Source organism: Blennius ocellaris (assembly GCF_963422515.1).
Source record: "Blennius ocellaris genome assembly, chromosome: 2".
Classification (NCBI taxonomy): domain Eukaryota; kingdom Metazoa; phylum Chordata; class Actinopteri; order Blenniiformes; family Blenniidae; genus Blennius; species Blennius ocellaris.
In genome coordinates, this window is record NC_137651.1 from 23530239 (window position 1) to 23602327 (window position 72089).

Sequence of the window (72089 nt, forward strand, 5' to 3'; positions counted from 1 at the left end):
ACACTGGGTGGGGGTTCGCATTCCCTCCTGTCACTGATACCACTGTTATTATAACCATGTTAACAGAGATATACATCGTGTAAGGCGTCTTGAGCTTTGAGAGGTGACCCCGAGTCAACCTGATACTTGGATAATGAGGCACTGCGAGGACGGACCATCTGTGTGATCAGGCCGAGCTCGGATCTGCTTCAGAAGACATTTTATTCCAAATAACTCTCCGTAAACCGATGAACAGATTGTAATTGTACGCCAGGCTCATCATATATTCCAGGGTGAATAAGACACAGCGGCTGAGCTAAGGTTGAAAATCAAGCTCTCTGTGAACTCCCTTCAACACAATGCGTATCATCATTTCTGAATTACTTTTTCTTTAATTTCAGCTTAACAAAGTCTGGTCATCACTCTGGTTTGATGTTTGCATTGTGCCAGCAGTGTCAATCTCTGTCGTTCTCTCACTATAAATACTTCAAATAATTGTCTCCTTTGGTGTTGCCCCTCTGTTTATCGCCGCGTTGCTAAAGTGACTCCCTACTAACAACTGCCTGGACTTACCAGGACTATTTTTTTCTCGTGGCGATCCCCTAGAGACAACACAACCCAAGCCTCACTGATCTCATTAGAGCTATTTTAGTTCATTACATCTCTGTCAGCCACAATTTTTTTTTCTCCTCCCTGAGCTGAAGCTTTGAGCTGAAATAGTGGCAGCAGCTTCTCTGAAGTCGCCTCCTATAAAAGTAAATTGTGTAACCTATAGAAGCACAACGCACAGCCAACCGGCAGCCGAATCCATCTTCCCCCAGCTTGGGTTACTCCAGGGAGACTAAAAACGTAGCTGGACCAGTCAGGTTTAATCATTTTCTTTAGTTTGTGCTCCCAAACTCCCCAGGTGTGTGCACACCCGTGTATTAAGAACATAACATACGACCGAAGCTATCATACTGCTTAAGAAGCAAGTCACATTTATTCACAGGATCAAATCATGATAAATGAGACGTGTGTGCATGTGCCTCCATGATTTTTTTTTTTTTGCTCTATATTTACCAGATATCAAGGCAAACCTCTCATAATGATGTTTAGACTTCAGGATACAGGAGCTGAGAGAGAAGGCATTTAAGTAGTATATCACCAGCTTCCCATTTAAAAAAAAAAACATTTCCATTGCAACATAGAGTGATTGTTAAGCCACGGAAGCGAATTCAAAATGCAGAAAGTTAAAGATTCATTAAAAAAATTTTCATGTAAATTGTGCAACAACAAAAAATAGACTTTGCTCTCATAAGTGTGCGATAGCGATTCATGAATATGTATTGAAATATCCAGGAATGAAACTCTTCAAGAAGCCGATGCTTAAATCCATTGGTTATTTCACTACGAATCTATTGAAGCACTGGTTAATACCTTGTGATGTTTGCAGAACAGGAGGCAATAACAAGAAAAATACATTATTGTGATTTTCTGCCATGCGTTGAAGATGTGAATATAAAGCATCACAAAGGAGGGATTGAATCCCTCCCATGCTGGATCATCTCATAGACTTTATAGAGAGCAGATTGTCTGAGTCCAGGTTAATAAATGGAGAGGAGCTAAGCAGGCCGTTCACACTGTACGAGTCACAGCTGGGAGGAATCAGGAGAAACGCTGAGGGGCTGGCAGGAGATGAACACCACTGGGCCAGTGCATGGGGCCGTCGGAGGGGCTAATGGGGAAGTGGCAACATGTGTGGAGGCAGCTGAAGGGACTCGAGTGATTATGACAAGTGGGAGAGTTCAATGGTGCCCTGGCAGGTTGGGCGCTTGCAGGTATGTAGAGCTCCATGGGAATTCAGTGGAGGGTGAAGTGAGAGTGGCTGGGGGCAGAGACACAGGCTCAAATCATTATAATTGTGGCTGTTAGACCATTTTTGTCCCCGGAGGACGTTTCACAGGCAGGAATATGTTGAACGACTGAACCGAGGCTGGAGAATGTGCACAGATCTGAACTACTTTTTTTTTTATCTAAATAAATGTATCTGTAATAGTTGTAACGCAGCTCCAATAGTGGCATGTGGGGTACACCACCATCAACACTGGTTCTAAGTGATGTCAGCCACAGTGAGAAGTCACCATCATGCATCCGTCTTCTGTGTTGTTCTCTCCAGTTTGATGTGTGTGTTTGTGTACTGCAAGAAGAAAGTAGAGTACACACAGGAAACGCACAGGGAGAACATGCAAAACACTTCTGCTGCCCACTTGTTATATTGAAAAGAAATACAGCTCAAACATGAAACCACTTTCAGCAGATACAAAAGGATTAAGCTTTACTTTAGTTCACATTAAAGGAATTTCTTAGTTTTTCACTCACACAAAAATTAAATCAATGTTACACAACCTGATAATTGACAGTGCTGAGATATGGTTGTTCTTGTTTTTCCCCATGATGAAAAGAAAAAGCCCAGGAGACATTTTCATGCCATTTTACTGATACTCTTTAACTCTTACTGGTTTTTTATTGCTATTTTTTTTTTTACTTTTACTGTTTTACTGGTGCTTTATTGATACTCTATTGATGCCTTTCACCATTTATAGTACTTTATTGATACTTTTTCATTATTATTGCTACTTTATTGATCCGTCTCTAATACTACTGGCACTTTATTGGCCTGTATTGATACTTTTTACTATTACTGGCACCCATTGATACTTTTCCACTATTACTGGTGGTTCAAATGGTACTGTTACTATTATTATTATACATACATATTATTCTCTCTCTCGCTCTCGCTCTCAGACACAATGATAGAACTATTGCTATTTGAACTGACTTAGTCATGACAGTACGTAGGGGATACGAGTCGGCAGAGAGCAGCAGGCACACACAAAATCAATTATTAATGTTGAGAAATGTAGGCGTCAGTCTTCCTTTTTATTCTTCCTCTCTTGATCTGCTCCAAAGCTTTAAGTTGTTTCATTTAAGCAAGTGTTGTATATTCTCTAGTAAAAAGTGTTAAGCGTTTTGGTGAATTTGAAGTAAATGAATTGTAATTTCAATAGTACTAATGATTCGTGTGTTTTCCAGATAGGATCAAATTATATGTTCTGAAAAAAAAAAAAAAAATCTCAGCCACATTCACATGCTCATTCAGCTCGAGCGCTCAATACTTTGATGTTGCTGCACTCTTGTGAGAACGGAGTCTTACTGGGAGATTTTAACAAATTGTGATGTGCAGTGCTGTGCTTAAAACCCTGTGCAGAACAACAGTGCAAAAACAGTTGTAGGGGCAGCAGGGCACTGTCAAAACTGCCGTCATTGCATTTTAACTAATCTGACTGATACAGGTAAAGACGTAAGCAAATTCCAAACCAGCTGATATCCATTCATTCATCCGTGAATTAAAAACTGTGTTTTTGACTGCCGACTCTTATGTTATTAAAACTCAAAGTGGTGAGCTTCCCATGGAGACGTGGTCGGCTAAATGTCAAAGGTCACATCATTTAATGGGATTTCTACCAGATTCCCCACCGGCTTCTCTGGTCATGATGAATTTTCATGAGAAAAAAAAAAGGGGGGGGGGGACTTTTAACAGTATGCTCACCTTGAGGGTTTGACTAATTTACACAACTCAATCAAATAAAAAATAAATGAGAAGCCACATGGTGTGACATGAACACACAGTCTGATAATTAGCAGAGAAAACTGAACGAAACATTACAGAGGTGACCATCAGGGGGGAAAGGACTGACCCACCGAGAAGAATTTCCTGGAAGTATTATCATACAAGCTGCCCTTACGATCTGTAGGACTTCTCCCGTACAGTTTCAGTGTGTCACAGAAGGCTTTGTACGTGGCTTGGTCGGTAGAGCGGTTCGATTTTCTCTTGCTGGGATACAAGTACAAGATACAAGTGATTCCCCCATTGAACGCCAAATTGCTCCCAGTGGAGGTTGAGCGCCTTCCATAGTGGCTATCACAGTGTGTGTATGGGTGTACATGAATAAATATCTCAAATCTATTCAGCTAGCATCTGAAAAGTTAAAGAAACGACACCAAATATACATATTGCTTATGTATTCTATTCAAATTTTACACGGCATGCCCTAAAAGGTTATATCCTTTTTGCAAAAACTATTCATAAAAATAACATTGAATTTATTCTAATTAATATTTGCAGTGTGCTTGTGTAGTATACATATCATGTCACACTATATAGACCAATCACAGCCGTTGCTGTCTGCCTGGCATTCAGTTCTCTGTTACAGTACCATTCATTCTAAATAATGAATATGTAAGCAGTGACATGAGCTCATTACAGAACTAAAATATCAAGAGCTTCCATTTTCTTCTATACACGTTTAAAAAAAATGTTGCCATGTAACATCAATTCTCCACTGGGGGTAAAAAAGCGCTATATAGGAAATCTATTAACGACCTTGAACTGAACAACTCTGTGTCATAAACAGATTGAGGACTGATGTATTCTAGAGCTTTTCCCAATTGTTGAAAATTGTGTTGCCAAGTCAGACTCCCATTGACTCCTCAGTGTGGCTAAAGAGTTCTAAACTGTGTAACGAGAAATAAATTGTCCCAATATTAGCTTCAGAGAGGATCCTCATTTCCAAGGGTTAATCTATCGTTTGGTGGCATTTGAGCCATTCTCCTCTCAGATTATTGAGGTTTTTTTCTCCACCTCAGCCGTTTCACCATTTCCAGTCTTCGCAGCGCTGAATGTGCTCTTATTTCCTCCCCGTTTGATCTAAAGTTGGAGACTCAGTCAGCAATACTTTCTAGATGAAACACCGTGCTTTCACTAGATGCCCATGAAAAAGCTGCACACACTGCACATGTGGGGACAATAATGATTCCACTTGGACTGCACTTCACAAATATCATTGTCACATTATTATCAAGATTTATTTATTTTCAGACATACAGCAAAGCACATTTTTGTGGTACTGGCTCCAATATAATGACACCCGGTGTCACAGATTGACAGCCCACATGTGGGTGCCTGTTGTTCCAATAATTTGGCGAATGTCTGGAATATTTCTGCGTCCCCCTGCCAAGCTGTAATTGACTTAATCTTTCCATTAGACCCTCATTGCCCAAGCCAGCTGTCATCTGTTAAAGTTAACTGCTGTAACAAGCTGCGTTTCAAGCCTCCTGACAGAAGTGAGTTTTAGTTATGAGACTTAAAGGTGACTTTTAACCCCCTGACCGCCAACAAACACACACACACACACACACACACACACACACACACGAATGATGAGTGCCACACACATCTCCCCCGCTGACAGCTCTAATAAGCACACAGCTGACGAAGTCCTCAGTTTTGTCAGGTGGTGGGGTGTTGTTGATATTATCGAGCTTGGTAAATAGTCCTGCAGATAGTCATAAACAGAACCTATAACCTCCACGCATCATCACCTCTCCGCAGGTAGCAAACGGAGATAACAAATCCCTGCAGAGTGTATGGACATGAGCCTAATTGTGTCTCTCCTGCATTCATTTGGACTCTGCGGGGTGAGAAGAGCAGCAACAAACATTGGTTTTATTTTTTATTTTTGCTGAAAACAAACTTAGAAATTTGCACACAGTATGTAAAATTCTAACGGGTACAAGCAAACAGTCGTCCATCTTCTTTACCTGCTGGGAGCAGTGAGCGGAAAGCAGGGCGAGTTTGGAAAATGTAGTAGCTGATTGATTATGCAAACAAAAGGTAAGTAGTTACTAACAGCTTCCAGCACAATATTTATCAGCGAGATGACTCGTTAACCTATTAGACTGATTTGAAGTTACATCAACAACACATATCATTTGGAATAGATAGAGAACTAGTGTTTATGCTTTTTATGTTTGGATATTTTCCTTGTCTGGAGGACTGACTTCACTCCAGATTAATAAGGTTTTTCTGCAGCGAGCAGAAGTTTAGTGAAATAGCAACCATCAAGACAACAACTATTGTTCAGTGTTACTAGAACATTGATTGACAGCAGTTCTCCAACAGGAACACAAACCATAAAAACTGCTCAACCTTTTAGTAGACGTTCTTTGGAATACCGCACCCCAGATTATTACCCAATGATATTTTATTAGCTGCTTTAAAGTCACTCAGAATAAACAGTCTAATAAATGTGTTAAGTTTCTCACAATAAATCCAATGCTGTGTTGAATAAGCTGTATGTTTATTAAACACCTTTGCCTTACTACATCATGTAAGCTTGTAAGCATCAACTTGTAGCTTCCGTATCAAAGCTGTACTTGTGATGTGCGTGATTATGATGAATTACGAAAGTGCAATTATTGTGAGAATGTAGTATTTGGACATGTGAAAGCTTGTTTTTTTTTTGTGTCTGTATTGTTTTGCATATTAAGAAAACAGTTTACTGATCCAGACCAACTGAGATCAATACTGTTGTAGATATTGAGCATGTCAACATAAACCATGACCAAAAGACAAGGGTCATGCTTGAATTCCACATACAGCCAGTAAAGTCTGTTATTATCGCAAATGTGAGTGACGCTGAAACTTTGAACTCCTGCTGCCATCCCGACTATTGCATCGGCGCTCGTTTTGAGAAGCGCGGTCGAAACATGGCCGACGTTTACCGCGTCGCCGGCCTGCAATCCCACGTCGACAACAACGTCCCGACAAGTCGAACCATAAGCATGTGGATCCCACAGCAACGGTGGCAAAAATAAATAAATAAAAGGCTGCGATTACATGCTTGGCTAATTTGCAGCCGTTTCTGTTTATATCTGTACGTGTTGCAACTGTTGGTCTCAGAAGAGCTTCAGCAGAAGAGAAGCCCTTTGAAAGCCACCGCAATTTAACATTTCAACCGATTTGTAACCTGAATGTTTAAGAAGGAAGATGTGACAAATAAATGTATTTTTATTCAACAGAGAAAAACACAGATTATCCTTTGGCTGGCATTTTTAGTAAGTGAGTCTCAATATAAAAAAAAAATATATTTTATTCACTTTATTAGAGATCATAAATGTCCACTGGCAGACGCCTGATCAAAAGTTTACTACGAAGAACCGCTTTTTCTCCACATTTATTTATTTATTTGTTTACCAGTCTCTGTTATTTATTAAGCAGATTAAAGACATAAATCTCGAGTGCTCGCACAGAAAAGTGAGAGTCATTGCATACTTAAGAGCAGTAATCAACATGCCGGGATCTGGGTCAGAGGAATCTTTGGCAATAGCAAACATCATTAACAAACATTTGGCCCAGTTCTCCCAACACTCACTCATCATAAACCTTCATAAGAGGTTTGTTTGTGCCTCTAAAAGCTTTTCTTTGATTTACCTAGTGTAAATCTTCTAAGTAAATGTTTGTCTCCTACAGAGTTTTTTTTTTTTTCCCACCACAATGTACCAGAAGTTAAATCTGCTACATGGAAAAGAACAGGAAAAGAAAAACAGACACAAAGGAAAAGCTCTGTAAGTGATGTGGTTGTTTTCAAATGTGTGCAATAGATTGTTCAGACACTAACATGGTGAAATAAATGTGTCTCTGCCCTCTAGTGGCAAGTGAGGTCAGTGTTTCATGGCTTCGAAGCAACTTGGGAAGCCACTCCTTCGCAAACAGTTCAATATAGTAACTTAAAAAACAAAAAGGGTTTGTGTCAGAACATAATCTATAATGTTGGAACATTTTCCTGACTTGTTGGCTTAGATTGCATAAAAAATAACAAACACTTTACTTGCTTTACTGCCTAAATGTAGAGAAATTAAATGAAAAACCTTACACACATGCAATTTGACAGATTTAAATAACCCATCTTCAACCATGTTATTAAACTTGTCTCAAGGATTGTAAATTAACTCACTTGTAAATATAGCAAATTGCAATTATACAGCTTTCCATTTCTCTTACATTCAATAAGTGAAAAAGCAACCGAATTCATTTCTCGCATTCCCTTTGCACCTTCACAGGGAAGAGGATAGCAGAGTTCACTGTGCGTGCTGGTGTCGGGTCTGAAAAAGCATCATAAATGGGGAAAAAAACCCAAACAAAAACAAATCCTGACCACGCAGTGTGACCTTAACTCGAATCACTGCAGCAGCCTCATGGCAGGAAAACTGCTTTGTCTAAAAATAAAACAGGTGAAAATGAAAAGGTGGTCACGTCAGAACTTACTTTTCACTTTGGAATTAAGTGGAAAAGGCGCTTCATGAAAGCAAAAAAATAACAAAACTGTACAGCTGCTGCCTCAGCTGTGCGCTCAAAAGCTGAAGAGCAAAAAAAAGGGGGCAAAAAGCAAAAAGAGCTCAAGCATCTGCCCATATTTTATAAAAGAAAATCTTTAGAAATGCCATTCAGTAACATTCTTCACATCTCTTCAGCAGGCAATGAACTCTGAAGATGATACTGAAATACCTCACTCATTTGAATATTTCTTTCTTTTTTTTGTGCTATTATTAATTCATTTTCATGTGGCTTGATGGAAAATGCTTTATTCTCATGTGAATACTCTTTACTCTACGGAGAAGAAATATATAGTTTTTATTTAGATTCAATTTTTTTTTCTCGGTTCATTTCCTGCAGAGGATGAGATTCCCTTGGCTGTGTTTGCTGTATTTTTCTGTTCATGGATTAATACTCGACTTACTCGCGTGAAAGAGATTAAACTGACGAAATAAGTCTTTCTAATGGAGAAAATCCTCAAAAACTAGCAGTGATTGACAAAACAATAGGACATTCGTGTTGAAATACCTCATTTGAAACCAGCCCACAGCTGTAGCATTTGTTATGTGTTATTAATATCCATGTTCACATTTTCATTTAAAGTGAATGACTTTTATGCTTCATTTTAGTTTTGCATAATATCTGTAATCCAGTATTTCTATACAGACAGTTTACAGAATTGTTTGGCCCAAATTCACCTTCTTTTTACCAAAATACTTCACCAAACTTTAAATCACAGTTTGAGATACAGATTGGCTTCACTTTCCACAGTCTGACTGTGTTACAATATATTTTGTTTGCAACAAAGAAAGCTCTAAATATGACCAAAAGAAAAAAAAAATACCCTTGCTCTTGTTTCATATACTTAAGCATGCGTTTAAAAAAAAAGAGAGAAATCATTTCATATTTCCATACGTTAAATGCAACAATCAAGAGAAAAAGTACTTGCTTTGGATCATGTTTTTTTTTTGGTCATTTTGATTCAATTTTATTTTATTTCTGTAGTGCCAAATACAATACAGCACAGAAACCTGCAGAACCAAAACTCAGAGGTGGAGACTTTCTGTGAGAGAATCAGACCCCGAGCATTAAAGACATTGATCCATATAATCCAGGAGTTTCCAATAAGAGGGTTTAATTCATTCAATTCATTGGTTTTCATCCCATTTGGACATACATGTGTGTGTGATTTTCTCTTTACAGCGAGATGCAATATGAGGTTCAGCAAGGAGGATAGTTATAACCTTAAATCATGTCAGTGATGTGGATGTGTTTCCCATCATGCACTGTGCCCCCTCCATCACATGCAGAAGCTGCTAACAGAGTTTTCTCATGTGTTTCAGACATGTTAATTACAATTTATTCACAGAACATGATGCACTGGGTGAAATCCATTATTACATTTAAAAAAAACAAATCTCCCTTTAAATCACCAGCAACTGACATAAAGGAGTTTCGGGAATAAAACACAATTTGTCTGAAATTACTATTAAATTATAGTAAAAAGTGTTAGTGTTAGAGATCGTCCTCACTCTTAACAATTACAATGCTACTCTAATGGAATGCGTAAAATCATTTAAATCCTCCTATAATGACTTAAATTGTCAAGGAAAATATTACCGTGACTCTATTGTCTAAAAATGTGTACATAAAAAAAGAGAGATGATTTGAGTAATATTGACTGTAAGTACCTTAAATGGAAGGATGAAGAGCATTGTATGTCTTGCATCTCATGGTTACTCCTAATAAATTGCCCCTTGTATTCCTTTGAGGATTCAGAGGAAGAAAAATAAAAAAAATCACGAGGCTTTCATAAATCCTATATGCTCTTTATAGGCAATTGTTTACTTTGCGCTGCTTCAGTATCCCAGATGCTGGAGAAAATAACATTAAATGACCGAGTCGCTCAGTAGAAACATGCAGAATTTAGAAAAAGGTTGGACAAACGGCAGTTTAATGGCTGGGATTCCTGTGAACCCCCTCAGGCTGCAGAGCGGTATGGGAGCCAACTGATTGGATTTAATGCTTTTCATGGGGAAATATGTGACATTACTAAAGGGCATCTTATATGAACGGCGCGCTCTAAGTAGATTATACAGTTTGTTCTAGCAGTCAGCAGGGCTTCTGTTTGTGTTTATAACCTCAGTGTCTGCAGCACTATGATGTTTATGTCTTCCCCGCGGTTTGCAGCAAACATCACATGTTACAGTCATACAGGTTCCTTCATGACGATAACAACGCTAATGCTCACTGGCACTACTGCATTTCCTGCCACACCACATTTCCTGAACCGCTTATTTATACAGAACATAAATACCGTCTCAACCAGGCCTGGGCGTCCCAGACCACACTGGTTGTGGATGAAATAAAGACCCAAAATGAAAAATACATGAAGCGTGTAATACGGCTGGTGAGTTTTAATGTTCCACTGCAAATGTTAACATTGTGATTAACTGGAAATATTACCTGAAGCCTACTGAGTTCTTATCAACTTGTTTTTAACACAAATAGAGTTACTTAAACCTTCAGGTTGAAAGGGAAGACTTAAAGTGAGTCGTCCTGCATTAGAAAAAAACATATCTGCAATATTTCAAAAAAAATTTCAACAATTTTTGCAAAAGGTATGAACATTTGCAAAAAGAATTTTGCAAAAAAAATTAAAAAGAAAAATTGTAAACTTTAATATATATATATATATATATATATATATATATATATATATATATATATATATATATATATATATATATATATATATATATATATATATATATATATATATATATATATATATATATATTGTGGTGTGCACCTGAGAGGGAGGTTCTCCCAACCAGAATGGAGTGGGTGTGTCGGGCACGTGGTGTGGTGTTGATAGTGGGAGGTGTTTATAAGGGGTAGTACGGTGACACAGGGGGTTGGTTATCTGACAGGTGAACTGTCAGACGGTTGGAGAAAATAAAGGAAAAAGCGACTCGACTCCTTCGTCCGTCTCCTCTTTCTCCGCCTCCACAATATATATATATATATATATATATATATTTATTATTATTATTATTATTTTTTGCTTTTCTTTATGTCCTTTTATGGGTTCCGTAAAATGGTGTGGGGCAACGGGTTTCCACGCAATTTATGAGTAAAGTCAACTAATTTGGGTTAAGAGTGAGGGTAGTTATAATATCTCACAAGTATATAGCCTATAGCATGGGAAAAAATTTAAAAGACCAGTATTTGATTAAAAAATGTATATTTAAGATGCATACATGAAGATAAAAAAAACAGGTCAGATTAATTTCCTTTTTTTCAACCCACCAATTATGGTGATGAAATACAGATTTTTTTTAAAATCAGAAAAAAATCAGGTTGTCATTAGTAACAGTTCAGCCTTGAGCCGCACCTGTTACAGCAGCATTTCTTCTCTTTTCTCTCTCTCACTGGAAAATCCACAATGACCGTTTCTGTGGCTCCAGACGACCACGCGCCACTTTGTGCGCCACATCCGACTGGAAGAGAGGGATTGTGGGCTGGGTGAAGTGAGGGAAGGGCAGGGCAGAGAGAGAGGGAGAGAGAGAGAGAGAGAGAGAGAGAGAGAACGTGACACTCCGTTAAGTGTTCAGTTTGGAGAATTGATAGATCAAATGAGGATCACGTCTTGTAACTTCCGTCTGTGACGCGCCGCAGCGCGCGTTTCACCGAGCAGCGATCCGGAGGAGCAACAGGCGCACGGTGAACTTTCTTCCTTCTCTCATTTTTTTTTTTTAAATACATAATTGAATTATGCAATTAAGCTGTGATTACAATCGTTTGCCACCGAAATAATCTATTTAGACATCTGTGTGAAGAATTGCTGGATTCCTTCTCTTTTAATCACGTTTATATTTGCACTATTGTGTAATCTGGTACGATTATCATTGCAACCACAAGTACATCTTCAATATGAAATACTGCACTTCATAAACTTCTATTTAATGACTTCTTTAAGTTTTACAATGCTGTTTGAATATAAGCTTTATACTGAAATTGAATACCTAACCCCAGACCTCAGGGCTTTGGAGCCACATGTGGCTCTTCAGCCCCTCTGCAGCGGCTCAAGGACGTTTTTGAGAAAATTGTTTCTCAACATTTTGCTTCCATTCTTATATCATTTGAAAACAACTCTGGTTTTCTTCCCCACTGCTCCCAGTGTAATCTCCAGGCTAAAAACTGTGAAAACAGACAGATTTGCTGGGATTGCCTATTTATTTGTTTATTTATTTGTTTATTTATTTATTAATTAAATATTTAAAACTGCATAAATGAAAAAAATTAGCAGAATAGGTAAAAGCTAAATCATTAAAATTAGTAGATTAGGTTTTTTTAATCAAGAAAAGAAAAAAAGGAAAGGGAAGGAAAGTGGAAAGAATACAAGGAGGGAAAAACAAAGATGAAAACTTCTCAAACCACAAAAAAATGCACAGCAGCTGTAAATAGTTAAATAGCTAAAGTGGCTCAAATAGTCAGGATGCTTAAAATAGCTAAAACGGGAAAATCCATTAAAACATCAAAACTTTACCTATGAAACTTTTTGTTTTGCAAGTTTGTTTTCTTTTTCAAAGATGTTTTTCCTTCATTTCAGAACATTTACATGTTTTGTGGCTCTGAACAAGTGGAAAATTGCGAAAATGGCTCTTTTGGTCATGATGGTTGCAGACCCGGTTTGAATCCCGATCCACAATGTTTCTGTTTTTCTCTCCTTCAATCCCCTGAATGCCGACTGGACCAGCAGAAAGTCACTCTGAACCTGGTTCTGCTGGTTCCTACCTGTTAAAAGTTTTTGGTTTTTTTCCCACCGTCTCTTAGGCTTCCTCATGTGGAATATTTGGGTTTTTTCCCCCCTGTGACGGTACCTTGAAATGATTGTTTTGTATTTGGTTGAAGTGAATGGAATTGTAACTTGCAACTTGTTTTATTTTGCTGTGATTCTTTTCCAGTTGCCACTGAGATCCAGCTGCAGCAATGTCTCAGCTTTACTACAAGAACACCGACAGCTCGTCATACCGGGACCGCATCCCCCTGCGGATCGTGCGGGCCGAGTCTGAGCTCTCGGTCCTGGAGAGAGCCTACCTGGGGGCGGTGGAGAAGGGGGACTACGCCACCGTGAAGCAAGCCCTGGAGGAGGCCGAGATCTACTTCAGGATCAACATCGACTGCATCGACCCGCTGGGGCGCACGGCGCTGCTCATCGCCATCGAGAACGAGAACCTGGAGATCATCGAGCTGCTGCTCAGCTTCAACGTCCACGTGGGCGACGCCCTGCTGCACGCCATCCGCAAAGAGGTGGTGGGCGCCGTGGAGCTGCTGCTCAACCACAAGAAACCACGTGGAGAAAAACAGGTAGCAGCCAAAAAAGTATTTCCCGGGGATTGGGGGGGGGGGGGGGGGGGGGGGGGGGTGCTCAGCGTTCACCCTCAGACACTGTCGCTTTTACAAAACTTTGCTGCACGAGAAGATGAAATAGAGTCACGGCTCGTTTTGCTCGTTCTGTTTGAACATAGTTATCGTGACAAAGCATTGTTTTACTTCGAGTTACCGACCGTATGTTGTTCCGTAAGACGCTCCTTTTAAGTACAACCTTGTTAGAACCCTCACATTCACCATTACTATTAGTTGGTGTTGAGAATTCGACTGTGGGTTTACAGAAAGGAAGCGTGTGTTTGAATGCGGACTGTGTTTTTCTGTGGAGTTTGCATGAGCTTCCTCTGTCTTTGAGGGGTTTCTTCAGGCACTCCAGCTTCCTACCACAATCCAATAACATCAAGGACATTTAACACAGTAACACAGTATAACAAACAACAAAGAAAGTTTCGTTTTTTTTTTTAAAAAGCAAGTAGTTAAAAATTGTCTGATTGGCATTCCTGAGCAGAAAATGAATGTTAGAATGTTTACGGTCCATAAGTCTCTGTTTGAGAGCAGTGTGGTGGTGGTTGGGGGGAGGGGGTGGTGTATGAGTTCCCGCTTATCGTCTGGTAATTGTCTGTAGATGTGTTTCTGATTGCATCTCCTTCCTTTCACTCTGCTGTGCATAAACGTCTGCTGCTTTGCTCCAAATTTGCTGAGGAGAGAATAGAACATTTTCAGATAGTTGGCTCCTTCATCAGCTCCCCTTTTGTAAATCCCAAAACATATTTTCCATTTTCCATATTGTCCCCTACATGTTCACTGTTGCCTCCCTTTTTATAGAAATAACCCTGAGCAGTTGGTTTGTTCGTGTGATTTTAATTCCGCAAAACACTTGTGATCTCTTCAGGGTTCACTGCGCTCTCCTGTCTGATTTGTAATAGCTGCAATTTTTAATGTACGGGTCTGAAGTGTTGGGGTTTTTTTTTGTTTTTTTTACTGAAAAGCTACAAAACTTTATTTAGAGTTTACGGCAATTAGTGAAAGACTCCAGTTGATTGCAACTACCTTACATCATTGTACATCATTTTTTTCTGAGGCTGCTCGGTTTCTCTAAAAAACCAACGTTATGTATTCTGAGAAGTGAAGGGAGAAAGAATAAAATGAGTTGAATCTTCCAACTGGGAAGATATTTTTGAGGCCAGCTGAACCGCCAGCCATTAGTCGTGTGCCTGCTGTTCGACATGGCGGTCAGAAAGCAGAGACCCTTTTCAAATGGTTGCGCCGGTTCCTGTGATGTACTGTCTGCTTTTTAAAGCCGTGTTTCTTTGATGGAGTGATCCATGCGCTGTCAATTAATCCTTCGTTTGTCTTTTTCTCTCTAAAAAAAAAAAAAAAAAAGGTCCCGCTAATCCTGCTGGACAAGCAGTTTTCAGATTTCACTCCCGACATCACTCCGATCATCCTCGCCGCTCACACCAACAACTACGAGATAATCAAGCTGCTGGTGCAGCGAGGTGTTTCCATACCTCAGCCTCACGCTGTGCGCTGCAGCTGCGTGGAGTGTCTGTCCAGTCTGGACGGGGACAGCCTGCGTCACTCGCGCTCCCGCCTGAACGTCTACAAGGCCCTGGCCAGCCCGTCGCTCATCGCCCTCTCCAGCGAGGACCCCTTCCTGACGGCGTTCGAACTCAGCTGGGAGCTGAAGGAGCTCAGCACGGTGGAGAACGAGTTCAAGTCGGAGTATGAGGAGCTGTCCCACATGTGTAAACAGTTTGCCAAGGACCTCTTGGATCAGACCCGGAGCTCGAAAGAGCTGGAAATTATCCTCAACTACCGGGACGACGTCAACCCCTTGATGGATGAGAACGGCAATGACCTGGCCCGACTGAAGCTGGCCATCAAGTACTGCCAGAAGGAGGTAGGAGTTCTATTGACGTCCATATTGTTTTCATCGCATCACTGGTGTAACTCAAGAAGTGGGGTCATTTAAACCTCCAAGATGAGTACAAGGTTCTGTTCCCATTGCATTGGTTCTTGTAGTTTTAGCATTTTGTGTGATGTTGACGAGGGTTGCCCAATATCTGCAAATGTGTTGACATTTGGATTATCCCACATGATCAATATACACAGTAAACTGCAATGAATTGTGTTTCCATGCACTAGTGTGCCACGACTACAAACAAAGTGATCCCTTCATTCTTACACTACATACACTGCCAAGGTTTAAGTGGCTATGAATTAGGGAAGCATCGATCCATCATTGAATGTTCCTGTTGCTTTGCGGTGTTTTGACAGTTGGACAGCACAGTGCTGCTACACTAGTCTGCCCGCTGCCTGCAAACTGTGGAGTGGATTTCCTGACTCTGCGTCTCATTGAGACCCGCCTCCATTCAGGAAATCCAGTACACAGTTTGCAGCCAGCGAGCAGAGCAGCGCCAGGGAAACACTGTGGAGTCATTTCAGCAACAGTAAAGCAGACGAGGCTTCATGGATCGGTGAATTTCGTTGGTATCGGAACCCGATACCGGATCGAATCGACCTCATCCATGTTCAGGATATGAGCAAAGTAAGGTACAACCAAAGCGGTCAGTGCAATGATCTTAGAAAGAAAGTGTAGTTTAACAATCCCCTTGGGGAATTATTTCTCTGTTCTTAATCCATCCTATTCATAGTGAACCACAGCTACATGTACCGCTTCAGTTCAGACAACTTTTTATGATCCCACAAGGGGCAATTCATTTGTAGCTTCCCAGTGTAGGTTCATGCATACACTCAGTCACAGCATAAATAAATAATGGCGCAATCTGTCAAGGAAACATTTAAGCATGGGACAGAGCGAGATGTCCGAACACTGTAAGTAGCCCACCTATAGAAGTCAGAGCAAGATAAATATAAACCCAAGATAAAATATAATAATGTCCTCCAGATAAAATCATTTAAAAAGAGTGTAGTCTGCACTTAGGAGCTCAATAACAGGGGGACCCACAGTGGGAGCTCATTCTCTAAACTCTAGGGTGTCAAACATAAAGCCATTGGGCCAAAATCAAAACTGTCCCTGAAGTGGCTCCAATCTGGCCCCAAATCCTCCAAACAAATGGGGAAACTATCAAAGAAAAATTCAGATTTTTATTGTTCTTTTTAGCAAATTTCCTAAGAGCAGTGGACACAACACTGAGACCCAAGCTGAGATATATCAACTGATTCTGCGATGAAAAAATGTTACATTGCTGCTATAATTTAGCCTCAAAGCCATGCTGTCAGCTTGAGTTTATGAAAACATGCATAAACCTACAGCTATAGGAAAAGGTCTTTGGACACCAGACGGTTTCGTTAAAATTGGTTTTACGTTCAGATTGTAGTCATTTTTCACAGTAAAACAGGAAAACACAGGAAAGCTTTAAAGTTTGCATTTCAAGGTTAATATGGCACTATTTTATCTGTCCAGCCCACTCGAGATGAAATTGCGCTGCATGTGTCCCCTGAAATAAAACATTTGACACCTTCGTTGGACCAAGTTAAATCTTTAAGGCAGGAAAGATCGCAACAGTTTACACAATATTCTAGTTTTAAATTTCAATACAATCAGCACTGTGTGTGAATAATGTGGATTAGAGTAGTATTTTCCAGTCCGTGTGGCTGGAGATGTTTCATTGTTTCTGCAGGGTTCGTTCATGACTAAGTCATCAGCATCAGCAGTGTCCCGCATAGGGAGACATAAAAAAAAAACATGATGGGCCGTGGCTCTCCAGGACAAGGACTGAGATGCAGCACCAGATGACAAGAGCAGTGCCAAGATGAGCCGTAAATGGCCCGAGATGGGTGGAGATATCCTGTGGGAGTTTAGAGCGACATGTAATCGCCAGATTGGCTCTTAGCGATGCATTACAGAAGCCCTCTTAGACGGTCCCATGACGGCGGGATAATTGGGGATAAGGATGGAAGGAGTAATGGCCACTTCCCTCAAATGCAAAGTCATAATGTTTTAATTAGGGAAGAAGCCTTTTTTACTGTCTTAACATCTTCTATTGTATTTTCCATCGGATGCATTTGCAGCTTTGGGTCATTTGTTGACATGAACAGAATAAGTCTGGTCTCTTTTTTCGACCAATTCTGCAGCGGTTCACTTGCATTTCAGTCGTAAAGCTTAATTCATTTCGTTTCAGTTCCATCTTAATTAGAAAAAAAACAACACAAAAAAAAAACTGGGCAACCTGAATATAAATCCATAATTATTTATTTGTTTTGTTGTTTTCTGCAGAACAGACTGCACTACAAAAACACAGTGTGTACACTCAGCAGGTGTCTTTTATTTGTTACACTCATTAAAAAAAAAAAAAAATACCCAGAGCTTTCGGGTCTCATTTGAATCCAGCAGTTGTGTATTGTTTATTGCAGTTAATGACCCCTACCACCTGTGTATATTTAAACTTTCTCTCAACGTTTGTGTGTCTGCGTGCGGCTTTTGGGCGTTTCTTTCATGTTTTGATTGCACAGTTGGCAGAGTGGGGATGAAGGATCGTGTGATTGTTGTGAGGTTTAAACAGTTCAATGACAATGCTGCGCTGTTAATCTTGCTTATTCCATTATTTGGCTTGTTTGTGCACCGGCGAGGGGGCTGCATCCAGAGAAATTGAAATGATAAAATGAATAAAAAGCTTTCACTTTGTAATGTCGTCCCCCCCCCCCCCCCCTCCCCCATCTGCCCCTGTGTTTTGAGGACGGCTCGCCTGAACTGAACTTCCCTGCATCTTTATAGCTGCGCAAGTCATGAACCTTTCAGTTGCACTCATGAATATTTAGAATAGTAGGTTGTTTGTGCTCCATTTGCATGTTGACACTAAGGAAAAGTAGTTTCTTGGAGCGTTTTTACAGCAGAGTTGGAATGTTCCACTACTATCAGTGAATTTGGGACTTTTTGTGATTCTGTTGGAGGATTATTAATGGGAACTGTTGATCGATCAATAGAGCTAAAAACATTGTTGACTGGCTTTGCTCTTAAAAACAACTATTAAGCAATTAAAATGACTAACAGTACTTCTGACTAACTGCCCAGTTTAAATACGAGGTTGTTCTGCTTCATCTGTTCATTATTCTGGGTGTCTGTGTTGTTTGTCTTTTGTCAGTTTATGGTAACAGCCATTAAAATAACAAAGGTCCCTAAACTGCTGTTGTGAGGTTTTGCACTTAGTCAGAACCAAAAGTGCTCACAGAGTTTTAATGGACTAAACAAACCGCCAGCACTTAGTGGAAATGCACATTATATTGAACTGAGACGTGATGGTTTTATTTGTTTTCTTGCTACGATCCTTTTGCTCTGAATTAGTTTTATTTCTTCAATATTTCAGATTTTTTCCACACTTGTTTTATTACATAGATAGAATATGTATGTTGATGCATTTGTTTGTTTTTTTATTCTTGTAAATTAGATATACTAACCTTTTTTAAAGTTGTAGCCACAGCTTTTACTAAACTATTACATAAAGTTGTTTTACAAGTCTTTATTTAATTTTAGGTTCCAATTTTTATTTGTTCTCAGTCAGATTCACTGCTTGGAAATGTCTTTTTTTTTTGCTTTGTTTTTATTGGAATGGGCAAAATCCTTTATTTTCCCTTACATACATTTACAACATTGCATATCTTTCTCAATTCACATAATTTTTATTCTGTCCACTTTTCATGTCTCGTCTGTAAGACTTTATAAACTCCTTAAAATACCCAGCTTTCATTGTTTTTCAAGCATTTACCGTATTTGCATAGAATACTACAGAATTCCAAAGAAAAGTCTCTACATTATTCCATTGGTTAAAACATTTTTTTTTTTGCAGTTGAATTAAAGGAAAGTTATTCAGCATATACGTTTTAATTGATTTGTCAGATAAAGCTTGAAAAGAGTGCTTTTTGAATTTCTGTGCTCAAGCTGCATTATTTCATTCATTATTTAACTCCATAGATTTTACTTATTTTTCTAGCATTCAGTGTCTAAATGACGAAACATTTTCCGAATTTGTGTATTTAAGTGATATAATTTTGTTACATAACGCTATTCATACAATTCAAAACATCTTTCAGTAAATCCCATCCAAGCATTTCAAGGCTATTTTATAACTTAAAAAAAAAAAGTAAAAATAAGGTCAAACTCCTGAAACACATCATGATATTTTCTGTCTCTGCACATTACTGCACCACGGCTCAACTTTATATTGGAAAATATGCTCTTGTGCACATTGTGTTTTCTGACTATTTATAATGATTTCCCCTAAAATGAGCACGGTGGGAGTTCTGTAAAACCTTAATTGGGTTGATTAGTTTGCATCCCGACCCGGAGCAGCCTAAAGTGATCCAGGCCCGAGTGTGTAGATGAGTTGGGTTTTTTTTCCTTCCAAAGATGTCAGCAGACCTCGCCCCCTCCAGATGCCACTTTCAACACAACATCTGACAGACAGGATTTTAAAAAATGTCAGTTTGTGCACTCCAAAAAAAACCCCTCATTACCCACAATTTAATGTTTTACACCACCGTCCGTTCCGGGGGGTTCGTTTGACCTTAACTTGATTAAACTGAAAATGACTTCCATCACCATCTGCAAATGTCTAGCAGATGTTTTTATTGAATCTGTGAGGCCAGAGAGACCGTGTACGGGAAACAGATTTGACTATCACTTCATAGCCCAGGATTACAGAGTCATCAAACTCATTTCTGGCAAAAGAAGGATTTCTGAGTTCAATTCTGTATGTTGCACAAGTTTGTATAATACTTCCTGATACTTTACTTGAGTTTAATCCCAAAGCTGACTTAACCAAGACCTACTTTCCATCCAGTGATTCTTCGACCTCAACTGCAGTTTACTATTAAAAAGTAGTGCTTATATTCACATTATGTTTTCTGTCTATAATGGTGTTGGCTAAAAGTCACAACCGATTTGTTTGTGCAACTTTTAATTAGTTTGCATCCCGACACTCTGCATGCACGTTAAGTCCTCCAAACAGTGTCCTCAGACTTTACTCCCTCCAGATATTAAGCACATAATGTCAACATTTTGTCTAATACCTGTTCTGAATTCATTTCACTTCGCATCTATTTTCCCTCTCTTTGGCCCCCTCAGTTTGTTGCTCAGCCTAACTGCCAGCAGCTGTTGGCGACTCGCTGGTACGATGAGTTCCCCGGCTGGAGGCGGCGCCACTGGGCGGTCAAGCTCATCACTTGCATCTTAATTGGCCTCCTCTTCCCGCTGCTGTCCATCGTCTACCTCATCTCCCCGAAGAGCCGCTACGGCTTATTCATCCGAAAGCCCTTCATCAAGTTCATCTGTCACACCGCGTCGTACCTGACCTTCCTCTTCCTCCTCTTCTTGGCGTCTCAACATATCGCCTACGCAAACCCACACTTCCAGGGCCCGGCACCCACCACGGTGGAATGGATGATCCTGCCCTGGGTGCTTGGTAATCAGCCACCCAACATCACTCAATATTGTATATGTTGTTCTTTTTGGATTAACTTGGACCCACATTTGGTCGTAACATAATGCTAATTAACTACTATTCCTTCTGTTACCTTAACATTAGTTGAATATGTTGTTGCTATGGTAACCGTTCTACTAGTGCAGTTTATCTCCACCTAGCTCAAGCTGTTTATGTTGTTAGTTTTGTTGGTGTTTGTTCTCATTAGTTAATGAATCTAGTGTTTCCAAGAACCTCCAACACCCGAATTTTAGAGCATCTTCCTCCCCCTTCCTGGTGTAATTTTAACACAAGTAAATCAGGTCTCGTTTACGCAACATTTCCAAGAGAAAATGTGACGCCTTCGTTGTGTGTTGCTGTTCTGTTTACACGACAACGGAGCTCCGACCCACTGAAAACTCACCTCTTTTGAAAATGGCTCCCAAAGGTGGGACTTTTTGAAAACACTCCAACTCCTGTCTCCATGGAAACTGGAAAACTCAACTCTTCTGAAGTGTGTTACTGTGCATGCGCACCATGGCCCGTAGTAACTAGTTCTTCTGCACATGCAAAAGTAGAAGAAGAATAACAACAACCTCCAGAGTGTCATGACTCCCGCTCAATGTTCTCCTGGGACTTGAGAGTCACAACTTGGTGCATATGCACTTATTTTATATTTATTGTGTATTTTTTCTGTGTGATTTAATCCCCCCACCAACCCCCCCCCCCCCCCCAAAAAAAAAACACAACATCTTCTTGTGGCAAAACATGGGAACTACATAATTTTCAGCGTTTCTGCTATTTCCATGTAAATGGAATATCATTTTTAAAACATTGCCTCTCTGAAATGACGAAAACGATGCCTTTTCACTTGAAACTTTGCTTAAACAGGGTCTGAGTCAATCAGTTGATAGATTCCTATTTGCTCAGCTTATGTGTCGCAGCATCAGAGATTTTAAAACAATATAAGAGTTAATTTTCCAAGAATCTAGTCACAGTAAGTAACTTTATTTTTAGGAAGTACAACCTTTGACCAACAGTCGTATACTGCAGTCGACCCGTACTCAATGCAGGGATGCTTTGTCTTCTCCTCTCGCGGCGTCAGGCTTTATATGGACTGAGATCAAACAGATGTGGGACAGTGGTTTCGAGGACTACATCGACGACTGGTGGAACATCATGGACTTCATCATGAACTCCTTGTATCTGGCAACTATTTCTCTCAAGATTGTGGCCTACACCAAGGTAGAGCATGTCGAACTCTCTGACGCAATCAGCAGGAGAAGGATTGTTGACGTTTGTATGTCGGCTGTTCTTGTTTTCCAACAGTACAGTGGATACAAACAGCGGAGCGACTGGGAAATGTGGCACCCGACTTTGGTGGCAGAGGCGTTGTTTGCAATCGCCAACATCTTCAGCTCCTTACGCCTCATCTGTCTTTTCACCGCCAACTCCCACCTGGGACCTTTACAGATCTCACTGGGCCGCATGCTCCTGGACATCCTCAAATTCCTCTTCATCTACTGCCTGGTGCTGTTGGCGTTCGCCAACGGCCTCAACCAGCTCTACTTTTACTATGAAACCAAAGGGGACGGTAATTGCAAGGGCATCCGCTGTAATCCGCAAAACAACGCCTTCACGACGCAAGTTCAGGCCCTTAAATAAAAAGAATCCAGACAAGCGAGCATGTTTAGTAATTGATTGTTTTAGTTTTCTCGGCACCGCGTTAACGTGATGTATGGCTGTTTGCTTTCTCAGGCTCTTCGAGACTCTGCAGTCGTTATTTTGGTCTATATTTGGCCTGATTTCTCTCTACGTGACCAACGTGGAGCCGGAACATGAATTCACCGAGTTCGTGGGCACCACCATGTTCGGTACCTATAATATCATCTCGCTGGTCGTGCTTCTAAACATGCTCATCGCAATGATGAACAACTCCTACCAGCACATTGCTGTAAGTGATGAAGATCACCCATTTTTATATGAATAGTTTCACTGAACCATTTTTTTGTTTCTTTTTCACCAAGTTGTGTATTTCTTTTTAGGATCACGCAGATAAAGAATGGAAATTTGCCAGAACAAAGTTATGGATGAGCTATTTTGAAGAAGGCGGGACTTTGCCAGCTCCCTTCAATATAATCCTGAGTCCAAAGTCAGTGTATTATCTTTTTGGATGGATAAAGAGACATTTGTTTAAAACGCAAAGCCTAAAAAGACTTGAAACGTTCGAAACCTTGGGGGTAAGGTGTTCTGATCTGTTTTGTTATCAAAGTTTTATCTGACTGTTAAATTTGAAAAAAATAGTTCAACTCTTTTCCAGCAACTTATACTTATTTTGGTATATGTTGCCTTACCAAATTAATTTACAACATAAATCCAACTATTAAAGAAACAAAAAAAAGCTTGGAAAATGTAATTTAAATCAATGTGGACCTACTCAATAGTCATTACTTTTTACATTAGAACGACAAACACAGAAATAACAAAGCTGAAACAATTGCCAGAAATAATGAGAATTAAAAAAAAAAAATCTACAAATTCCAGAATGGTTTTAAGTGGCATGAACAGCAACAATGTCAACTACTTCTAAAATGGCAAAAAAATTTTAATAAATTTAGAATTTTCTATGCAACATAAATCACAGATTTTGGAAAATAAAACTAAATATATACAGATATGTTATCTTCATTTTAAAAGTGTTTTTTGAGGCTTTACATCAGGGGTGTCAAACGTTGCACTTGATGATTTGAATGTAATTTTCAGACTTTCTCTTGAACAAAGGGTCGTATATATTAAAAACAATTCAAGAACATTTCAAATCTTTACTAATGGAACTTTTGTCTTTCACTGCAGAGACGTGCAGCTGACAACGTACGATTGAAACACCAGTATCAGGTGATGTTTCTTTTCCATCATATATCATTAATAATTGATCATTTGAACTGCATTCATTTGTCTTCAAACTGTGTTTCCAGGAGGTTTTGAAGAACCTTGTGAAGAGGTACGTGGCAGCAATGATCCGAGACGCCAAGACAGAGGAAGGGTTGAAAGAAGAAAACTTTAAGGTCGCATGGTTTTCTTTTACGTTGGTTTTTTCTTTTCTTTTCTTTTTTTTCTTAGTCATTAATCCCCGCTGTTTTGTAATCACTTCCTTCTCAACAGGAGCTGAAGCAGGATATCTCCAGCTTCCGTTATGAAGTCGTGGGAATGATGAGGAGGCCTAATGGCAGAGCTTCCAGCAAAGTCGCCTGCTCCCCGCTGGCGTACCCCGGAAACCCCTTCAAATATTCCCCCAAATTTCCCGACGACTCCCAACAGAAGCTGAACGTTTTTGACGTGATATCCCCCACCGCCGTGCCGGGCGAAGCCGCCGGCGCCCCCGTCTCGCCGAGCTCTCACTGGCTGACCAACGGTTCGGTCGTTCTGTCCGGCGCAGAAAACCCTCTTCAGAGACAGAGAAAACGCTCCTCAGTGAAAGGAGAGGACATAAACCTGTTGCCAGTCGACGGCTTCTCGTCCGTGTCTAGTGGGGAGAACCTCAGGCAACCTGTGACCCAGGTGATTGTGGAAGTCCTTCAGAAGGTGGAGAAGGACGTTCAAGAGGTAAAACGCAAAGCTCAAGCCAAAGACGTGAAAAATAGGCCCCAAAAATATAAAACCTGAGTCCTTGATGTCTTCAAGCTTTTTTTTTTTTTAACTCTATTTATAATGTTGCATTAGTCATTCATCCAGCATTTAATTCTTTAGATAGGGGGTGTCAAACAAGGCCCGTGGGATAAAATTGATCTAAAAAGAAAAAAAAAAAGGCTTGAATCCAACCGGCCAAAAATTTCAAAGAAAATACAGATTTGCTTTTTTTCCCGCAACGCTGGCATTAAAGGTTAAACACACAACAACTACAGAAGTTTTTTTGGGCGGATTATTCACAGAATTTTTCACCAGAAATTCATTAAAATTGTCATGTTGAGATTTTAGTCATTTTCTGCACAAATTGTTTGTTTTTTGTGAAAACGTTGTCACTTTCATCACAAATAACTGCATTACAACAAAGAAATACATTTAAAATTAAAGGTTATTAGGTCACTATTTGTACCTGTCCTGCTCACTCAAGCTCTAATTAGGCTGAATGTGGCCCCTGAACTAAAATGTGTTTGACACCCTGCTTTAGATCAAACTCACTGTAGTTTAATTTAAAAAAAAAAAAAAAAAAACATTAAATCTGCACCCAACCCTCCATGTGATGCTCAGGGAACTGAACAATAATTTTATATTTTCATTAATTTTTTACTTTCTGCCTTTGCTCTACTCTTCTACCTTTAAGTGGCGTAAGTGCAAAAATCCTACATCCTCGTCTAAGACAAAAAAATTCTTATATATTGACCATAGTATTATGCAGGGACCAATGATCATGATCATTCACACTCAGAATATACGTACATAATGTATTTGATTCCGGAGCTAACTTGGAACTGAGGTTCAGTTTACCCGATTACGTTTTCACGTGAAAAATAAAAAACTTCCCGGGTGTTTTTGGTGTCCATCTCCATGACAACGGCACCCGGAGCCTCCGAAAATACAAGGTCAACGTATTGGCAATCCAGCTTCGTTGTGTGTCCATACGAATGTCCGTGTTCTCCCATTGTTGATGTTCATGGTGTAGTGTTCTCTGTGCGCGTGTGTGTGCTTTCACTACAAAAGCAACCAACAGCACGAACCTGTGGCCTGACATGCTCACTACATAGTTTTCAGTGTTCCTGCCATTTCTCTGCATTCTGACACATTTTTAAACAGATTTAGTTGCCCTTGTGCAAAAGATTTAAGAAAAAGTTACTTAATTTCTTTTATTTTTTGCTTTGAGAGACAATCTAAATGCATTTCGTTACAAGACTTCCCCTCCAGCGATGTGCTCTTGTATCAGCTGCTTGAATTTGAAGGCTTAAAAACCTCCTGGGAATGTGTTACCACTGTGCCATTGGCAGATATATCCAGAATACGCCGTGATTGAATAAAAGATCATTCTCATTTAAATTTCTTCGGCTTTTCTTCTTTTCATTTCCAACACAAATGTTACTCTCCCGTAATTTCGGAGCGGCTCGCGGTGACCTTTCACTTAACTTTTCAGCGGATAGATAAACGCCGCCTTTCTTTTCGCTTTAACAATTCGGTAAACAGTTTACTTTTCCTCTAACTTTTTTTACGCTTGTGAGAGAAAAGTGCACCAGTTTGCAGGGCTCACATCAACATGCTCCCATTTCTGTTGATCCGTGTGACCTGGAGCTGAGAGGTTGTACTGAGGGCTCGCTTTCATGCCTTTTTTGCAGAATAAATGCTAATTCAAGGCATTATTCATGTCCTTCCTGCAGAGCTAGGTGTAAACCGACTCCCGTATGAATTATACATACTTCCTCACACCTGCAGTTCTTACCAATAAACAAAGCGCATCTGCACAACCTTTGCCTTTTTTACTTGGGTTTCTCAACAGGATGTCAGTTTTTTCTTGTAACTAATAAGCAAGTAAACCAGATAAGTTTATAAGTACAGCTCTTAAGTGCATTGTGTACTTTTATAATAGGAAAAAAAAACTTGGTTTATGCGCATTATGAATCATTTCCTTCACACAATAAAAATAATTATTTCTTGTGCAATTTTAATGATGATCCATTTAGGGGGGGACAGAAGAGGTTCTTTAATAAATCAAAATATTGCATTAGCAGGCAAAAATAATGCATAAAAATTATATAATGTATCAATATAATGCATATATGCTGTAACATGTCTCGCCTATTGTCAGTTCACCGTTGCAAGCGGGGAGGCGGCCGTTGTTGAGCTACTTTATGTGTCTTAGTAAAACATGTTTTTAGTCTGACATGCTTCTTTTTTTTTTTTTTGTCTTTCCCCTCTGTGATTTTAAACCATTTGTCTTTATGTGGAAAAATACATTACTATTCATCCGAGGTCACTGAAATGTTACAAATAATTCACTTATTTTAATGAGGCGTCTAACTGGGAATCGTCTATCTGGGATGAAACCGTCTCGCCAGGGACCGGCTTCAGTTAGATATTTGGGAATGAGGAAGAAGATCTGCTCCTACTATTTGTAGTTTCCTATTATTTTACAATATTTGAAATAAAACGGCACTTTTTCAGAAATATATGTGGCTTTTTTTTTTTTTTTTTGCCCAAGTGAGACCCCTGTCCAAGAGAATTTCTAACATTTAGCTCCAAATTGATGGTCAAAACTCTGAAGTGCTGCTGACATGGTCCAGTAATATAACATGAATAGATGTAATTATTGTGTTTGAACCTAGTTTGTACTGGGCAGCACCTAAATGTCTGAAATTATTGACGCTGCTGATGTGAACTGCTGCATTTAGAGCATCGGGTTATTTGAGAGCTTCAACATTCTGGGAATCTAATACTCGCCAGCGATTCTCTCATTTCCAGCACTCAGTGATTCGGCGGTCGGAGGAAAAAAGGGAAAATTAGCTTCCAATTAGGCGTCAAGCAGAAAAGAGTGAAAGATGCTCATTGTCTTGCTTAAAGCCAAGATATTCCAAACCTGTCTAAAGAGTGTAATTAGAAAATCAATAGTTAGAGGATTACTGCAATAATGAAATTATTTACACTGAGCATTCATAGTACGACCATGTGAATTCAGTTTTGGCCTGTGGGCCATATGTTTGTTTTTTTTTATTTTTATTACAGGACAATAGGTCATTGTTTTACTCCCGTCAGGCACTTTTACCTCCGGTGTGTAAAATCAGTATTTGCACAGATATGTAACTTTACACTTGCAGTCAACCTTGTGCGCTGAATGAACCTAAAGTCTTTCTGTTACCATAGCAGCCACGCTATCTTTAGAACCCAATCAACAGACTGTTTTGGTCTTTGTACTTTTATCTGAAAGGCTCCCTCACTTCAGACTGCAGATTTCTTGCCGTCATTTCCACTTGAAAAGGAGCTTAGGAACGACGACACACAAAGACGAGAGGCCGTACCGATCGAAGTTGCCTGCTTTATTCCCATATTCTTCAGGGCACATGCTTGGCGTGCGTGAATCATACAGGGACTGATCACCGTGCAAAAATCCACACATTTAATTAACACTCCAGTGATAATAATTTCAGAGTCATGCTGGTAAAATAGCAGTTTAGAAAAACTATGATAGTACAGTAATGCAGTTTTGGGTTTCAGTTCATTTAATGTGAATAAAACTACGAAAATAACACATTTAAAAATGCAAGCAGCCTCAATTGTGCCTTTTTTCTTTGATTTCCTGCATTGAACCTATAATGCACAGGGTTAAATGTGGCCACGGTCTAAGATCTGCATTGCAGTGTAGTGTAGTGTTGTGTTCTTTTTTTCCCTTTTTAAAAAAAAAATACTTTCAGGAATCAACTATTCTTAATGTCCAGCTGGACTCACCACATCTGGAACATCTGGCTGCAGCCGGGAGCTTCAGCACCATTAGGCAGATTGGACTGTGAAGTCTTTATGGTGTGCTGTGAGTACCAACATCAACTACATATATATATATATATATTTTTTTTTTTCTTCTTCTTCTTCTTCTTCTTCTTTTATCAATCCACGGTCACTAGAGGAGGACTGTAATTTACAGAAACAAAAACACTGGAACAAACTGTATTTCTGATGTGTTCATTTCATCACGAAGTTGCTTTTTTATTGTCATTTACATGTTTTTTGTTCTGGGATTCAAGACTGTGAATGGAATCTGGTGTCTGGTTTCTGTGAAGTTTTCGTTCAGACTAGATAAACACTTGTTGGGATCAGGATAATGTATTTATAATAATAGACAACATTATTAGATTTTGAGATGTGAATACATGGTTTGGGAATTTAGAGCTGAAGACATCAAGTGAACCTCAAAAAATGATTTATAAAGTATTACCAACATTTAAAGTATTAACAACAACAACAAAAATCCGATTAAATGCATTTAAAGATATATTTATATATATTAAACTAAACCAAATTAATAGATTTTTTTTAAATAAGCTCAGTTATATGGCCCTGCCCGCTTGCATTACCTCCCGCCACTAGGTGGCGCAAATTACTTTCTTGAAAGCTGAGGACACTTGGGGCCCCTGGCAGTTGTTCAGACGCAGGTTATGCAATGAGTTTTTGTTTGCAGTCCAAATAAATGACGCTTTTATAGACAAGATGCAGCTGAAATCTGCATTCCAAGTGCTGCATCTGCTCCATTTATTATAGTGTCAATCACTTTTATTGCTTTTTTTGGGGGGGGGGGGGGAAGAAAAAGAATATTGGTTAGTTATGCATGAAAGTTTAGTTTCGAAGGTTTAGTTTAATGATAGTCTGCATGTTTTCTGTGCTATGCAATCACCCGTTCTTCAGTCAGTGACAAGAAAATGTGTTTTGTAGAAAAAAATAAGAATTTCTTTTTCTGATGGTTTAAAAATTGTGGGGTTTTTTTTATTGTAAAAGTCAATATTACTAGGTGAATGCATTTAATGCACTTATTACTTTACATCATATGACTGGGGATGTTTATAAAGCACTCTAATGTAAAAAAACAAAAACAAAAACAAAAAAAACTCTCAAGTATTACTTCAGCAGTGAAGCTGAAGAGTTGTCTGTGTGCAGACCTGTAGGCTTGGACGGGGTCTGGGTGGTCCATACATGTAAGGAAAATTGCCATCCTCCCAGAGTGGAGGGTGAGTCTTGTGGTATATAAAGTGCTGCAGGAGTGTGCTCCTGTTACTCTGGGTCTGGAGGGGCTTGCTAAAGGATCAAGGATGAAGCTCTGTGTCCTAACTGCCTTTGCACTTTTTGTGCTCTCTACATTTGACAACGCCGACTCGTCAGCTTATGATAAGATAGTCACCCACAGTCGCATCAGGGCAAGAAAAGAAGGGTAAGCTCATCAATATTGCTCATGAGTTTGAGTGTTGCCTTTTTTTTGATTGTTGCATAGACAAAACTTCAGGAAACATTTTATTCTTTTTTAATTCTTATTCATTTTTAATCTAATCTACTATAATGTGATGTTGTCTTTAGTCATTTTTGTAGGAATGATGGTTTAAGAGAAAATATTTAACTCAAATATAATCTGTGCATGGCAGCTAAAGCTATATATATTTAACAATATTGAATCTGCTCTCAGACAATTCACCAATTTCTCATGCTCGTCAGTGTGACGTCTCACATAGCGACACTTTTCCATATAAGATATGTTTCATATCATCGATTTCATTTGAGATTTTTCATTAATGAATGTTTTGTCCCTTTTTTTCCCCCACCATAAATTCCTGTCAGACCCAATGTGTGTGCACTCCAGCAAGTCATGGGGACCAAGAAGAAGTACTTTAGCACTTGTCGCAACTGGTACCAAGGGGCCATCTGTGGAAAGAAGGCGTAAGTGCTTTTTTTGTGTATCCAGAGGGAAATGCTGTATCTTCTTGTTTTATGCAAATTCAACTGAAATATTTAATCTGACCATTGGTTTGAAACAAAAGAAGCATAGTTTCAGCTTAAACTTCCTTTTTCTCTGCTTCTTTGTTTGGCCATGATGGAAATTTTCCAGGGAGATAGACATCTGTTATCTCACTTTGGATTAAACCATCCCTGAAAATGAAAAACACATTTATGGATGTCGCTCTAAACTCTTTGTACTCTCAGCAGACCCATTTGTTCCAATCAAACGTATGCTGTGGTTTTCATAACCCCAGAAGCCCAGGACATTGTCGGGTGCCACAGCGGTGAACCGCTGACTGGAGGATGTACCAAACGTTGACTGTAATAAGAAATGGAAAAGTATTACGCTTACTCAATCAAAGAGGCCATAATTTTCCTCTGACTTCCCCCTTTTTCAGCAGTTTTGAACACGAATCAATGCTGTGCAGACTCTGCAGTCTCTTTGCTCCCTCGCACACACAAGCGTACACATAAAACATACATGTGTAGAAGAGATGGAGCTCCCACACGGTTCACCTTGGATCCTCCTCTGGCCTTCCTAATAGGCTCGGCTGGGCGTGATGAATGCTCACTGAACTTGGTGATGGTGAAGATGTAAAAAGCAGCCAAAGAGTCTGATCTATTTCAGCGGGAGTCCGAACATGGACGTGTGGAATTAATCAAAATGCAGCTGGCTCGGAGTTGATAAACCAATTCACTTATTTAAACCTGCAAGTCTGTGCTCTGCGAGACGCTGACGTTTTAACAAGCACATTCCAGTTATTTCCAAACCTGCACTGGTTACCTGAAGTTGAGTCAGATTGCTTTTTGAAATAGATCTTAACCTTCTTTTTGGTTTTGAGGCTAGTGAGGCTCATTAAATACGAGTTTAACTGTGTCTTTTGAACACTTTGTTTTGTATTATAACATGGTTAATAATAACTTCCCAAACCAAAAGTGTCATTCCTTCCTCTCTCCCAGCCACTCCACAAAATTTGTCCTATCGTTCACAACACTCTGCCTGCTGTTTTGTTTGAGTTTCTTTTTAACTTGAAATGACTGCGGCATTTTTGCATTCGGTGTATTGAGCCAGTTAATTCACATGTCTGATTTAGACCAAAACAAAAAACTAAGTGGAACTGACAGACCAGAGCTAAAGCTGCAGCATATTCTCCACAAAAGACATCAGCCACTGTCACCTTGATCATATAAAATACTCACCACAGTAGAAAACGGCGCTCGGAGACAGTGCAGCTTAATCTGTACTTAAGGCAGTCGGTGCAGTTTGACTATATGTCGCCTACCAGAGACTGTATCTTCAGCGCCGGAGAGAGTATTCCTGCTTTAATTGTCGTGCAAACAGATTTCTGCCCACTGGCGACGTGTTGAGCTGGAATAAAGCCAGACATAAAATACAGATTACAACAGAGTTAATGTCAATCTCATATGAACGGTACTTGTCTGGAGATGCTGACAATGTCAAAAGTTTCCGGATCCATGGCCAGACACAATCCCTCGGTGTGGGAACACGATGTAAAAGAGGTTCTTTCTTTCTTTTTTTTTTTTTCGCTGACTCTGCCCCAGTGGGGCTTGTGTGATCTCATCCAAGTTCCTGTAACTCCATTCAACCTTGATTCAAATACAGATGTTATGGCGGCCGCTGGCTATAGTCATGACCCGGAGGCATCGCAGTCTGAAACGCCAGCCGTGGAAAAAGCCCCACACATTGTGAAGTCTTGTCTCTTTATGGAGTGGAGAGACCTTTCATCGGCTGCTCATAATTTATAACTGTTCAAGACACAATTGGCAGTAATTTTGGAATCTTTTTCCACAGTCCTACACAGAAAAAAAAGTCTGTGTGCATAAAAGTTTCACATTGTTCATTTTTTTTTTTTTTTTCATTAAAAGACAAATGACACATGCATGGGCCTTTCCAGGTAGACCGATTTTACAGGGGAAAGCTCAATTTAAAGCCTTCCTTAATAATATGAGAAACCAAATATATTACTGGTTACAGTGTGTGTTTTGACAGAAACCAAGCTCCTCATATTGTTCCTAGTCTTTTTCATGAATATGTTCTCCACGATGAGCTGAAAATGTGAAACAAAGAAGCTTCCTTGTTAAACTTCTTCGAACAATAAAATGGCTAATATACCCTAATGAACTCCTGAGCCAACTCTCCACACATATGGCAGTGTTTATGCCTAATGGCTACAATGTGGGCATTCTATTTAATTTTATTAAATTTAATTTTATTATTGCTAAATACCTTATTTTTTCAGTGAAATGCACATTTAAAAATGTCAGGTTTTCCCAGAATTGGAGACAATGCTGGACTTCCAACATGTTCATTCCTGCTGACTCAAGTAATGTTTATATCTCCCAGCTGCTCTTTGAATTTTACAATCTTCCCCAGGCAGCGGCGTCCGAGGCTCCAAAGAGACAGCGCATCTCACTTGTCTCCACCAGCAAAACAGTTCTTGTTTGTGCCTAATTTATCTAAACATAAATCAATCCATTTCTTTAAATATAAAAAGTAACTGTAATCTGATTTTTCAGCTGAGCTCATCTGTTTCCATGCGCTCCATCAACCCTGTTTCTTGTGTGAACCAAAATTTCCTAAAACAGCTATAATTACCCCAAATCCAAAATGTTTGTGTTTTTGAGGGTTTTTTTTAGAATTCCTCGAGTCCAAACTAATTGTTCATCTTCAAATGGGAGGTCTCGGTAAAATAAACCTACTTCTGTAATGGCAGAATTAACTTCAAAGCTCTGTTGGTTTTGGCTCAAGCTGTTAAATCACATGGTTTCTTTGGGTAACACAGGAGTTGATGAGTCACAGCTGGAAACAGGGTAAGCATCAACCCTTCACTGATTGATGCTCTCAACACATTGCAGCCAATAAAAAAAAAAAAAAAATCCTCATTTTATTAAAAGCTGTGTTGAATGACTTCTACTAACGGTCTTTCTAATTGTATGTACTTTTGTGTGCTTTAATCACAGGACCGTGTTGTACGAGTGCTGCCCAGGGTACATGAAGCTGGACGGCATGCGTGGCTGTCCTGCAGGTACAGTCTGCTATAAAGTGTGAAGGTTAGGTGAGGCCGCGGCCTCCAACTGCCCAGCAGCTGTTTTTCAAACCGGATGATTCTAAAAAGAGAGAGATGCTGTTCGCGTGTTGCCTCCACATTGAGGTTCAAAACATCCCCGTTTCCAAAATAACAGATTTATATCTAATGATGCTTATTTCTTTCACAGTTGCCCCGATTGACCACGTGTATGGAAGTTTGGGAGTCGTGAAGGCCACTTCAACTCAAAACTACGCCGACATTTCCAAGCTCAGACCTGAGATTGAGGGACCCGGGTCCTTCACCTTGTTTGCCCCGAGCAACGAGGCCTGGGAGCTTCTGGATGAGGTGAGTCACCAAGAAACAAACACTCGTAAATCTCTCAAGCTTTCAAGGACTTCTGTTCATGCTGTCATCGTTCCAGGTGAGAGTCTTCTCAAAGGAATGAATTCAGGTCAACTCAACTTGGTCATGTATCTTGAAACGTCTTGAAACATCTTGGAACGTCTTTTCAAGACTTATCACTAAGTCCAGTTGACCTGATCCAACTGCTTTGAGAAGAGTCAATCTTTCAAGTTGAAACTTCCATTCCTAAATCTCCCAGTCTTTCAGATTCAGTCTTTGAAGTGGGAACATCTTCTATCTCTAATCTTACAGGAAGTGAGGGCTGCTCTGGTCAGCAATGTCAACATTGAACTGTACAATGCCCTTCATTATCACATGGTCAACAAACGTCTCCTGACCAAAGATCTGAGGAATGGACTGACTGCCACGTCCATGTACAACGACCTTAACCTCCTGATTAACCACTATTCCAACGGGGTGAGTCTCTTCCCTCTCTGTCACATCAGTCCCCGTGTATTACACGTCAGGGAGTGAAACACTGTGGTTGTTTTGATGTGCAGGTGGTGACTGTGAACTGTGCCAGGATCATCTACGGCAACCAGGTTGCCACTAATGGAGTTGTGCATGTCATTGACCGCGTCATCAGTGCTGCTGGAAGCACCATCCAAGACACCGTCGAGATGGATGATGACCTGACAACTCTGATGGTAAGTACCTGCCGGAACAGAGCAGACAATACAAAGACCGATCAAGAACGTGAAACTGGATACAAGCAATAGGACTGAATTGAAAGGAAGCTTGAGCAGCGGTCGCTGGCAGTGCAAAGTGAATAAAACCAATCCGATTTAAAGGACTGGAGAGTTATTGCACATCAACTCTTGGCAGGATTATTTGTATATCAGGGTAGGGGGGTGGGGTGGGGGGGGGGGGGGGGGGGGGCTTTGGGTGTTATCACTATTTTTTGGGGGGGGGGGATTATTTAAAATCTGTATCTCCTTCAAGAGAGAGTCAGAACAGGTAATGTTCAGATCAGATGGAGTCTGATAAGGTACAGCTGAGCTCAGGCCCTTGACTTAAGCACAGAAATACTTAATTGAATGTACCAATTCAACTTTTTGAGGATTCTTACTCTTTTTTTTTAATTATTACATCTCTATGACTGAAAGCAGGGAAACATCAGGGTTCAATCTGTATCATAGTGTTGAGTTGAAAACAAAGTAAACGAACATTCTCTAAATCTAAAAAAGAAGAAAGCCAAATAGAAATAGAACATTAGGAATTCAGAAATAGATACTGCGGTGAAGTGCAGATACTGCAATGATCTACTCGCCTATCATAAGACGGTACAAATAACTCATCACTTAACAAGTTTGGTAGCACACACGAGTATCTTTCGTTTAAACTGTTTGAGCAGTGGTAATAAGCAGGTAGTGTAATTGCCGCCTTGGAATGTTTCCGATATTTGATTGACGATCACCGTTTACAAAATGAAATCACCGTTTCAGGATATCGTCCAAAACGCTGGACTGCTGGAGAAACTGGGTCAGCCAGGACATTACACCCTCTTTGCCCCCACCAACAACGCCTTCGACAAGCTGGGCAGCGACGTTCTGGAAAGACTTCTGAGCAACAAGGAAGTTCTCCAAGGTAAACCAGACCATGGCTTCGGGGCTCACTCTTTGATGAGGTTTTAAATTAGCTGTAGCAGGGCCACGCTTGTATTTCTTGCTGAATGGGTCGGAAAAAAAAGAAATGTAGTGGTTGCTGGCAGTGTGTTTGCTTCTCTAAGTCTTACATAAAGGGTTTCTTTTCTTTCTTTCTTTTTTTTTTTTTTGCATGGTCAGCTTCTTTCAATTCAAAACAGATGATGCCATGGTGACACATTTGAATAACAAAGTTGTACTGTAAATTAATAATTGTCCTAAATCGCTCTAATTTGAAGTCAAACACATTCACATAAACTGGAAAATTAAAGAAAGAAAGACACTTCTTTCATTGCACAATGTTGTTTATGTTGAGAGTGATTTCGACATGCACCACTATAATACCTGATCATAGCGAAAATCGTAATGTGGGGGTCTTGACAAATGGTTGAGCTTTGTAGCACAGAAAAGCAGGAAGCAGCTGCTTCAGTGAGCAAGCTGATCAAATTGGCGACAAATCTCGGCATTTTTATTTGCCCATAGCTTAGCCTGTGATGTGAGAGGTATTTCACATAAAGTTAAACAGAGGACTTTTTTTTTTTTTTTTTTCTCTCTCTCTCTCTCAAGGCCTTCAGGGACCCAAAGGACCTGCGGGTTTCCTGGGCATTATTTCCCCAGCTGCAATCAAACATAAGAAAGAACAATAAAACTGCCAACACTTCAAATAAGCATGCAACTTTAACAATTGTTTCTTCTTCTTCTTTTGTTTTTTGTTTTTTTTTAAGCTCTTGTGAAGTACCACCTCCTGGACTCAGTCCAGTGCTCCGAGGCCATCATGGCTGGCACCTCTTACCAGACCCAGGAGGGAAGCAACATTGAAATCGGATGCGATGGCGATAGTCTGACAGTTAATGGCGTCAAGATGGTCATCAAGAAGGACATCGTCACCACTAATGGTGTCATCCACCTGATTGATGAGGTGCTCATGCCAGACTCAGGTTAGACTTCTATGCCTCATTCATAAACCAAAACTGTCTCCAAAGCCTTGACGGTTTTCTGTAATTCACATCCTCCCGTCTTTCTGTAGCAAAGCAGGTAATGGAGCTGATGGGACCGTCCCAGTCGACCTTCGGAGACATGGTGTCCGAGCTGGGTCTGTCTGCAGAAATGCAAGGAGATGCTGATTACACCCTGCTGGCTCCTCTCAACATGGCCTTCAATGGCAAGTTACATGCTGGTCGTCATATCCTTCACCCCAACCCCCCCACCCCGGTGTGTTTTCATTCAGCAGGTGGTAATACTGACTGGTCCAGACTCGGTCCAAGTCTGGAATAAAGAGGAAATACATTTCTCCCCCCTTTGCCTGCTGACTCATAAGTGAATGTGCTTGTATGGCGCGTTGGGGATTTGGGGGATTTACTGGTACGCCGCATTTGCTTCACGCCATGTAAAAGCAAATACTCAGAGTCTCCGAGGACATTCTCCGACCTCATTTGAATGAAGCAGATGTGTTTTCCTTTTTTTTTTTTTTTTTGGTTAGCAGGAAAAATCTAATTAATTAGCGGATAATCCTTTTCTTTAATCTTCACAGACATACAGTCTTGAGTGGGAGTGATTGCCCAAAGCAGCATTAACTCGATGGAAAAGGGGCTTTAAATTTCATTCAGAAATTACAGTGTAATATTTTCATTGTCTGACTTTTCCATCTTGTTAATCTTGCGTTCTTCGACTGAGAACTTTGAGGATGCCCTACGAGGAATTTCTGTAATATGACTGAAAGTAAAGTCTATACCACGGAATATTAATGTGTGTGCAGTTTATGTAGCTACAACAATTACAGTTGTACAAGAAAATTCACAAATTTCTTCCACTGTGCAGATGAAGTGATGTCCATGGATCAGAGGTTGTTCAAGATTATCCTGGAGAGCCACATCGTGAAGAATAAATTCGGACTGGGTCAGCTGTACAACGGCCAGCGTCTGGAGACCATTGGGGGGAAACTTCTGAGGGTCTTCATTTATCGCTCGGTACGTTCCAAGAATCGTGGCAGTAAGCCACTGGCAGACACTATATATAATGATCCTTGTTTTTTCAATCATTAATCCTCATATCTTCACCATCAATCCCACTACGTCTGGTGAATGATGTCCGCAGGCTGCGTGCATTGAGAATTCCTGCCTCATCAGAGGCAGTAAGGAAGGAAGCAATGGGGCCCTGCATCTCATGAGGACCTTTTTGAAACCAGCAGAGAAAACCATGTATGAGATTCTGACTGAAAACGGAGGGTTCAAGTAAGTACAACGGGGGGGTCCTAATGAAAATGGCCTGTGGTCTTAAAACGCCGCATAGCACTAAAACCACATCTCCCTGTATCTGTCCATTAAATCCACATGGCGCATATGGGAATGTGAAAGCGCTGTTGTTGCAGTGTGTCAGTCTTCAGTGGTTTCTATAACAGCCAAGTTACTGTTTTCTTCCCTCCGCCGCAGGATCTTTTTGTCCCTGATGGAAACTGCCGGCTTGACTGACCTGCTCCGGCAGGAGGGAGACTTCACTCTGTTCGCCCCGAGCGATCAGGCCTTCGCCGGGCTGAGTGACAGCGACTTCGAGCTGCTGAAGAGTGCGTCCGCCTCAAAACAGTGTTGCATTGTGAAGCGCTTCAAGCACACCTGGAAGGGCCTGTCTGATTAATTTTCTTAATTTCAGGTGACATTAATGCCCTCAGAACCATCCTGTTGTACCACATCAACAATGGCATCTTCATTGGTGGAGGTCTGGAGACTGGCGTGACCAACCTGCTCAAGACTCTGCAGGGCAGCAACCTCCGAGTGATCTTTGTAGGTATTTAGTGCAGCAAGATTGAACATGTAGTATGCATGTATTTAATTTAATTTAATGAACAATCTTTAGATGCACCCTTTGAAGTTTTTCCTTATCCCTGAGCATTAAGTTTTACAACAATTTTGCATTTATACTTCACTGGAAAAAAATATTTTAAGCTTTAAATCAATCATTTCTGCTTTATTTACTCTCATTTATTGCTTTGAAACAGGTTTATTCATGCTACGCGTTTCATTGATTTCTGTAATTGTTTTTTAACATCACCCACCTCAGGCAAACAACACAATGCAGGTGAACTCGGTCGAAGTCCCTGACTCTGACATCATGGCCACGAACGGAGTCGTGCACTTTGTGAACCACGTCCTGTACCCTGCAGGTATGCGTTTTCATCCAGTCGAATCTATTAACGCTCCATTTATTTCATAAATCTGTCAAGCGACGTGTTTTATTTGATGTTTTCATAAAGTGTAACGTCACCACCCTTGTGCCTCCTCACAGATATCCCCGTTGGAAGCCAGGAGCTGCTCTCGCTGCTGAAGAGGTTCATCACACACATCCAAATCAAGGTGGCACATCAACAACTGCCTTCAACTTATTAGAGTTGCGCGATTATAAATGGCAGGGTGTAACTCAACATAAAGCACAGGACAAGAACCTGCCTGAACGGCGTCTGTGAGCACATTCAAGTGGTGCTTAAACATTCATGTTGTTTGCAGTCGACTTATTTTATCAGTATCTACTATCATTTCCAAACTTATGATAATAACTAATAATTCACATTGTTTGCTTCCTATCATGCAATAATTTGTGTTTGTGTAAAAGGTTGAATCAGATGTTTACTTTTTCTTTTTTGTTCACAGTACATTTCAGGATTCAGATATCAGGAAATCCCTCTTACATTTATAAGTAAGTAGCATTAACTTTGTTATTCATAGAACTGGGGATGCACCGATGACACTTTTATAAGAACGAGTACAAACACGAGTACTAACCTTTAGCTACTTGCCGATACTGAGTACTGATACGGGTACTTATCAAATGCGATTAAGCCTAATTTCTACTACATACGCAAACAATATGCTAAGACTTTGCATTGCCAATCCCGAGGGTCGGAAACTTATTGAGTTGCCCATCACGCTCAAAATCGCTGTTAATGAGTGCATCAGGAACACTTAAATTATGTTTAGCATGTCGCATCGCCAGTGTATGTGCCATGGAATTCTTCACCGATACCGGTATCGATATTGGTGCATCCCTACGTGGAACTACGCTTCTAATGTCCTGAAGTGATTGTGTTTGACATTTGTTTTATCTCCCCCATTATCAGAGACCATTGTGACTCGTGTCGTCCAGCAAGGTACAGTAATGATGATCACCGAGTATCATCATCTTGTGATTCCTAATCATTAAAGTCTAGGTTTTCAAAGATGTCGGAAGGGGTTCAAGTTTAAGTCTTCAAGATAACACACATGAAGCATTTTTTTCTAAGTGATTTGATTATGAATCACAATTTTTATCACCAACCTTTCTGATCCAGAGAAAGGTTTGGTTGTTTGGTTTTGTTATCAAAGCTGTATTCAAAAGTCATTTTCCTGAAAATCTGCCTTTATTTTTTTGCAGTTCCAGAGGTTACCAAAGTCACGAGGGTTATTCAGTCGGAGCCCACCATCACCAAGGTCACCAGGGTCATCGAAGGCGAACCCACCATCACCAAGGTCACCAGGGTTATTGAGGGCGAACCCATCGTTACCAAAGTCACCAGAGTTGTTTCAGGTTAAAAAAAAAAAAAAAAAAAAAATCCTAAATCAATGCATTTAAATCTCAAAATCATTTCTTCAGAGAAATCATGAATTTTGTGTTTTTTACAGGCCCTCAATACTCAGTGAGCAGTGGAACCACTAACGTCGCCCTGGAAGGTCTGTGACACTGAGTTTTAACCAAAACAGTGCATTATCACATATAATAAACCAGTACAGTTCATTGAAGGCTGATTATACTGTCTCCACCTGAATGCAAAACATGATCTTATTATGAAGTGTTAAGAATGGAAACAAGTCCAAAATCAGATAAAGCAACAATAAATCATAGTATATGTATTAATAAAACACAAAGCTCAAACACAAATATTGTACTAAATGTCATCATCAAGACAATAATTAATGTTTCAGGGACATTAGTTGCAGAAACATTTCAATTAAAAGCCTCTTACTAATAATAACCATTATCAGATTTCATTTATTGCCTTTGGATCATCCATTGACAATAATATCTTCTATTTTTATACCTCACGTTGTACTTGATTAGGAACTCAATGGACAGGAAGAACATGCAAACTAAACACAATGCTGTTATTATATACACAGAACCCAAAAGGGAATATTTTGAATCAGAAAGCCTGTGGTTTCTGTCGATTATAAAGTATATTTTCTTCAGTTCACCACTCAATTAATGAATTACATTTAATTCAATGACATTATGTTAATATATTTTGGACCTTAAAGGCTCAAGCAGATATTTAGAAAGTAACCTGATCTGACTTAATATGTACTTTAGGATCTAAACATGCATGATTTCGTTGCACTTTCACATTTCTCTTTCCATCAGGAGTCAACCATTCAGAGTTTTCAACCATCCAAGGAGGAGCGAATATGGACCCTGACAGACTTGCTAAAATGATCCAGCGTGAGTTTCATTAAGATTGTACCAGTAAAGCTTGAGAGCATATAACTTGCAGAATAATGTGTGACTTCTATGTTTGCTTGCAAGGAGGCAACCTGAGAGGAAGTTCCCGGCGAGTTGTAGGTAAAAAAAAAAAAAAGAAGTCATTTCGACAGTCTGAATAAAGAGCCTGCTTCTTTTTTACGCAATGAAACAAACGCAGCCTCTGTGCTGCATGAGGATATTAGTTTTAGTCTGCTGCTGCAATAATCTAAAATACTTATCGGGCTGCAATGTATGCCACAGTCATAACTTCATGCATGAGTGTGTTTGAGGGAATTTTTTTTGACATTTTGGGAATTTTGTTCCAAACTTACCTGGTGAGTCTGTTGATAATATTGATAACATCCAGCATTTGGATCCTGCACAAGTGGAAAGTTAGTGAAGTTCAATTACGACAAAGGTATAAACATGAGATAAGGGAATAAAATAAGATGTGACTGAGTCACAGACCTGAAGTACAGCACAGGGAAACTGATCAAATATGTGGGTTTTTTTACTGACAGCAACACACATCTTTGTCAAGATTTAAAAGAAATCAATCAATATAAAAGAGACTCTCAGATTGTAACAGTAATGACAATCACGTGATAGGTTTGGCCATTCTGAATGCAATTCAACCAATAATGTAACAAAATAGTAAAAGTCACTTTACAATCATGATGAGGACATTGTGGTAGAGTATGTGGAAGTGAATATGATGACTATCCCATCTATTATGACTATTTATATAAGCAAACTGGACAAAAGCCCTACTTTTGTATCATTACATTATAGTTTCTAATGTAATGTGATGACTTATTACGTTATTGGCAGAATGCTACTATATATGGGCAAGTTATTGTGGTTTGGGTTTTATTACATTGAAAAAGACCAACACTATTCCAGTATTGGCTTGTCTGGGCAAACAGTCTCATCTTCACATCAAACTCTCAGCAAGAAGAAGACTCTCATATTCCCAAAATGTCAACCGATCCTGTCAGCCGCTCAATCATTTTTACTGCCTCGCTTGCCGCCACTACCCTCACCTGAAAGCTACGCTGACGCTCGGCACCGATGCCCCCGCAGCTTCTGCTGTTCATGCAGCATTTAATGAGGCCCACCGTCGCCACAGCGTCCCGCAGCCTCATGTTGGTCTCGGCCAAGAGGGATGATTTGTCTCATCTCTCTCTGCTGTGCTGAGCCTGGCATTTCCATGTGGTGACGGATGCAGCATACAAGCCAAGCATCACACTGTATATGTATTTACATTGAGATGATGATTTATTCCATGTGACTGACATGTATTTATTCTTTTCTTCTTCTTCTTTTTTTTTTACCAGCGGGCAACAGGAGGCAAGCATAAGTGGACACAGACATGAGGATATTCCCTTGTAAAGCCGGAGAGAGACAACAAACATGGAGCTTTAAAATGATATTTCAATGCAGGGATTTTTAAAAAAAACAAACAAAAAAAACCCTACAGTGTCAGTGATACTTTTAATATACTGTACCCTCCAAAACTATTCTCCCAAACAGTTTAATGGTGCTTTGAATGTACATATATATACGGATACTTTAGGTTCAGTCTGTGTAAACGGTAGAAAATGACATTTTGGCATGACTTTAAAGACACAAGCACTCAGGTCTGCATTAACGTCAGGAAATATCCCAGCCATTACATCAGCAATAAAGACATTTTCTCAACTTCTTTATGGCTTTGCCAGAGGTGAAGGTTTACGTGGGGAGATTTTTTTTTTTTTACAAGCTGTTGGGGAGCATTACTAAAATCTCAGCATGAAAAGATTGGAAAACAAAAAGACATCTTCTTACTTTTAACTGTAATTTTATTTTGTTTTTGGCTGTGAGTGGTTAGATTATCTTTCATGTAAAGTTTGTCTATGCATGTGTTATTTGGAGCGTTGTATCCGAGTGCAGATACTCTCCTTTCTACTTTCCAATAAAGTGCTTTCATTGAGAAAAAGTCTTTTGAAAATCTGAGCAGATTGTGGTTTGGAGTCATTTCCTGTCAGGGATCTTAAATGGTAAATATTGCTTCTGAAAAGATCAAATGTAAGACCTAAATATTATGTCTGCTTTTTTTTTTTTTCAAGTAAAAGGTGTTTAAATTAAACACTGAAATGTGTGGAGCATGAGTCATCCTTTTTATTTATTTTTTTATTTTTTTATTTTAGTCCGCCTAGCAGTCTGCTTCGGCAGATGAGAGGCTGTAAAACATAAATTAAACAAGGGTTCAAATCGGGAACTCTCCTTTCAATCTTCAAGGAAATCAGGTTTTCTCCATTTAACACACAACATTTAACAGAAAATGACTTGCAACTATAATTTTCTATAATCACCAAAAAGCTGATGTTAAGCGTTTAACATTTATTCATTTCATGGAAATATATGAGCTCATCAAAATTTGATTGTAGCTTTGCATGTGGGAAAGGTTTGGAAAAGGCCATGTTTACTATTATAGAAACTATGAAGATCAGTTCAACTCATGTTGTCTGGATTGAAGAAAATGTTCCTTTAAACTTCCATATGTATTGTAGCTTTGGCTCTGTTCGCTGTCCCTATCCTCTGTTTACTAAACTATTATAGATTATATGATAACAACTTTACTTGATCCTCCAGTCTCGCTCTCTCTCCTTTCTTTTAGAACAAATGACAGAATTTCCAAAAATACTCGTGACTCAGTCTTGCTTCAGATAATTTCAAATTAGCTTTGGCTCAGAGAAAACTGGATTTTCTGAACTTGGCTTCCATATTATTTTTCCTTATTTGTATGAAACAGGACAAAGCCTTCGGGTTCATTTGTGGTGAACTGTGCCCACAGACAGTGATTTTTGGACATTTTGCTGATGCAGTCAGAGCGTTGGCCCACTGTCGACTGGTGGGTCATAAGTGGTCAAATACAATTACATTTTCAAACCATATGTGTAGTGATATTTGGCTTACAGTTAGAACACACTAAACACAACTGGTGAATCAATCCACAAATAAAAGTATTGTAATTGTAAGCCTTGGATCCCCGACTGGCCGGAGAGCCGTTTGAACAGTGAATAATAAAGAGATGACAGAGTCAGTTTGTTGGGCGGTCCAAGTCTTTTTGTTTTTGTTTTTCTTTTAATTTTCAAATGTGCATAACAAAAAGCAGTTAAAAAAAAAAAAGTGCATTGGGGGATTCAGGAGTGTGGCTTCTCCTGCAGCAGAACCGTGAATGATTTTCCAAGGCTCCTTAAATACAATCCACTCAACTAGGTGAAACCATTATAAACTCTATAGGTGACAAAAGTTAACATCAGTGTCTAACTAAGTTAAAATCCTCCCAACATGAAAGATAACTCTAAATTAATGGAATAAACAATTCAGATTAACAAATAAATATACAAAAACAAAAACCTAATAATAAACTAAATCCTAAACTCTGCTAAAACTATGTGCCACACACTCCCACTTGCTCCTCCTCTTGGTTCAGCCCGGAACCTTCTTTATCTGCCTCTGTTCCAAGGGGAATTTTTTTTACCTGGACACCAGCCTGGACACAAGAGAAGAGGGTAAGTGAAAACTCTCTTCACACACCACACAACACACATCATAAAACATTCCCAGCTCACACATCAACAGCTAAAAGGGTCAGCCCGTCTTAAATACGCATATATTGCACAATGCTCAATTTATCAATTAATTGTTGAGTTGTCTCCACAGACGGCCGGATCTACGGACGACAACAGAAGATTCAATAAATAAGTAAAAAATGTCATATACATATATTCATACACGTGTGTGTGTGTGTGTGTGTGTGTGTGTGTGTGTGTGTGTGTGTGTGTGTGTGTGTGTGTGTGTGTGTGTGTGTGTGTGTGTGTGTGTGCACTTTAAGCGTCATCTTAAAGTGCTTAAAAGAGAAACGACCTGCCTGTTCCTTACAATGATGTTATGATATGATTTGACCATCTTGTCTATTGAAATAAAATTTTAAAAAAGTTATAATTTATAGCAAGATGTTTTAATTTGGCTGTTCATAGATGTAATCTTATTTATGTACGATATTACAAATTATACAGGGAAGACATTAAATAGGTAAAGGAAAACTCCTCTAAAGATGGTAATGTAAAGCCAAATAGAATATTTAGCCCGAGGTTACATTGATTTCATGTGAACCTGAAGACATTCGAGTCGGGCTCAAACATCGGTGTCATCTGGCTCCTGTAAAACTTTCCACCGCAGTTTATTGCTTCTTCTTGGATCAACTGAAACCGATAAAAGCTCGGGTGCCAAAATACGAGCCGTGAAGTTTGAAAAGCAATTTTCGCATGTCTGCAGGTTCTCATTCGCAATAATTCAGAGCTGTGGTTTGCTGCTGCCTGATGTAATCATCGTGTTACTTTTCAGTGTGCAAAACAAGCACAAAAAAAAAAAAATGTGTTAATGTATTTGCCAAACAAGCATATTTTACTGTTTTATAGTAAAAAAGAGGGATGATGGATCTACACTCATGTTCACTCGCATTCACTTTGTGGTTATTTCAGGAAGTTGTATCCTGTCAAAATCTTAGTTGGTTTTTATAATATAATTAGCCCAGTTGGCATATTTCTTCACTGTAGAGCTAATTAAAACCGAATGTTTGTTGTAACAGCACAAAACCACAGTGGTGATTGATTTTTCTCACGTTCATATAATGGAATATTATTTAATTCATAGAGTTGAACATATATGATAGGGGTTATTTAATGACTGATTACTTTTTGACCTTACCTTTGTTTGTATTGCAGACACTTTTAAATTGATATATATATATATATATATATATATATATCAATTAATGATACACTTGTAATGTTAGTTGTTTTGTGGCATATATGGATTAAATGCAGAGATGTAAAACATTTTTTTTATTGTCCTTCAAATCCCTGGGATGAAGTTGTATTACAAGATGGATTGATGAAGGTCGTGTTAAAGCTGAAGTAGAACTAATTAAACACTCAGAACATACCACTTACAAATTATATTGTCACACAAAGCAATGTGAGCTACATTCTCTAATAGCTTATATTTTAATCAGGAACATAATAAAGATGAGGTCACGTTGTGCTATTTGTCATTTCACAGCATACAGTCCACATGTAACGATCAATAATCCCATAATGACCAGTAACATAATACGAGCCAATAATGTAATAACTTCTCAGTAGTGCAATAAATATATCCAAAATGCTGCTGTATAATCATTTTGATATTAATGTGAGAAGTTTTTACATTATTGAAGAAGCATTAAAAATGTAATAACGGCAACTAATGTAATGATACATAAATCGGACTGCATTTCTTGGAAGTAAAAACCTATTTTTGCAGCTTTTCTATCATCAATAGGCTCAGTGGATGGATTAGTCTACATAGTCGGTCATTGAGGAGACATACTCTACACCAGGGGTGTCAAAAATAATGTCTATTGGCCAAACCATCAAACCGTAAACATTTTCAAAGAAATCATGGATTTTTGAGCATTTTATTCAAGTAGCAGACACAACACTGAGACCCAGGCTGAGATGTCCATGATGCTGCCATGCTGGTAGGGATTGTGAAAACATCGATAAGTACATTTTTGGGGGGGACAGTTCAGTGCATTTTACACCAGAAGGGTTCATTAAATTGAGCTTCATATTTGAGATCTTAGTCATTTTTGGTATTAAATGTTTGGTTTTGTGAAAATATAGACATTTTCATCACGTCCGCGTTAAGAAAAACTGCATGTAAAGGTCATTGTGGCACTGTTTTGCCGTTCCGAGCCGCTGAAGATGGAACTGGACTGCATGCAGCCCCTGCTCTGAAGTAAAGCTCTTACATTATCGGCCTCATTACATTCAGAATGACGTTTTGGTCATTAAGTCATTACTGGTTGATTCCATCCTGCAGTGTTTTAGTGTAAAACTCGGGTGTTTTTCCCCCGGCAGGGGTTTTCCTCCAGGTTTGGGCGGCTTCCTCTCACAGTTCAAAGACATAATTGGCGGCCATAAATCGTAGGTGTGAGGTCTGTGTGTGTCAGGCCTGTGATGGACAGGCATCCTGTTGGAAATCTTCTCCACTTCTCACTTCCAATGTCAGCCGGGGAGGGCTCGGTTATGTACACAGTGATGCGTCACAAAGCGGATTCTCACTCGCAGGTTGCTGACTGACGCCGCTTCGCTTCACACGACACACTCGAGGCACTTTTTGCTGAAGCTCAAGGAAAATATTCTGGTTTTAAGTTTCAATAAGTGTCTTGTTGGACAGCTAAGAAACCGTGTTGGGTTTCGTAAAAGATCTTCACATGCAATGCTTTCGCCTTTGCTCACTTTGACACTCATTTTAACACCGCTCCACTCTGGGAAAGTTACATCAAACTGCAAACTTTTACTACAAGTGTAATGTTACGTGCTGCTTTTATGCCCTCACGCGACCGCGCTGGTCAAATCTACATACCTCAACATGCAGTTTGTAATGCAGGGCGTGATATATTGCAGTATGGAGGTAATTATGATATTTAACTTGTCAGTTTCTGAAACTTTCTGTTATTTTCAGACTAAATCCCTCTTGAGTAGTCACACTATGTTTATGTCAGTCACCGTGTTAATTGCACCCGCAGAGATTAGGTAGCAATTAAAAAAAAAAAACACAAAAAAAACTCAGCAGGCAGTATTTTATACATTTACAACATTGTCTGGTTATAGAGAAAACATCTGCAGGAGGATTGCCTTGCTTTTCCATTTGGTTTGGGATTTTCCGTGATCTACCAATCAATTTCTCAGGCATTTATAGGGCTGTTGATAGCACCAACAGCAGAATCGGGTTTCACTCGATTCAGTCTGAGCGTTTTTTTCTTTCTTTCTTTTTTCTTTTTTTTCCTGAGCTGTCTGCTCCTCCAACAGATTCATGTACAGCAGATTTATGCTGAGTCAGCAGTAACTTCTTGCTTCACTGAGTTTTCTATTCGCGAAATGTATTCTGTGCAGGTTTGACTTGGTTTTTAGTGACGCTCCAGTTGTGAAGAACATGAATTTGTGGCTTGAGCAGAAGACCTCAGTCTTTTTTTTTCTGAGATTGTATCATTCAAATCTGCAGAAACAAGACATGTTGGAAATGTAGGTGATTTTTTTCTCTTTTTTTCTTGCGTGTGGAAGAGAGGTCAGCAGTCTGCTCTGTGAGAGAGATATCATTCTTCACAAAGCATTTATCACCCACGTGCTTGACTGCTCATCGCACAAATGTCACATTTCAATCAAGGAACGTGCAACAGCTAAAAGACAAGTAAACAGTTTTTTTTAACAGTGTTGCCAAACCACAGTTGCAGATTTTGTAGTTTTCTAATTCGAGGATTTCCGTGTGGATTGTTTTATCATTCATCTGTTGATTTTCTCTTCTGTTTTGTCCAAATAAGCGTCACGTTGCAGGGAATTTAGAAAGTCAGCCTAGGGGACAATGAAAAAAAACCCAATCACAAGTGCAGCGAACAGTAGAGAGAGCCAATGCTATATCGCTATGTGACTCTGAAATTAATTTAATAAAAATACGGAATATCACAATATCTAATGATTGATGCAAACAAAATAGATTTACTTTTACAGATGAAACTGGAACAGAAGGCTTCAGATTCTGTGTCAAAACAACAATTTTTGTATATATAAACTGGCGTAAAAAGTTTCTATTCAATCTTATGATAAAGTTTTATAGATTTCATCATATCTTTAAATTACTATACAGGTATGGGAGCGGCTGAAAATCTTGTGGTGCATTCTGGAAATGTTCCCTAATTGACTTAACAACGCTGTGTGTAGTGAGGGAGGGTTCCAGTCAGCATAATACCACACCAACTCCCCGGGACAGATTACGGCTGGGTGCAGCTCCAGATCCAGTGATCTGACTCCCCCTGGCTGTGCGCTGATTATTTTCCAATAAAGCAGCATCATGTATGGACAGGGATTAATGTGGGAAACATTCAGCGAGCGGAGCGGAGGAATTATCTTTACCTGGTTTGACTTGCAAGAGGGAAGCAGGTCACCCAAGTTCAGGGAGATTTTTCATCCTGTCCATTAAAGTCGTTTTTATGTTTCTACTTGCTTTAATAGTGACTCACTTGCTTATTTACTCAAGTATTTGGTCAGTAATTTATCTACTTGCAGTCTCATTTAGTCGTATGTGTTTACTTTTTTACTCTATTACTCATTCGTCTCGCTCTTTACTTATTAAACACTTAATTTATGTTTACCTTCTCATTTATTTACTCATCAAATTTGACTTACTTACCTACTAATGGGTGAACTTACTTACTGAATATGTAGCCACCTATTTACACAATTATTGACTTAATTAATTATTTACCTCTTTGTTAACGTCCTTATTTATTTGTTTACTTGCTTGCGTGACTTTCATTTACGTCTTCACCAACATATTTGATCAGGTATTTACGTACTTACTCACCTACCATCCAACCCTTATAGGGTCAAACTCGCCACCTGCTCCCACTTGTCCCACGTCAACATCTGCCTTAGGCTCATTTTGTGCATTTAATTGATGGAGAGCATTTTCTAAAGCTTCTCGGGCATCTAACCCATTTCCTCCTGTTTTTTCATACACGTTTACTCGCCTCATTATTTGCCACTTAACTTGTTAACGTACTGAATAATACCGCCTTTGAATCTCTGTAGTTGCTGTTATGTCCTCTGGCGGCTTCGTGATAACCCCACAGTGATAATCTGGTAAAACAGGCCTCAGGAATCTAAATCTTTATCCTTCGGAAACTTTCCAGCCTTTGGGCCATCTCACATTTTCACTGTCGACTCTCCTCTGATGATTTACCTGAACCAGACATCTAAAGAAACTCTTAATTTTTTATTTATTTTTTTGTTGCTACCTTTTATAACCCTAACCTGCTGATTCAGTTTTACTGTTATATAATCATTTACGTGATCATCATCAGGTATGTGCAACTAATCCATGATCAGTAGAGTACAGTCAGTTGTTTTTTGTTGTTGTTTTTTTTACCTCTTTCTTTGTGGAAAATGACCTAAAAAGACAACAAATGTCACTGTGTACATTGCTAACATGTGTTTGTTTGTTTTTTCCAGTTTTATTTATTGAAATTTCACAGGTGTTTTTTATTCAATTCCAGGCCCGAATACCTTCACGAGGCGTGTTTTTAAAAGGTGTTTATTGAAAACAAACCCACCAGTTTCGAGAATCCAACATAACAACGTACTAATATTCAATAATAACGATGCCAGTTGTTTTTGTTTTTCCATCTACTCCTACAACTATGTCTATTGACTGACAGGGTTTAGTTTGGCAATGCGTGGCAAGGCATCACGTCACGTTATGGGCTGCTGAAAAGATGCATGAGAAGAAGTTTATAGCATCGCTTGTCAACATTGGATTGATGTAAATGACAGATTTGAGACAGATGTTGCATTAATCAGCCTCAGCTTTGGTCTGGATCGCTGTTGGAAGCTGTTGAAGGTAAAAGCGAAGTGGAATGAGGTTGTTTGTTGTGACAACATTCAATCAATCATCACCTCACAACTCGATGTACGACCAACAAGTTAGTTTGTAATCGACTCTCTCATTGTCATTTTGGTGACATTTCCCATGGCTGCTCATAATGGAAGCTTATTTTCATATATGTGAATAAATAATGACCATCTATTTATCACACAAAGTCTGTAAAATCACACAGAAGGAAAAGAATAAATGCAGAAACTCATACACAAATCCACTTGGTTCCCCTGATCACTACCAGATGGTCAGATTTATTATAGTGACGATGAATAATCATCATCTGATCAGACAGAACCAGTGGGGAAGAGAAGAAACTCTTCCTCTGAGTCTGGTTCTGTAAAAGTGCCTTGAAATGACTGTAGAATTTCACACAATACAAATAAATTGAATTGAATTAAGGTCAAATAAATGCATTTTAAGATAAAGGTGAAGCAGAGCTGTCACTTCTACACACCTGCAGAATAAAGCTCATTGAATTAAATTAATTTGAATTGAATTAAAACTCGCATGCAAATGATAAAAAAACAAAAAACAAAGTCTGGATTCTCTGTATTACAGTCTCAACAATGATGCAACATATATAGCTATTTGTTTACTGTGGAAGTAAAAGCTAATTATGATATTGAATAAAGTTGTAAAACTGTTTTAATAGAATTCACATTATATCTGATATATTGTACCTGATGTACTTTTATTTCATCCATCCAAACTCTTAATAATAGAAATGTGTGATATCTAATACTTTTATTTACTTTGATGATGTAGAAAACCAGCCATCATCGATCATCAAAACAAAAACTTCAGGCTTCATGTCTTGTATCAAACCTAAATGACTCATCTTCTGTTTTACTATTATTGTCATATAATGATTTTCAGTTCCTGTTACTTACATAGTAAAGCATAATGTGCTGGAAAGCATTATTAGCTTTGCAATAATAATAATAATAATTAAAAAAAAAGTTTATCTCCTCTTTCCTTGGCAATAAACACTGAATGTTTCTCATGAATTGTCTGGACTCCCTTTCCATTCTCTATTTTATTTCACGACTGCACTTAATGGATCAATATAATTTTAAATAAACAAGGCGTCCTCTGAGGCAATCGCTATGTTCTCCTGTGAGAATTACGGTGCGTCATTGTGCTTGAAATTAGTCCAACCATTTAACTCCAGACGAAGGCAATAAAAATCTCATGTTTTATAAATATTATCCTGAATGTGACAAATAAATGATAAGCGATCACTATGTGAAACAATCTCCCAAACCGTTCCTTATAAAAAGACTTCCACCGACACAACCAAAGACAATACTTAACCTAATAATGAGAAATTGTTACAATAAGTAGTGGGTGATTAAGTGTCTGCCACAAATGGGGAAATGTGTTGGTCCTCTGCCACCTGGAAGCAATAATTCACTGAATAATCGTCCGCAAGCAAGCGGCTCAGGAATACCTGGAGGGGCTGGAGTGAAGTTTATTTTCTCTCTCCTGCTTTTGTTTGTTGGATCCAAATTAATTTCAATTCAAACAACGAAAAGATCACGTTATGCCTTCATGAAATTACCATCCATCCATCCATCCATCCATCCATGGCACAAGACAAACATGCAAACTCCACACATAAAGATCCACAACCAGACACAAACTGGGGATTTTGTCCACCGAGGGGTGAGAGTGTTAACAACTAGAACCCTTAGAAATGTCAAGTGTCATTTATTGTGTTGGTTTTTATGAAATCTTTAAGTAAGTTTGTTTCTTTTCAGCTTTGTCACGATTGCAATTGGCGGTTTTCCCCAGAGGTTTGCAGAATAATTGGGAATAAATTGGCCGGGACAGTTGTTATTTCACATGGGTTATATTAGAGTTGGGTCATTAAGTTTTCTCAAGGGGGGTGCAATAAAAACTACTGGAATAAATTGTGCTGCATTGTCATTATAAATCCTTATTGGAAGCAGGTTTTTCATTGTATTGACAATGTTCCTGTTCTGCAACGGTCAGAACAAGACGATGTCCCCGGTTTGAATCCTTTGCCACTGTTTGTCTGTTTGTTTTGTTTTTCCTTTTAAATTTCTTTCCATCCCTTAAGTCCAACCGTGTGTCGGGATGTTGGGAGTGTTGCATGCGCCTCCACGCATTTCAATTTACCTAATTATTTTTATTAACCTATTTTCCAGGCCACACTTCATTGTTAAGTGCAGTTTTTCAATGAAGATTTCTTCCATGCTTGTCGAAATAAGGATACACCTAAATCCTTCCAATACCAGAGTTTTATTCGCTCCAGCAGAAGCTGTACAAACCATCACCTTGATGCTGAAATGATTTATAGGGCATTACATAACATGCAGATATAAAAGTATTTGTCATTTTAGCACATTTTCACTCCTTGATTCTCAAATGTTTCCATGGTACCATTTATAAAAAAAAAAAAAAAAGTGGGACAGACTTTTCGTTTCACTGAAACTCAGCCTTCATCCACAGATTATTCACTTTTTCCGCTCATCTCTTTTTTTTTCCCCCCATCACCACATTTTCCAACTTATTTTCTTCTGTCATAAATATCTTTTGAAGATGTCATTGTGGCCATGATACTATTAGATAATCTTGAGGTTGCACTAATTTAGTATCTTAAGATTAAAAGAGGAGAGGGAGAATTAACAAACGTTATGGAGGTTTTAAACAACAGCTGCAGCCTGATGTTGCCTCCACGGCTGGTTCACGGCACCATGAGGGATCAGTGGCATGCAATTGTTTCCCGGACAGCAGGTGGATGAAAAAAAAAAACATTCTGCAGTGTTCACTTTTCATGGAAAATAAATTCTTGGACAAAAGATCCAATATGGTGGATTCTTGTTATTTTCCCTACACATATGAAATCAACAGAAGTGTTATTTTGTTTGTATTTTTGTGGTGTTTCTAATAGTGAATCGACTTGTGTTGATTTATAACCTGACATCAAATGCCCTGAATGGCACCGGGCTGATCCGAAGGACACGATGAGCTAATTGCATTTTAAAAAACGTAGTCCCTTTTACTCTTAAAACAGGAGGGGGTAGGTTTTCCAGTGCAACGGCTGAGCTTCCAAGAACAATGCGGCCATAAATGTCGGAAGCAGAGTTTAGAGAGACGAGTATGACTTTCAAAGCGGCATTCTGCTTTCCTCTGGAGCTCAATCCGAACCGTGGTGTCATAACATGCTGAACGTTCACCGAGGCACTCTTGGCTGCAGCGACAACGAAAATAAGGTTTAAATTGCCGAGCCAATGGACTGTGTACAGGCGTGTGAGCTCAGTAAATGCATAAGCTGGAAAAAAATTATCAAACTGAAAAGAAAAAAAAACAAAAAAACCATGCGTGCAGCCTTTCAGCATAAGTTTCTACTGGCACTTACTTCACTCTATTTATGACATACGAGTGTCCAAAACACATTTTATGTTTTGTTTTGGGGGTTTTTTCTGGCGGAAAAAAAAGCATACTTCGTCCATGATTTCAGTGGAAGCCTGTAATATTCAGTTTCTCTGTATTTTTGGTGTTTGAAGATGCGATGCACTTCTTCACTTCACTTGAATTTGGCAGCGCAGGACCTCCAAACCATTTCCAGATACAAACATTGATACAGGCTGATTTCGCAAGTCTCCAGATTTTCATTTATTAGCAAGGGTTTATTTTTTTCTTTGTTTTCTTTCAATCCTGCAACTGCACATTGTGGCGTGATAATGTGCACAAAGAAATGAAGGGATGCGTATAATTTACAATTACAGCATGATCAGACCGGGCCTATCCTCTCTCTGAACCGCATTTGAAGTATCGACACTGACAACCATTTAAAGTGGAAGGAAATCGGGTAAGAGCTTGTTCTTAAGACACGGACATGGCTGAACAGCTGGGGAAAGGAACGAAGCGAAGACTTGCAATGTTTAAAGGGGCTCATTTTCAGATATTCTTTGTCGGGAAACATAAATCTTCTTGGATTATGGACACACCTATGTGTGTAGGTGCCACAAATGGCTGAGCAGCACATGAAATAAGGGAGCTATAAAAGAAGGGGTGCAGTGCCACACTGCTGCTTCACCTCCTCACAGCCGGAATGGTGTTACGGAAAAGGTGTAAGTTTACTTTGCAAAACTAACGTTGAACCGTGCAATGATGAAACAATAACTTTAAGTCGTCTTCTGTGCTTTTTGCAGGAAGTTCTGTGTCACACCAGTGACACCAGTGTTCCCTCTGTAGGCTTGGAGAAAGTCTGTGCTGGAGCTTTGGTCATGAAGGAAAAATATAAAAAAAACAAAAACATGCTGCAGTGAGTGAGGCTCTCATGAAAAGATAAGTTGCATAATGAGAAATACAGGACTCCGTGTACTTGGAACTTGCTTTCAGTCGCACTGCAATCACTGTGTATTATCTGCTCCGTATTAGGGTTTTAGTTTGTGCTGCTGGTTACAGAAGCAAGGCAATATTTCACTCTATTCCTTCACGATAATTCAGTGCGGCTAACCGCCCCTCCCCTCCTCCATCAGTTTCTGGGAGCCGGGAGCCACGTAGATGGGATTCCCTGTACTTTTACTTGCCAAATTTCCAGTCTGCTACCATTTCCTCCCCACTCAGCCAGCGGCAGCGCAGTCCAGTGGTCTGAAACTTAACTTGGAGTGTTTCCTCACCACTGCAGGAAAACAAAGTTTAAAGTACCACATAATAATGGGAACAATATGATATTTTGTAAAACAGAATATACTGGGAAGGATTGGACGAAATTATGAATAATTGGGCTGATAGATCTTCAACGTGAATTTAATGCATATAGAAAAATAACTTCTCAAAATCTCATCAAAGATCCTTCAGATTCAGTTTTTGTATTTCAAGATGCAGGCCCTGTTTACGCGACAGTGAAATTGTATAGTTTTTGAGATTTCCTTTCAGAAAAGTTTCTCATTTTTTACACTGCAGAGTTTTGAAAATCCTGTCAGTTTACACAGAAATGACAGAAGAATGTTGTTTTCAAGTAGTTTTCATGTTGGCCACTAGTGGGTGCTATTTGTTTTGTAATGAAACCATATGCATGCAAGCAGCGTACAGTATAAACATTAACAATGGGAATACTCTCAACTATAAAATGACCAAGTCCCAAGAGAAAATGGACTGGGAACCATGACACTCTGGAGGAAACTTTGTTGTTATTGTGCGTGTACTCGGAGAACAAGTATTTAATACGGCCGTGATGTGTATGCGCGGTAGCTGGAGACTGAGCACCAGTATTTTCAGAAAGTTGCGTTTTGGCCTGTTTATATGAATACGGAGTCGGAGCGTTGCTGAGTGAACAGGACCACAGTCTCCTCAGAAACAGAATACGATTAGCCCAACTGCAGGAAACGATGCATAGGAATACATGTTTAATTTGCTGTTAAAGCAAGTGAAAAATAGCCTTTTAAAATAGTTAGGAAATATTCATATCCGCTTTGAAAGTAGCCGCCTATGTCAAGCATGAGATGGTCCGACAGATCCAAATATAATTTAGCATTTGACATACAACTTTGTAGTTTCTCTGCCGTTTCTGAGCTGCTTTGTTGAAAAGAAATCTTCAAATAATAAGAATTCAATCTTGATCACTCCACCAATTTAAAGATATGAGCATTTGGAGCCAAGCCCAGTCAAGTATGGACAAAGACGCTTTACACACAAGCACACGCACACACAGAGTGAGGTATGAATTGCCTTTTGTCCAAATGGTGCAATATAAATAAATGAGCCTTTCCATGCCTATGAGAAGAACAGGAAGTACTACATTACAAGTCTAAGCTGGATATAATTTAATTTAAGTTCAGGGAATGAATGGAGTTTGACTGTCATTGTAGAAATGATGAAGGGGTGTTGAAGCTGCATGTGAGGTTGGGGCGCAAAGAAGTAAGTGTCTGCAGGAGCTGGCAAGCCTGAAAAGAGTGTGAGTTGCCAACCTCTGCTTCAGAAGAACCTGGACTTTCATTTCCTGTCTACAGCTTTGGGCACAACGTGCTGAAAATCTGAGGTATCGGACGTCAATCGAGCCCAAAATTATTGATCGAACAGGTTGTAAATCTGAAGTCGGAGCCATTTCATCAGTCAATATACAGATAAACCCTGTATCTGAGACTGATGGATATTAACCTGACAAAATGAGTAGAGAAATGTGTAACTTTTGTTGGAGCAATACTTCTTCATTAAAACCCGTCCAGTCTGCCTTAATCATGCACATTAATGGCACTCGTGCTTTTATGGTAAAGCTTCGGTTCTAATATATTTCTTTTTTTTTTTTTTATATATATATTTATTGAGTTTTTTTTACTTTAACAAGGCAAATTACAACATCACAGTAGAAATGCAGAGACAAATATCGCTCGATTAGCATCCATACAATTAAATATCAAGGTGCCTTAAGAACAAATAATATTCCTTCAAGTATTTTTGAAAATTAGGAAAAAGCAATACACAAATCCAAACGAAACAACAAAACAAAAAAAAACAAACAAAACCAAAACAGATCAAAACAAAACACTCATAAAGGGGTTATAAAGTTATTTAACAATCTGTGAATGTCCACCTAATCTTACATTGTCCACGCAAATTATAGATATTAGGGATCAACTACAGCTTCAGATATCTTAATATTGGTCCCCATACAACCTGAAATTTTTGAGAGTTTCCTGAGACCTCATACCTCAACTTTTCAATGTGTAAAATCCCAACAAATTCCCTGAGCCAAACCTCAAATTGTGGTGGAGAGTCTGATTTCCACACTTTTAGAATGCATCTTTTTGCGACGACCATGCCATAAGAAATAATTGTGGCTAAATTATGACCCAAATTTTCCAAAGTGCTGGAGTAGCCAAGCAAAGCAGTCTGAGGATCAGGATCGATATTTACATTCAGTACATTTGAGTACCATCTGAAGATAGAACACCAGAAGCCTTGGAGTAACGGACAAAGCCAAAATTGATGTGCTAATGTGCAGTGAGCTGCCTTGCATCTATCGCAGAGGGGTGAGGTTTGTGGAAAAATTTTATGTAGCTTTGCCTTCGAGTAATGTAACCTGTGTAACACTTTAAATTGTATCAACTGAAGTCTGGCATTGATAGAGCATTGATGAATTGTTTTTAATGATAATTTCCACCTGTCATCCTCAATTACAATATTTAGATCCTCCTCCCACATTTGCTTGATCTTAACTGCAGGTTGAGCAATCTTTTGTAGGAAGAATTTTACCAGCGATGAAATCAGACCTTTAGCATCTGGGGGACCTAGTAAGAGTCTAAACAAAGTGTTGTCATTTGGTAAAGAGTTAAACGACGAAAAATTTTGTTTTATATAATTTCTTAACTGCAAAAAGCGGAAAAAATGTGTGTTGGGTAAGGTAAATTTAGTTCGGAATTGATCAAAAGAGCAAAATTGCTTATTGATGTAAAGATCCTTTATAGATGTTATACCTTTACGATGCCATTCTTTAAAGACTGAGTCTGTAAATGAAGGAGGAAAGGCATGATTATGCCATATTGGAGCATGCACAGAAGTGTTTGGTAGTTCACAAAATTTCCTAATTTGTAACCAAATTTTTTGACAGTTAGATAGAATAAAATGTTCTCCCTTGCAAGCTGCAGATGGTCTAGGGGCTGAAAATAAGATTGCACGGAGAGATGTTTTTGTGGTTAAACTATTCTCAATTACAAACCAAGAGGGAGTCTCAGCTACTGTTTCCTGAGCTTGATTTAGTTGCCAATATGTCATTGCCCTAATATTAGCAGCCCAATAATAATGCAAAAAACAAGGTAGACCTAGGCCTCCACAATCCTTTGGCTTCTGAAGATGCTGTTTAGATATTCTATGTGCTTTGTAACCCCAGATGAATGGTAAAATAGTAGAGTCAATTTGTTTCAAAAAGGACCTTGGTATACATATTGGAATATTTTGAAATAAGTAAATAAATCTAGGTAAGGAGACCATTTTTATTGTATTTACTCTGCCAATAAGTGATAAAGGTAATGTTCTCCATTTCTCTATATTCTTTTTCAAATCATTTAATCTTTCCAGGAAATTATGTTTAAAAAGTGAACTTGGATTTTTTGTAATTTTTATTCCTAGATATTTGACCGTGTTTGAAATATTGAACGGAGTTGAAGTCACAAAAGCAGGGTCCAGGTCAGCTCCAAATGCCACTAGATCGCTTTTCTGCCAGTTTATAGTGTATCCTGATACAGCTCCAAAAGAGTTTATTAATTCAAGTAGATGTGGAACAGACTGCTCAGGGTCGGACACAAAAATAGCTATATCATCAGCATAAAGTGATATCTTGTGTTCCACCCCCCCAATCGAAACAGGTCTAATTAACGTGCTTTTTCGAATACTAATTGCTAGTGGCTCAATTGCTAGCGCAAAGAGCAATGGCGATAAAGGGCACCCTTGACGAGTGCCTCTTTCGAGCTGAATTGGTGATGATTTTTCCTGATTTGTAACAACTGAAGCAGTAGGATTAAGATATGCAAGCTGGACCCATGAAATGAAGGGATCACCCAGGCCAAATCTGTCTAATACTTTAAATAGATACTCCCATTCCACCTGGTCAAAAGCTTTTTCAGCATCCAAACATATAACTGCTTGTTTTGAACTTACGTCAAATTTATAATACATAATGTCAAGCACCCTCCTAGTATTGAAAAATGAATATCTGTTTGGGATAAATCCTGTCTGATCAGTGTGTACAAGAGACTCAATGCATTTGTTTAATCTGTTAGCCAATATTTTTGTAAAAATTTTACAGTCTAGATTCAGCATAGAAATTGGACGATATGATGCCGGGTTTGCATCATCCCTACCAGGCTTGAGTAAAAGCGTGAGGTTCTAATATATTTCACTGGCATTGAGGTGGCGTACATATTCACAGCTGCATTGTTGATCCTCTTGGCAATCTGCTGTTTAGTTCTGGATCTGTGTGGAGTGTATTGCCTCTGTTCTCACTAACACAGTGCTATCTCCAGTAGGCAAATGAGGACAAACAGTTTTTATTTTTTTTTAATAAAATGCTTCTCTCTTGTGACTTCTTTCTATTTTTTTTACACTTCTCGGGCCAATACACCGGCCAGATTGGACGATCTGGCAGGACAAATTCATCCTATGGTCCACACTTTAGAATATATTAAAAATCATACTTGTTTGTTGGTGGCATATTTGTAAGAATAATGCATTTTGGGGGGATGACAAACAGAGTCAATTTTGTGTATCGTTCTTCAAGCAATTGTTTGTCAAATAAATACATAAATAAACATTGTTTCTTTTTACTTTGATCAAAAATAGAATAAGGCTCTTTACATTGACACAATCAAACAGCAATATGCAGATTTGTTGCTCATCCCACAAATACATGTCAATTACAAATGTAGGGCCATTTAAAATAGAACCATAGTTATTCAGTAATTATGTACATCAGCTTCACCAATTCATCACAATACACCAGCCTGAATGTCCTTTTCTTTCTTTCTCAAACACAAATAATGATAAACATTACAAGAACACGTACAGTGAGATGTGTTGATCACGACAGAAAACTGTAGTATTATCTGAGGTGAACGCAGTCAAAGTCCGATCTGTGTGGTATTATGTGGCCATCCATTTCTTCCCATGTGAAACAAATAGATCCCTCTTTATTCACATCTGCTGTTATTCTCTCCAGCCTGCAGATGTCCATTGCGAACCACATTTGGGCTTTACACCTTCCCGCCAAAATTTTCCTTGCATTTTGTTGCATGTTTATTACCACACACAAGAGTCAAACAAATAGATTCCACACGTTTATCAGCGGAGATCTTATGTTGTCGTTCTGCCAAATATTCTGTATAAAGATGAGTATGTTGAAGCCTCGTGTTTTTACATGCGTCTTTATTATATGAGTTTAATTGCGGATGCGGCTCAGCTGTCAAACCCTGTTGTGATGCCATGAAATCATATTTGTGCGGACATGCTTTAAACCGGGGGATCATAGATGAGCGTGCAGAAGCTTTCTTCCCCTCGGCGAATTGATCTGACAACACAGCTCCCTCCTACCGTCAAGCCCGCTGCACATTCATCAGCCTGCACAGCAGAGGGTCAAACAGGCCAGCCAGGTGACAAAAGACAAACTGTTTTTGAGTGCAGGGAGACTTTGATCACACTCTGCAGAACGAAGACGGTTGTTAAGGTTCAAGCAGGTCAACAAGGACTAATTTATGTCCTTAAAACTGGGTGGCTTCAGCGTTGGGTAACAGCTGACGAGAAAACAACATTTGTCTTTCTCATTTAATGACCAAAAAACATAGATTGAATCGCCCAAACCATCGCTTCTGAATCCATACAGGCTCCCAGCTCCTTGCATCTTACTTTGGAGTCCATCTCAGTGTAACCAAATGTAATGTGTAACCTAATTTATTATTTCAATTCTTTGTGAACAAGTTCAATCATTCATTCTGTAGACACAAAAATGTGTCACAGTTTGCTCTGACAGCAGTAGCTCCCGTTACAAAGATGTGTAAACTTTGTGGGACTGCTTTTCAAAAAAATCACTCAGTTGTCTCTCATTTTAGAAATGCAACATAAACTAGAGGTTTGGTAAATACATTAAAACCATGAGTAAAGATGAGAAACAATCAAAAATACTACCAGACAGGGCAGTTGCAGGTTATCGTGACTTACCAAAAGCTTTCATTGTAAATGTTTCTCAATGACCCACAAATTATTTTCTTAAGTTATCCATTTACATTCACCATAATAAATGTGTGAAGTGTCTCATGAACTGCAGAAAAGAGGATCAACCACGCCTCGCCTATCAAACTGTAGAGGCCACTCTGCCGTTACTACAAGCATTTGAGGCGATTTGCGATGGTGAGACCGATCTGGCCTCCAAAAATCACACAGTGACGGTGATACCTTCCCTCCAAAATGTGTTAAAAACCATTATTGTCACCTCCGATAATGATAATATGGAATGTCAACCCTTGTCTGGAGGATTAAATATTTAGTGTGTGAACAGTTGGTTTATTGAGGTGTTTACTCTCTTTAACTGACCTCCAGAGAATAGCTTTCCCTCCGGACCCTCCTGAAGTTCTGCCTTTGTGAAATTTCCACCACGTCTTTAAGGAAGAAAAAAACGATAAAACTTTTGTTGTGTGCTTGTCGGTCGTTTACATGTTTGTTTGATAGCGACCATGATAGCTTCGACCGCAGCTCTTTTTGAAAATGGCTTCCAGAGAGCAACATTTTTCAAACATCAGTGCCTTTACTTTTTCAGCATTTTTATTTATTTATTATTTTTAAAACAAAGTTTACATTTACTCTCCTTCACTACAACATCATATGAATCAAATGTGGCCTAAGTAAGTGGCCTGTGCTGAAATAATATAAAGTAGAGCAACTAAAATCCATTTGAATGTGAATACCTTACTGTTTGCATTTAAAACGACATCCCATCAGTTAGTTAGTGGCCATACATGCAAATGACAGCATTTCCAATGCTTCTTGCATTCCTGTGTGTTTAGTGATTGTGATGGAAACGTTATCATCTGTACACACACAAAAAACCCCAAAAAAGACAAAAACCGCTTCCAGAAGATTGAGCTCTTGTAAACACAGCTTTAATTAAAGGTAACCTGCGGGATAAATATTTGCTTGAGAGAAACGGGGACATAGTCGAGTCACAGTAGAGTACAGTAAAAAGGCTGTTTTGATACAGAGCGACTTCAAGGACATGAAGCAAGGCAACAGGGAAACGAGGGGGAAACGGGGAAAATGGAAGAAAACGGAAGAAAACGGATCGTTATCATGTAAATGCAAAATTCTTATGAAACTAAAATTCAAAAACGATGTGTTTTCACTTAAACCCTTGCCGTGTGAACAGGGCCCAGATGTTTCACTTCAGACGGAGGGGCGACGACGTCATTTGTACCTTCGGACGGACGGAGAGTTTGAAGCCCCTCCGGCCTGTGAATGTGGGTCATTTCATTTTTGTAGTTCAGCAGATGTTAAGTTTACAGATCAAACTCGTCGTCTTCCCGGGTCGGACTCTTCAGTGTGACTTTTAGATGAGCCGTATTCCGAACGGTTTGAGTCAAGGCCAACGTTGCAGGGCCACGCCTACATGCTGCTTATGAATTCCTCAATGTGTGCCGGCACGCTGAACGCATCGATGTTTTCCACACCAGGAAATCCAGCCAAAAGGGCCTATAAATCAAGATGTGTCAAGGCAAGTGGTGACACACGCTTGTAAGGGCTTCCTGGCTTCATTTGAGGGGGGGGATCTGTTATACGAGAGTATAAATTATTTGATTTTGTTTGACTATTTCATCCATTCACTGTCATTCAAGGTCAATAAACAGCAGGACATTAAGCCTGCTGGGTTTTTCCATTGTATTCGTTTGTACATCTCTTTGTAATTGATCGCAAAACTGTTGCATCAAAATACATTTTTTTCCACTGAAACACCTAATACGTTCCCCATTTCTCTATCTCTTGGCTCCCTTGATGTTGATATAGCAGACCCAATATGTTTGGCCTTCCTCCCACTCCTTCCTGCCAGTGATTCTTTTTTCAATTTTTTTATACCGTCTTGGGAAAGTTACTCCAGTGATGTCTGCAAGTGTTTGTGAATCTTCCATCGCTGGCTTTGTCATTAAGTGTGGCTCCTTTACTTCACGTTGTGCAAGTCTGGTCGGTACATTCGGGTTCACACGCGAACAAACAGCACGAACGAGTCACATCCGTGTGTGTTTTTAAATACGCTTTCATGCGAATTTGGTTTGGTGCAGCCAATAAATGTTTCTGCCCCCTTCTGCAAAACAAGTAAATGTTTCATATTCAACAATAAGCATTAACGCGATAAAGCGATTTGTCTTCTTATCGTAAAAATGGGCCTTGCTGCAAGTTCAGAAAGTGTCAGCAGCATTTTAAATTGAAGATACGAGTGTTCAAGAGAGGACTCGACATGTTTCCTCTGCGGGCAGCCGCAGTGTGATGAATGTGTTAGAAGAGATAAACAAGAAACAACTGAGGTCAAAACTGAACTCCAGCATAGTTTTTTTCTTAGGAATCCTGTTCAGATTTTACCTGGTTTTTTTTTTGTTGTTGTAATTTTTTTTTTTTCTTTTAACAGACTCAATAAAATCCCTGGGCTGAAGCTGGAAGGTAACATACCTCAGTGCAAATTACATTTCTCCTGAGGTAAAGTACTCGTGCATGTAGAGCTGTCAGGGAGCTGGAAGGACTCACTGTAGCCTCTGGTAAAGATAATAACGTTTTAACAGCCGGGTGATTTATTCAAGAGACCTTTGTTTTTCACTTTGGAGGGAGAACTTAGAAGTTTGCCATCACTCCGTATTTCATCATCCCTTCTGAAAGAATCTTTTCGGTGAAATTGTACTTAGCACATTTCAGCTGAAAAATGGTTAAACATCAGATTGTTTTTCGGTGTTTGAGCCTTGTTTCACCTCAGAAGGATAGCTGTGCAGCTTGTTGAAGTCACAAGAGAGCAGGAGCTGTGTTCCCATAAATCACACGCTGAGACTTTTTTACTACTGTGATTCAGCCCCACTTTCTTCTTCTTCTTTTTTTTTTTTTATCAGCCTCCTGCAGCCTATCAACCAAGCAGAATACTGAAAAAAAAATTAAGTCTAGAATCAATGCATTGAGATGTAAGGAGAAATTATCCTGCTTTTTTAAGTGTTTTTCCACTCGGCGAGATGAGTCACCTCACATAAATCGAGCTCAGCTGAAGGTTTCCTGACTGTTTCCTGTTTATCAAACTAAAACGGATTGTATTTCAAATTCTAGATCAAGCTTAATGGCGTTGCAGTGCGGGGTACAGCTCCTCTTGAAAACTGGGTAACTATTTCGAATGTGCGACTCCTTGTAGCCAGAATGTCTGCACTCTTCAGGGACAATCATTTTCCATAATGAATCTCAGTGGAGGCTTATAGGGGGAAACTGTGAGTGAACGTCCGGACATCCTTCGGGATTAGCACCGTTTCACATGATCTTTTCATTCTCGAGCGTACAGGAGGTACATATTTGCGTTTTAAACATAAAAGTAGAGCGGAAGACAGCTGGTCTGGCTTCTTTCATCAACCTCAGCCTTTTTTTTTTCAGGGTCAGTCGGGAGAAAGGAAACAGACGTTTTGATGCTCGCATTAAAAGAAGTCATGTGTTGTCCATTTTACCCCTTTTTTTTCATCAGGTTTGCGATGGCTGTAGTTCTGATGTGTTTTATTGCTGATTATGCAGGCTGTTCACAAGTGGGATCCAGTGCACACGTATCATGTGTCGACGGAATATTTGTCTTTTGGGGGTTTTGTGTTGACGTCTACGGATTCCTCCGTCCTGACTCGCAGTGACACGGCCTCTCGATGTGTTTCAGATCATTTAAAACCAGGCGTTCTTAAAATGTGCTATCGATTCTTACATCGCATGATTTTTGCCCGAATGGAGGATTTCCTCATTCCTAAGATTGCAAAAAACTCTGAGATCAGTAGGCAATAAAAAGCATAACTCTACATGTTTTACACTCTATTTTCTAGGCTGGGGGGGGTCGAACTGAAGGCCTGTGGGTCAAAACCTGTCCACAAGAGGCTCTGATGCAAATTTCACAGTATATTGCTCCAGAACGTTTCATTAAATTGGCTTTATGTCGAGAGTCATTTTTGGGAATAATTGTTTGTTTTTGCGAAAATATAGACATTTTCATGACGTATTCGTTGGACTACAACAAAGAAAAATAATTGAGTTTAAAATATAACCCTTACATGTAACATGTAACATAATAATTTCAGGGTTATTCTGTGGCATAAGAACATTTAGCATAATATAGTGCCAAGGTTTGTTATGGCACTATATCACCACTATGACCCAGTCAAGATGAAATTGAGCTGCGTGTCATCCCTGAACTATATAATGTCGTGACTTTACTTTGTTCATCCGGCGGCCCCAAGCGAGACCTCAAGACGGTGAAAGGGGACATGATCAGGAGCAACTGGTTCTTCAAAAACGAACATTAATAGGGGTCACAATGTTTTCGAATACGTTATTCAAACGTCAAAAAAAGCTTTTAACATATTTTCGTAAGAAGTCGACTAAATTCCTAGAAATTAATGGAGGACATGCTTTATTATTACATTATGCTTTATTCTGCACCAGAATTCATTGTTAAAAATGTTGAAATTGCAAAAACAGCTTTAGATTTTTGTGAAAAAGTCAAACTTTTTTTTTTTTTTTTTTAATAGAATTTTCACAAGAAAGCATTTGGAATTGTGTTTTTATTGATTATTATGCTCTCGTTTTACCAACCTGATGCTCTTGTCATCAATTCAAATTGCCTGAGCTTGAATGAGTGTGTTTCAGGAGGCTTCCCCATCAATCCATACATACTGTAAGTTAATACAAGAGGAAGTGTCTCATGGAAGGATTCCTGCGAACGCCAGTCCTGTGTGCGAAGTGACTGAATGAAATAGAAGCTCTCGTGGGTTTTTTTTTTTTTGTTTAGCCCACAAGCAGAAACTGGTCGACACAGCTGGAGGAATACCTGAGAATACTGCACAGCGCCATAGCTCTTCCCCATACTTCCCTCTGACCTATACCCTGCCCCACTTTCAAAGAAATACCAAACGCGGCGCTGTGCTGTGAGGTAACGTGACCATCAATCACTTTTCAGCGTATCATCAACACAGGTCAGGACAAATACCCCGGCTTCAAAACAAATGTGGAGGGTAAATTATAGATTAGAAGATGTCAATAAATGACTGACATATCTTTGACCGGGGCTACAATCTATATAGAAATCATGGCATGTTTTCATCGCCATTGTGATAAAAGTGAAGAGCAGCAGTACCAGGAAAATCCGAGGTCAGGCGAAGGAAAACCGGGAACTTTTATGAACTTTCTGAGACGACCAAAAAGAACATTATAAAAGTTAATGGTAGAGTGGCGGGGATTCAGAGAGCAGCCTGTAAAAATGCAATTTACAGTCTTTATTTTGGTTTCGTTCGCCAAGTTCTTCTATAAGTCCGTTTCCAACATTTACAGCCACGCGATTGTGTGTTTTTGTATCATTTACTCAATAAAAACCTGAGAATCAAACTGAAAATCCGAACTGTAAACATGCAGCTCGATGGACTGCGCGTGTGTTTGTATCTGAATGTTTCCTGGGTTGTTGTTGCTCATTTATCATAATGTTTGCAATCCCAACATGAACTCAAGTCAGATTATTCAAAGGGTTTTGAGGTTATTTTGGGTTAGAAACTAAATTTAAACCGTGTCATGCCACTTCGCAAGTTAAAAGTTCCACTTTCTTGCGTGAAAAATAAGTCCCTCTTTACCTGAATAAGGTCTGGCTTATTTTTCAGGTCATTTATGATGAAAAATAAAGAGGTTTTGAAGTATGAAGTGACTAAAACTGAGTAAAAACTCCTCTGGGAATCATCTGTCTGGGATGACACCAGTGTCTCACACTCCCACTTCACTGTGAGAAAATCCTTGGTTCAAGTCCAGGACTTTGGTCGTCTATGTGCAGTTTGCATGTTCTCACTTTCTGATTTTATCCTGATGAAGATAGTCGCTGGATTAACAGGAAGCAATGCTTGTCAAAGAAAAAAGTCTTTAGCGAAACAGAGCTGTTAATATTTCCATAAATTGTCCAAACCTGCACAAGTGATGGCCGTCCTTTAGCCTGGAACACTCTTGAACTCATACAGTCTGTCATTGACGTAAAAGGCTTTGAAGACGGGAGTTTGAATTCTTTATAAATCAACATATCTTATTTTGTAGTGAAAATCTAAATCTGCGTGACGGAGTGGAGCCATGTATGAAAGTATCTGTCCTCTATTGACTCCATGTGTGTTGAGGAGCGTGTCCAGTCGGGTCCCGGCACAATGAATGATGATGAGAATTCGTCCCGATGAGTCTCACACTGTCTGTCTTCAGGCTCGCGGCCTCCATCCGTCAAGGAAGCGGTGGCAGTCGGGATAATAAAACACAAATATGAAAGAATGTGCAGCAAAGCCTCGTCTCAGTAGATTATGTGGATTTGCTCTGCTGCTGCAGCTTAATGGGAAAAGCTTTCCTTTTCTTTTCTTTTTTCTTTTTTTTTATTGGCCATGAGCTTTAAATAAGTTGTTTAATTAGTCATTAGTGGCTTATTTATGCCAGTCTGAAGGCCTACTACTCATTTATAGACATAATGCTTAAATTAGGAGGGATGTAAATGGTTTTAAGTGGAACTCAGAGAATTCTAACAGCAGCTTTTTTCTCTGAAGTCCTGCTGCAGGACAACTCTGCTTGGGAGATGATTTGGTGCCATCTGCAGATAACAATCCTCAGTGCAATACTTAGAAATGTATTATTCATTATAATTATTTCTTCTTATTTTTTTCTTCAGTTTTGCACAATAGACACTTATCCAGGGATGTTAAACTCATTTTAGTCCAGGGTCCACATGCGGCACAATTTCATCTTGAGTGGGCTAAAAAAGTGCCGCAATAACTTTTTAATTCAAACTTTAAAGTTTTTCTTTGTTGTGAAGCAGAGTACACATGGTGAACATGCCTTTATTTAAAAACAAACAAACAATTACTACAGAAAATGACTACAATCTCATCATAAGGCCAATTCGAGCCATAAGATAAGTCCCTGAATGACCTCGTGTGGAGCTTAAAGCACTTTTCTCTGACACTTTGCAGCTGTTTGTGCCTTAAACAGGTAAAAGTTTCACACAAAACTAGAAAGCGATCAATATCTGAACAAATTTTTAAAAAATGTGCTGGAAAATATTTTTTTGTGATCAAAGTTACAAAAAATAATCCAAGATTTTTCAAAGCCTATATATTGCAATAGCGCAATAATTTGATAAACAACATCTTATCATTTGTTGTTTTGCTCTATAACATTGATTCCATATGTTTTTAGGGACAATTATAAAAAATACAATCACAGATGTTTCACTGTAGATGTTTGACTTGTTCTTTATGGACACGCTTGTAAAAGAGATATTTTTAATCTCAGTGTGGTTCTCCTGACGACATAAAGGCCAATGAATGAGTGAATGAATGTATAGAACATGTGAATGTGTGAATTAAGATTATGTCTGTTTTATGTCTGACAAAGAAACAGTTTCGAAGTGTGTTTTGTCTTTTTTATGTTATGTTGGTACTGATAGGCAAACCAGAGATTATGTTGTTTTTGCAGAGAATAAATTACCGGTAGTTTCTCCACACTTTAACGTCTTTACTTTAAATTAAACTGGGGATTGTGTTGGGGATGTTGCCGTTTGTAACTTTAACCACTAGATGGCGGTAAAGACTTACATTTACAGGAGTGAGCGCCTCCAGTGGTCAATGTGACAAACTACCAAAATAGTGATTAGAAAAAAAAAAACTGCTTCCGCATCCGGAAAAGCTTTTTTTTAATGACGTAATGAGTGGAAACAGCACGAGAGCTCTCACACGGTTCACCACGGAGTCCTGTAACCTTCCTGCTCACTCCACTCTACTTTATTATTATTAGTTATTTCAAGAGACGTCAGTCTCCAGATAGCTAACCGGCTATTGAAACTCTTCCCGGCGAGGTAAGCAGCGTTTGCTAACAGCAAGCTAATGCTAACTGCAACCCACTAAACATGAAAACAAATGTCTTTTCTTAGTGTTTTTTGTTCTGTATAAAGTTGTCGCCACATGGTGTGGCTGCTAAACTCAAACGATTCGAGTTGTTGGCGGTGTGGTTGTAACTTTGACCAGCAGGATAAGCTCGTTTTAGTCTTACTTTAAAAGACCCAGTTAAACCAGTTAAAACCAAAGAGTCATGACAGAGAAATCCTTCTTATGTGGCTTTTTTCTTCTTCTCAAGGTGGGGATAAAGTAACCAGGGGAACTGTGGAAATATAATCATTCTCATCATATCTAAATTAATTTGTTCAATCTCTGGTGTGGTTATTGAATCCTGCAACAATGAATGTGTTGATGGCTCTTTATTGCTGTTGCGTTTATGGATTTATGAGCACAGAACAAATGATATGTAATTTATAAAAAGGATTGTAATTGTTAAATGTGAAAATAACTGAGTTTAAAGATTTAAGTTGTTGCTATTTGCTTGTTCCTGGTTTTGAAATCCACCCAAAATCTATACATATTTGTCTCTTTGTACTATTTGGACATCATTCATTGTAGAATAACTGCATGCTTTGAGAATAGAATAGCGATATTTATATATAATTGACAACATCTCGATATGATTGGTGTTTTCCCATCTCAGTGTTTGCATGTGACATTGTAACTGCATGACTGTAGATTTTATTTAATTTTTTAATTGTTTCCGACTGGCGAGCAGCAGACGTTTAATCATTTAGCCGACTAATCACATGCTTCCCTGATTAGTGCATAATGCAATGTCATCCCGCGGCTCAGGTCTGACCCTGTGACGGGCCGTATGTCTGACGCCCCCGCTCTATACTGTGTGCTTTGTGGCCCCATGAATACGTTTGATTATTGCTAAGTGAATAGAGGGTCTGGCTCATTGTCCTCTGTCTCCGGCTTCCCTCCACTCCCCCCGTCCAGCGTCTGACTTGTAGCATTTCAAAACTGTCTGTTGTTCCAGAGGGAATGGAGAAAGCGAAACAGGACGCCTTTGACAACGCCAGACTCCAGGTGATCAATGACGGCTACACGAGGGCCTTCGAGTGCCTCAACCAAGGCCTCACGGCGGACGAGGCCGGCGACAAGCCGCTGGCCCTGGAGCTCTACAAGCGGGGCCGGAAGCACCTCCTCCGGGCCATCAGCGTGCCGGCGCAGGGCGAGGAGTGCTCGGGCGGCTCCTGGGACACGGCCAGACAGATGCAGCACAAGATGCAGGAGACCCTGAACAACATCACCACTCGCCTGGCGATCCTGGAGACCAGCTCCGACGAGGCATCGGCCTCTGCGCCGAGCTCTGGCAGTGTGGCAGGACCCACTGCTCCGGCCGTGTCGGGACAGACGGAACTCTACCCAAAGCTCCACGCCGAAGACGAGCCCGGGAGGCCAGCTCCACCGAACATCCGTCCACCGGACGGACAGCCGGCCGGAGCTGTGGGTGGCGCGTGCCCGCCTCTCTCGCCCTCCAAACACCCGGCGCTCTCACCCGAGCAGCCTCCGGCGTATTCCCCGCAGGCGGCCGACGGCCACCTCTCCATCTCCTACGGGACGGATTCGGGGGAGATGTCTCTGGTCGGAGAGGAGTTCTACAGCCGTACGTCTAACTCCACGCCGTCACCTCAGAGCGTGGGCGAGGAGGGAGAGGAGCTGATCTACATCCCCCACGGGGTGCAGATATTCTTCGTCACCCCCGAAGGCCAAGTGAGCGCGCCGTCGTACCCCGGCTACCTGCGGCTGGTGAAGTTCACCAGCGACCACTCGGGGAGAGTTCCCGCTCGACCTCCCGCTTTTCTGCAGGTAAGAACAAGACGGAATCAATCGGCCGACCAATCAAACTTTGATTGCGCTGCATTGTCCATTCAAGATTTTTAATATAAAGTGTTTCCCAGTGGACTGACTGGCAGGGACACAAACAGGAAAAATACATGCAAACTCACTCATCTACGATATAGAATGATGACATCACAATGATCAGTGGAAGTGACAAATGGAAGGCCTTGCTTAACAAACCTCATAAATACATTACGATACATACAATAAGTTTTATTCCTCAGAAAATCTAATCAACACATTAGATTGTGAAATCAAAAATGTTGGCTCATTTTTGACTTCCATTGCAGCTTCACATCTAAAAAAAAATTGTTTATAATCCACAGAGAGTAAAATATAGGTTCATCATATGTTCATAAGCTTTGCAAATCAATGCATTCTTATTTATAAAAAGGGTTCAAATCGTATGAATGTAAAGCCTCAAGACACTGTTGTGACCGCGCTTCTCTCTTCTTGCCCTTTAGCCTGATTTTGTAAGATGTTTACTGGATTCACTCGCATCGATGAGGAGTGAGTCATCAGTAAGAGGAGATAGACGCGTTAATGATCAATATCCCCTTACGTTGTAGACTTTAAAGTGGCGGGGGATGTTGTCCGCCTGCTAATCCTAATGAGTTTACGGCCGTGACGTTGCCCTGCGGGGAAACCCCACATTAGATCCGCTCCAGTCCTCATGACTCCTTTCTGGTTTTTATGTGGGAAGTTGTCACACAGACACAGCTTCTTTTTCAGTTTTCACATGCGAGGAGTACGAAATGCAGCCACAATTCTTTCGAGTTGTTTCATCATTTTACGTATCTGAGCTCTTGTATGAAAGCCCACACACATTATGTGGCTGCATTCATAAATTGAGGCGTCGCAATGGATTGAACCTGCAAAATAAAAAAAAAAGAGAGAGAGACTCGCCATCTTTTGGGTACTTTTCGGGTGAAAATGGATTTATAGCAGAGACTTCGTCAATGCAAGGGGGTCGGAAAATACTGCAGACGCGTCATATCAGTGAATTATCAATGAATGCTCTCTGACTAGATCACCCTGTTTAGACCCGCATGTTG

At 39.5% G+C, this 72089-nt stretch overlaps 3 protein-coding genes across 3 annotated transcripts in view; all 3 read left to right on the forward strand.

Annotated features, from left to right (window-relative positions):
• Window positions 1-13171: 13171 nt before the first annotated feature.
• trpc4b (transient receptor potential cation channel, subfamily C, member 4b) lies at window positions 13172-24654 on the forward strand (the record flags this gene model as incomplete). The annotated part of the gene is made up of 10 exons (XM_080510804.1): window positions 13172-13549; window positions 14955-15473; window positions 20658-20994; window positions 22097-22236; window positions 22321-22634; window positions 22750-22945; window positions 23037-23231; window positions 23845-23886; window positions 23967-24056; window positions 24154-24654. The coding sequence occupies 10 exons, from the start codon at window positions 13172-13174 to the stop codon at window positions 24652-24654; spliced, it is 2712 nt and encodes a 903-aa protein (XP_080366930.1).
• A 5092-nt stretch (window positions 24655-29746) lies between these two features.
• Window positions 29747-43176, forward strand: postnb (periostin, osteoblast specific factor b). The gene is made up of 22 exons (XM_080507880.1): window positions 29747-29887; window positions 30289-30387; window positions 33430-33494; window positions 33685-33842; window positions 34152-34316; window positions 34400-34546; window positions 35345-35486; window positions 36268-36480; window positions 36570-36704; window positions 37361-37509; window positions 37637-37773; window positions 37972-38102; window positions 38189-38319; window positions 38597-38699; window positions 38822-38889; window positions 39184-39229; window positions 39651-39680; window positions 39944-40096; window positions 40192-40239; window positions 40928-41005; window positions 41090-41125; window positions 42364-43176. Exons 1-22 carry the CDS (start codon window positions 29769-29771, stop codon window positions 42384-42386), a joined length of 2376 nt encoding a protein of 791 aa, XP_080364006.1. The 5' UTR covers window positions 29747-29768; the 3' UTR covers window positions 42387-43176.
• A 25823-nt stretch (window positions 43177-68999) lies between these two features.
• spartb (spartin b) overlaps window positions 69000-72089 on the forward strand; it is a 9378-nt gene continuing 6288 nt past the window's right edge. Inside the window, 2 exon segments of the mRNA XM_080503646.1 lie at window positions 69000-69143; window positions 70169-71001. Of these exon segments, the coding sequence (XP_080359772.1) occupies window positions 70174-71001 (828 nt within the window). The 5' untranslated portion in view covers window positions 69000-69143; window positions 70169-70173.

Coding starts and splice junctions, on each gene's coding strand:
- postnb (XM_080507880.1), top strand. CDS start 29,769: ATGAAGCTCTGTGTCCTAACTGCCTTTGCACTTTTTGTGCTCTCTACA. Junction 34,317..34,399: donor TTAACCACTATTCCAACGGG/GTGAGTCTCTTC, acceptor TTTGATGTGCAG/GTGGTGACTGTGAACTGTGC. Junction 41,126..42,363: donor AAGTTCCCGGCGAGTTGTAG/GTAAAAAAAAAA, acceptor TTTTTTTACCAG/CGGGCAACAGGAGGCAAGCA.